The following is a 72089-nucleotide window of genomic DNA, read 5'->3' as shown; positions in this document are numbered from 1 at the left end:
GCCCAAACCTCATAATTATGACCTAAAACCTCCACAGGAAGAAACTAACACTAATTCGAGGATTTCTCAGCCAAAATATGGGGTGTGAAATACACAGCGAAGAAACGCTCGCCCACAGGCGAATGCACCTGTCCGGCCGATAATCGACACCCGTGGCAAGCCCCGCACAAGAGCAATTTCGGATCCAGAGCAAACCTTTTCTGATGGCAAACGTGAACCAAAGTTCCTCAGAATAGAGGAGGCGAGCACAAGAAACACCACCAATAGGAGCAAAATGTCATTCCCTATAGAACGCAAGTCTTCCCAAAGAAGAGCACCAATCAAGGCCTTCGGAAAGCGAAATAGCTACTCCGGTAACTAAGCACACCACCTGGGGAGTAGGCATACAGAACCGCACAGATGGAACTCTCACCCAGCCAAGGGGAGGCGCCTTCCACAGTTGCAGTGCTCGTCGGGTCAAAGAGAAAGGAAGACGACAACAACTCCAGTGCACGTAGAGCGACACAATGTTCCCCTACACCGGGCCCCGCCAGGGGAAGCAAGAGGAAGCCTCGAACCATGAAGGCCCATCTACATCAGGTGAAGAAAGGATGTCACCGCCCAACAGGGAGCATGGTCTAACTCCACACAGGATAACCATATTCCCGGCACTGAGGCGAAAGTCGGGCATGCGCCCTAGCACTTAGATACCAAGTGTCTATCGACTTTTGTCCTTTTTTCATTCTAAAAAGATTAATACAATTTGAATTTCGAAAGAGCTTTCCAAAATTCTATTTAAATTGAAAAAAAAAAATAAAGGATGTCACCGCCCAATAGGCAGCATGGTCTAACTCCACATAGGATAACCATACTCCCGACGCTGACGCGAAAGTCGGGCATGCGCCCTGGCACTTAGATACCAAGTGTCTATTGATTTTCATCTTTCTTTTAAAATTTGCATTTCGAAAGAGCCTTCCAGAATTCTGTTTAAATTGCAAAAAAGTAAAGAGGTTGTGCATATTTTCCAAGTAGCAACAATGGTTGATCACCTACGCTACTTAAGAAAAATCTATGCAAGAATGCAACCATAGCTTTTAAAAGAGTCATAATATTTACCTACAATGTGCCGATAACATCTCAGAGCTGAGATTGTACAAATTACAATTAAAGGCACAAGAAAAAGGGGTTATAAAAGCTTCATAACCTTTACCCTGATAATACAACAGTGCCTTGAGGTGACAATCTCGACCTATGTATTGGCAGCTAGACCATACAGTACAGTCCTCAGTAGTGGCTAACATCCCGCGGTTAAACACATTAAGCCCGACTGAACACACGAATCAACGAAGCATAGCTCAGTAGTAGCAGTTATGTGACGTTTGTGGCACACTAGCCAATACGACGTAAACCCTAGAACAAGGGAAAGTATACAAAAACAAATCACAATAGAAACGTCAAATAGCCATAACTTGAATTCATTAAAGGAAAAATCAAAATGTACATACACGCACGTACATGCAAAGTAAAAAGGAAGAAAGCACTTCCATGACAATGAATGACAAAATGTACAATCCCTTACCTTGCAAACAGTGCATGGGAAGGCATATCTATTTCAAAATCAACAAGGGGTATATACAAATCAGCCCTCAGAGTCTGAGGAAGAACCTCCCGGGCTCTGCTTGCCATAAAACTGACGGAAGTCATCATAATCTAACTCCCCTAAATGGAAGAGGCTAGTAAAATCCGTCTTGACAACAAACATAAGGGCATTGTTGACTTCCTTGGCTCTGCTCGCTACTTGGCCAGGACCCGAAACTTCATATTTACCGGTAGACATGGAACACTCAACCAGTTGTCTCCCCTTCTTGAACTCAAGCGCTTCACAAGCCTCACGAACATCCTGGACCCCTTTGGCGAATTCAGTGCTCTTAACGACTCTGTCGATCGCACGAACCACTCCTTTCTCTAGCACCCATTTCAATTCACTCTGAGCAATGGCACCATCAACACGTGCTCGCGCCAGTGAACGTTTACACCGGCCCAATTTATTCGCCAGCACGTTCTTTTCTCAGGTCAGAAAGCTTACTTGATCCTCAAGGCGACCTATTCGGTCCTTCAAAGTGAGCATATGTTCCTCCAGAATGGCTTTCTCGCAGGCCACAACATAATTTTGTTCAGAGAGAATGCGACGCTCAGCCTCTGCATCCCGAAGTTCTTCCTTCAGGCTTATAATGGTGTTATGCAAAGGTCTCAACCGCGCTTCGGTCACCCCGGCATGGCAAACCCGGTCGGCGGCTGCAACCATCACAGCAGAAGCCTGGGTCGGAGCATAACAAAGGTCACCAACAACTTGGACGCCATATTTGCCCGCAAGAAATCTCATCGTAGCCGAGGAATGAGTATAGAAATTCTATTCTTGGGCATTGGTATCATCCGACAGTAAAGAATGCCTAGTAATCGCCCAGCCTGGGGCATAAGCTTGGGAACATGAGGAGCTAGGCACAGTCCCTATTCTTCCCTCCGCTAAAGGCTTCTTTAACTGAATGGAACCCCCGGGTGAGCCCAATACACTCCCAAATGTGGAGTCAGAACTATGATCAATCAGGGAGGTTGTAGCAAATGATAGAGGAGGTGACGTCGCAGAATCAGGGATCACCACTTTATTTTTCTACACAGGCACCGAGAACTTGTTGCCAAGAACATCCTCAATGCTTCCAAGAAGCCTGCTCATAGATACAGCCGTGCGCACGTTACGAGGACGAAGACCCACATCATCGGATTCTATCTCCTCGTCCGACGACGGCACCACACACACACTTCGCCTTTTCTAGACAGGAGGAGTAACCCTCCCAGCTTGTACACCCACAGACGAACAAGAAGGGATAGAATTCAGTGGACCAGCCGGGAAAACGACCCCAACGGTCGGTCGGGAAGGTAATACATGCCCACTAGAACCCACATTTCCCCTTTCCACAGTGACCAATCCAGGTAGCTCTCGCATACGCCCTTCAGATACAGGAGGGTGAAGAACCTCTACAAGATCGAACTCCCAATGATAGAGCCTACCCGGATAGTGGTCGCGTAAGGCCATCTCCAAAGAAATCTCGGCTTCAGCACCTGTACAAATAAGAATTAAATATAAGGACTCATCAGATGCCCTCCTCCTCCATTTTCACTTTTTTTTTAAAAAAAAGGGGGAGAGAAGGGAAGAAAGAAACAAAAGAATACCATATCTCACGGAGAACAATTGAGCCATCTTCCCACGGGCTCGCCAGGCGGCACTCATACTAGCCGCAGTGAAAATGGAATCCCCCCCCCCCCGCGTTGTCTCCAAGAACGGTAATGCCTCCTAGTCGCTTGCTGAGGGTTAGGTTGCTCCCAAACAATTTGGGAATGCGATCAGGGAAGTCTCATGTTTTGCGATACCCACGGCCCACAAGGTCTCGGTTAACCCAGAGCCATTGCCTTTGCCAATTTTTCTTTGGGATGTCTTGTTCAGAGATTAGTTGATGAATGCCTTTTTTCCAAAGTACGAACACCAGAATTCGTAGTCGAATAAAAGAAGTAACTGAAAACCCAGAGGTGGGAATACAACCCAAAGATCGACAAATCAGTTCAAAACCAACAATTTTATTGACGGCGCTCGGAGTCAACTCGTCGACGGAGAAACCATAGTGGTCAACGATCATGTTGAAGAAATCAGATGTCGGCAAGCGCAATCCCTCTTTGAATAAATGGATTGGAACTCCCACTTTCCTTTGAGGGAAGTCAAGGATTGAATCCCCCTTTGCCGAAATCATTACACCATGATCCGGTAAGAAACCGAAACGATCCTGCAGAAGCTGGAATTCCTCCACAGTAGGGACTCTACCATAACGATCCATTACCTAGAACAAACAAATGATAGAGAAGGAAAACTCGCAGAATAGCCAAGATGAGGCAGAGGAAGCAGAGATAGATGATAAGGATGAACGATCTTGGAAGGGGGGGGAACTTTAAAGACAGAATTGGCAGCACAAACCGTCCCCTTTTCTCAGGGCTAACGTATGATGACGGCACTGTCAAAAACCCGTTCCAAGTTAGAAATGATCCCAGGCGTATACGTGTTGAGAAATAGGCTCGAACGATGCTGCTATCAGGAAAACGCAAATGACTATAAGCCTAAGGGACTTGTTAACGTATCCCTCAGAGGGAACGTCAAAAAGAGAAGTCAAAATTAGTACCGAGCTTGGCCTGAGTCGAAATCAGTCGGACCAAGTCCAAAGCCAATGTCGGGCCTTCGCCAACGCACAAAACATAGGCGTGAAAGTTATGGTGCAGAGCAGCGCTATAATCTCCTCACCAAGGGATAACATCCCGTTGAGCATGGGATCATTCAGAGCATCCCACATGCTCGTCAGATGATAGCCAAGATCTCCGTAATAACAGAAATATCTTCCTCTGGACAATGGGGAGATGATGCAAAAAGGACGTGACGAAGGATCTTCCAGTAGGAATCCACCACATCACGTCCCACGAAGGAATGTCCAACATAATAAGTTGGGGTCCACATGCCTTTGGAACCAGGTATAAAAGGATCCTTCTTCCTCGTGAAGAGGAGGACTCTCTTTCCAGTGAATATTCTTTCTTTTATCTTAAAAAAACACTAACTAGATCGTCGGAGCTTCGTTCCGGGAATCCCTCCCGGACGTCGACTAACAATCTACTTTCCATTTTTGTATTGTGATATCAGGAGAGGGCATCTATACCAAACTCACTGGCAATCTCAGCACTTCTGTCTCCAACATATAACTACAAAAACAATCAACATCAATTTCATCCTCTTTCAATTCAAGAAACGGTAAAATCATTTTATGCAAACCTGTCCCTATTTCACAATCCAAATGTAATTGAGTAATATTAAAATATAAATGCTTTGCAACCAAACAAAAATATTCCTCTATTTTAATATTGCAATACTATCTTTTTTAAGATAACTAATGCCATCACGTGATCTAGTAAGCTCTACTTCCAATGCCTCTATTCTTAATCTTCTCTCTTCACTTTTAAATGTTACCCTGTTAAGTTGATCAGTCAGATTAGAATTACTTAGACGAGTTCTTTTTAAACTATCACTAAAATTAGAAATAGTATATCTTAATTTGTCTAATTCAGAATCATAACGAGATGTAGGAATATTAAGAGATTTGAGAATGGAATGTACCTTATCTACCACCTTTTCGCATTCTTTCACTTGCTCTGAAACTGTGTTTGCAGCGAAACTGCTTTCAAAAGCTTGACCACCATCAATAGCATACCCTCTTTGTTCCGAAACGCCGTCTTGAACCATCAAGCACTTGCCTTCATAAACCTGCATTTCTAACTTTACAACAAAGCACCTGCCATGTGTGGGTTTCCTGACCTCATCATCCTCAGAGTTTTTAGACCGCACCTCGACTCATCCATCATCATCATTGGCTTCCTGTACGATCAATGCTGGCTTCACATTTGATGCATTCTTTTTCCTAAGTTCCTCTATCTTCTAAACATAGTAGTAATCATCCTTTTCTTTCTCTTTCTTCTCATTTTGCTTCCTTAGCATGCATTACTTCGCAAAGTGGTTTTTGCCATGACAATAATTACAGTCGTAGCCCGAATCACCCAATAGCTTCTTTTGCTTCTTCTCTTCATCATTCACAGAGTTCTTGAAACTCTCGTCTCTTGGCTTTTCTGAATTAAAATTACCCTGCCTGAACTTGTTTCTTTAACGAGAGAAATTTTTCTTAAAGAACTTCTTGGGATTGGATACCATCAGTTCCTTGTCTTCTTGTGAGATTTCACTATCTGAAAGATCATATTCGGAATCTTCTTCTACTGTCTTCTTTCCCTTCGCAACCAATGCCAAGGATCCCATGCTAGAAACAAGCTTCACTTCCTTAGTTACTTCCTCTTCGTGAGATCTCAGAATGCCTACAAGTTTGGACAACGTATAGCTCTTAAATTGTTTGTGTGCCTTCACAGTGGACACAATAACCTTCCATTCTGACCTAAGACCATTCATGAATGTGATCTTCTATTCAATAACACTTCACTCAAGATTATGTTTGATCATTCTACTTAGCAAGTGGTTATAACGATTGAACGTCTGATCCAACTTCTCATTGGGTTTTTGTACGAAAGAACCAAACTCGGATAAGAGATTCATTTGCAAAGAGTGTTCAAGATCAGCATCTCCTGAATATAGCTCCTTCAGCCTGTCCCATATACCCTTATCAGTATCACATGCACTAACAAGACAAACAGTGTCTGGAGGAAGAGAAAACCGTATAATTTTCATGGCCTTTATGTTGCTCATAAGTTTATTTTTCTCATCCTGTAGAACGTCGGTATGTTCAAGAATGAGTGTGTTGTAATCTGCCAGAGTCTTGATCACTTTTCTTGTGCCCGTGTGGGAGTACGTCTCCTGAGTCATTTCTTTCCATATAGTGGCTCCGTGTTCTTCGATTCCAAGAACATAGTCTACAAAGTGCAATTCCCAGACTTCATAGTCTTCCGGAAAGAGGATTGGAATCCTTATCGTGGATCCAATACTGCTCGACAGATTGAACGAAAGAGAGTGAGGATCTTTGTGAGTCATGTTATCAAGAATTCACTTAAACAAATATAGAACCAGATGTGTAAAACGTGAATCGAGTTCAAAGGAAAAACTTCAGATCTAGATCTGGAATCTACAATAGATTGAGACAACTGAGACAACAAGAATAGATCTAAGTAAAATGTAAAACCCTAGAAAAACTCGATAGAAGAGTAGTGAATTTATTACACTATCTCCTGCTCTGATACCAATTGTGAGAACAATAAAAAGATCGACAAAACGGATCTAGAAGAGTTCTCAAAGAAAGAACTTATTCGTAAGAGCGTACAACGGCGATTAGGGTTTACACAAAACGTTAGCCTAAAAAGTTACATGCATGCATTATTTATAGCCTACGCTATCTAACAATTCCGAACCTGAACAGGCCCATTTCGGAATTATACAAAAAGTCATAAGCATACATTTGACACAATACTTTCTAGACCCAACACTTCCCAACTCCAAGCTCTTCACACTTCACTCTTCACCTTAAAGAACTCCTCTAAACACTCTAATGCCTCCAAGAGGCACTCTTTCACTTAGGGTTTCCTTGGGGATCGTTCTCACAGAGGGTGGCTGAAGAAGGAACGGGACATGAGGTTATAATGACATTTATATAGATCCAAAACCCTAAAAATTAGGGTTTTCGTGATCACCATGTATGCCCTGTGTAGGAGGTATACGCTCAGTGTACTAAGACACGCCTTAGTACGCTTAGCATACACACATATACTCAGCGTACTCCTCAAAGTCCATTTTTTTTACCAAAAAGCCACTATGGGCCCTTTTCACATTCTTTCTTATACTTAGGGACCAAAATGCAATATAATTCAATTATAGGGTCAAAATTAGAAGTACATCATCATCGGGATGTTACAATTCTCCCCCACTTGAACTAGACTTTGTCCTCGAAGTCAGTTGCAGAAACTAACCCTGGATAATGCTCCGGCATCGTAGCCTCCGGTACCCAGATCCACTCGGAGCCTCTCCGATGATGTCCCTAAACCTTTACCAAAGGTATCTCCTTGTTACGCAGGACCTTCATCTTTCTTTCCGAAATAGCCACTATCTCTCGAGTTAATTCAGGCGCTCATCAACCTGAATATCATCCACAGGAATCACTGTCTCGTTGTCCAACATACACTTCCACAACTGAGAGATGTGGAAAGTGTTGTGGATCTGACTAAGCTCACTCAGCAACTTCAATCGGTTGGCCACCCTACCTACCCTGGCGATCACATGAAAAGGTCCAATATACTGGGGACCCAATTTCCCCCTCTTTCTGAAATGTATCACATCCTTCCAGGGTGAGACCTTCAGGAGCACCATATTGCCGACCTAAAACTCCAAATCTGATCGTCGCCAGTCGGCATAGCTCTTCTGCCAACTCTGAGCGGTTTGCAGTCTCTGTCTGATATGCTAAATAAGCTCCACGGTCCAAAGGACTACTTAGGTCCTTCCCATGACCCAATGACCAACCTCTCCCCAACATACTGGGGTACGACATCTCCCACCATACAATAGATCAAAAGATGGGGCACCAATGTTGGAGTGATAACTGTTGTCTAACACCCCAAATTTAAGGATAAAAAAATTTCATTTTTATTATAATCAAAAAACAGCTGTAACTTGATCCAAATATTTAAAAGCATTTCTAAATAAAACAATTATCAGAGTTAATTCCCAAAATCACATATTGCGGAAAACACAGGTGTAAGCGCTGCAATCGAGTTGAGCCCTTCCCTTTCGAACCGAAACTACCTGAATCCATAAACCACAAACTGTAAGCACAAAGCTTAGTGAGTTCCCCAAATACCACATGCCACATATACCAATCGAGCCATAAATAACATTCTTATCATCAAGTCATACTTGTCATACATATATCACAATCAATAAAAGTGTCATGTGCCATCTATAGTATTGCCATTATGCCACGAGCGGCCTCGTGGTCTTCCTTGCAAGGCTGGGGGCCAACACCCTGGGTCTTACAGACAAGATCCAGGAGCCACCTTGTAACATCCAGATTTCTAGGTACTATATTTATCTAATTATTTTTGAGTTTTGGAGAGGGACTCGGCGAGTAGGCGCTTAGACTCGCCGAGTAGAGCCGCGCATTGTTGGACTGGATTAATGACTGGACTCGGCGAGTCCACGCTGTTTAATGAAACCCTAATTTCTTGGGTTTGGGACCTATTTAAAGGCCCTTAGGGCCGTCACTTGCGGCTACCAAACCCCAGAGAGAAACCCTAAAAGAGCTAGAGCATTTGTGAGAGGAAAGGAGCCATTTCTTGATCTTTGTGATTGATTCTTACAAGAAGGAGGTGATTCCAACTTGGAGGGGACCAAGGAGGTTGTGAATCTGGGGATTTCGAGCAAAAGACTTCATCTTTGAGGTATTATGTCGCCCCTTTATCTGTTTTGTTGAAGGAATCCATAGATGTAGAGTTTTTATGTCTTTTATTGGAAGGAGTTGTGAGAATATGGCCCCTATTCACTTTGAAACTTCGGATATGGACCCATAATGGTCTAAAGAGCTTATTCCAGCTTGCTTTATGTTGAGCTATGGAGGCAATGAGCTCAGGTTGTTGTTTTTGGGGCTAAATCACCAAGTAAAGCCTCCTAGGCGTCACATGAGTGTCAAGATCCAAGCTTTACGCGATTATCAGGCTTGGGAAGGTCAGATCTATGGTTCTAAGGAACAGATCTGACCTTAGGAGGTCAATTGAGTTTGTGCATGACATGAACTCGCCGAGTCCAAGGGCAGACTCGGCGAGTAGGGTTAGGGTTTCCCGTGAATCACACAGTGAGTGACTTGCCGAATTGGGGGAATGACTCAGTGAGTCAGAAGGGGGATAGAGGACTCGAGTTCACGACTGAACTCGCCGAGTCACATTTGTGCACTCGGCGAGTCTGGTCAAGGGTTGACCGTTGACTTTTGTTGACTTTTTGGGTTTGGTCAACAATGGAACTTGTGGACTGTTTGAAGGGTAAAATAGCCTTTTAGCCTTCTTAAAGGACATGTGAGAGTCTAGTCTAGCCTAGAGAGTCGTGATTGATTGAGATGATTATGTTATGTGTATAGGCAGAGGCTAGATCAGTATATACACGGGCGGGATATTATCCGAGACATCTGAGGTGAGTCTTCTCACTATACATTACCTAGAGTGGTATTTATGTGTAGACCAGAGGATCTTGTATGCTATGTGTATGTACGAGATTATGTGCATTGTGTTATATGTATGCTATGTTTTGTATAGACCGGACCGAAGGGTCCAACGATATAGACCGGACCGAAGGGTCCAACGATACAGACCGGACCGAAGGGTCCAACGAGCTATGACCGGACCAGAGGGTCCAACGAGCTACGGGACTGGAGGGTCCCGCTGAGACACATCGGACCGGAGGGTCGTATTGTAGCCTCGAGTGGCGTATGTGTTGTATGTGGTATATTGGGGAACTCACTAAGCTTTTATGCTTACAGTTGTTGTGTGATGTGTTTCAGGTACTAGTGAGGATCGCGGGAAGGTGCCGGCATGATTCGTACACACGAGAGAGGATTTATTTATATGAGATCTTGGGACATGTTTTGTGATGATACAGAGATTTATTATGATTTTGTGATTTTTATGTGGTGGACAGTATGTTTTGAAATGAAAAATTGTTTTGAAAATTTGGGTGTTACAAGTTGGTATCAGAGCCTTGGTTTGAGGGATTCGGGTGCATCTTCGGATGAATCCGAAATCAAACTGAGGAGATGAGAAAGTTTTCATAAAATAAACAATTTTTCTAAAAGAATAAAAGATTTTGAGAAAGGCAGAAGGAAGCAGTGTGTACGATCAGCCAGCGCCCGAACGGTGATTTCCCAAAATACCCTTACCTTATGTGTTATGAGATATTATGAGATATTATGCATGCTAGAGTAGGCTAGGTGATCATATTAGGACTAGAGTGGCCTGATCTGTGATGCCTTAGCCTAGGAATGATTTTGCTGCTATATGATGCTTGAGAGCGAATAGGTAGCAGTGAGGAGCTGTTGGGAGGCCTACCGAAGGGTAGCCTATGCCAGTGAGATGTAGTGTACTTGTGATCTGGAATCCAAGGAGGAGGACTTAGAGTGAATGCTGATGCGGTGTGGACGGTAGTATAGGGCCCGTACTACTGAAGACACCGGAGCAGTGTGCATCCTAAGTAAGAATCCATTGGGTACTAAGGAGCAAGTAGGGTTGAGTTATCGAGTGCAAGTATACTCGAGCGAGTCTCTGATATCTTGTGTTGTATTTCAGAGAGACATCATGGTTGGGACGCGCCACCGGCCAGGGACTAACGATGGGGTTGTGAGCGATGAGGAGCTCCGCCAGATGATTCATGATGAGGTGGCTGCTGCCATCCGCGCTGAGATTCCAGAGATGTTCGGGTCTATCAAGACCACGATGATGGAGGCTTTTGATGAGCAGTACGCCGCTCTTACTGATGCAGCTGTTGTTGCGGCCACCGCAGTCATTGCTGCTGCCAGGCCACAGGGGGGTGACTCGTTGTTGTACAGAGAGTTCAGCAACACGAAGCCACCAGAGTTTGATGGGACGCAGGATCCGATTGCTGCTATGAGATGGATTACCGATGTTGAGGGTTGTTTCTATACCTGCTCGTGTCCAGAGCATCTGAGGGTTCGGTTTGCGTTGAACCAGCTTCGCTTGGGAGCGAAGGACTGGTGGAAGTTTGTGACGGCAGACTTCACTACTGCAGAGCTGACTACGGTGACCTGGGAGAGGTTCACCACGATGTTTCGAGATGAGTATGTTCCTCCGGTGGAGAGGGAGCGATTGGCTCAGGAGTTCTTGACCCTCAAACAGGGTACTGATTCGGTTACTGTGGTTACCCGGAAGTTTCATGAGAGGGCGATGTTCTGCCCTGAGCAGGTGTCTACTGAGCAGGCACGTATGAGCCGGTACTTGGGTGTTTTGAGGAGGGATATACGGGAGTTCGTGTCGAACTCGACTTATCGGACATTTGCTGAGCTCCAGGCAAATGCCCGGAAGAGGGAGATTGAGCTGGAGACGCAGGCCAGGGAGGAGGCCGAGTCTCAGAGGGTGGATCGACGACCGGCACAGTCTCAGCCGGCAGCCAAGCGGGCAAAGCCCGCTGATTCGAGATCTGGGGGTCCAAAGGGCCGCACTTGTGGAAAGTGCGGCAAGAGCCACGAGGGGCCATGCAGAGCTGGGGTGTGTTATAAGTGTGGGAAGGAGGGTCATTATGTGAGGGACTGCCCCAAGGGATTCACGGTTTGCTTTCATTGCAACCAGACCGGCCATCGGAAGGCCGAGTGCCCACAGCTACTGCAGAGATCAGCGCAGGGATCTGCGCCTGCTGTTCGAGCTACAGAGAGTCGGCCGGCGAAGGCCGAGGCGCCGAAGGCTCGCGGGAGAGCCTTCCAGTTGACAGCGGAGGAGGTCCGCACAGCACCCGATGTGGTAGCTGGTATGTATTCTTTCCTCGGTTTATATTGAGTTTGTGATATTATGCTTATTTTGAGGTATGCATAGGTACATTTCTTGTGTGTTCTGTACCTGCTTTGGTGTTGTTTGACTCGGGTACGAGTCGGTCATTTGTGTCGATAGCGTTTAGTCGACACATCAGTGTTCAGCGAGAGGCGTTGAGTCGACCTCTACGAGTTTCTATAGCCGACAAGCGAGCAGTGTATGCTACTGATGTGATTCGAGGATGTGTACTCGAGATCTTCGGTGTCGAGTTCCCGATAGATCTGGTCCCGATTGCTATGGGGGACGTATGTGTCATAGTAGGCATGGATTGGTTGAGCCGATTTGGGGCTGTGATAGACTGCGAGCGACAGTTGGTGACGATACGAGACCCCAGTGGGGGAGTACTTACGGTGTACGGCGAGGGTACCCGTTCTGGCTCAGCATTTTGTTCGGCCGCTAGAGCGAGGCAGAGTCTACAGCAGGGCTGTAGTGGGTTTGTGGCTTATGTGGTGGATACGAGAGTAGATGCAGAGAGACCGAGGTCGGTCGATGAGGTTCCGATAGTGCGTGAGTTCCCGAATGTTTTCCCCGAGGAGTTGCCGGGTGTACCTCCCGAGAGGCAGGTAGAGTTCCGTATTGACTTCGTTCCGGGGGCAGCGCCTATCGCCAAGGCGCCCTATCGCCTTGCGCCACCAGAGATGCAGGAGTTATCCTCGCAGCTTCAGGAGCTGCTGGGGAAGGGGTTTATACGGCCGAGTAACTCGCCGTGGGGAGCGCCGATCCTTTTTGTCAAGAAAAAGGATGGTTCACACCGGATGTGCATTGATTACCGGGAACTGAACAAACTGACGGTCAAAAACCGTTACCCCTTACCGAGGATCGACGATTTATTCGATCAGTTGCAGGGAGCGTCTTGGTTTTCCAAGATCGACTTGAGGTCTGGATATCATCAGATGAGAGTACGAGATGAGGATATCCAGAAGACATCATTCAGGACTCGTTACGGGTATTACGAGTTCGTGGTGATGCCTTTCGGGCTCACCAATGCACCGGCGGCATTCATGGATCTCATGAACAGAGTATGCAGACCGATGTTGGATCGTTCGGTGATCGTGTTCATCGATGACATATTAGTGTATTCGAGATCCAGAGAGCAGCATGAGGAGCATTTGAGAGAGTTACTTGGAGTTTTGAGATCGGAGAGGCTTTATGCCAAATTCTCCAAGTGTGATTTCTGGTTACGAGAGGTCCGGTTCCTAGGGCACCTCGTTAACCAGAATGGGATTTTGGTCGATCCGGCCAAGATTGAGGCAGTGATGAGTTGGGAGGTGCCGAGATCCCCCACCGAGATCAGGAGTTTCCTCGGGTTGGCCGGCTATTATAGGAGATTTATCAGGGATTTCTCCAAGATCGCCGTGCCACTCACCAGATTGACCCGGAAGGGTGTTGCTTTTTCATGGGGCCCAGAGTAGCAGGCCTCCTTTGAGACACTTCGCCAGAGACTGTGCGAAGCCCCGGTGTTAGCCCTTCCGGAGGGAATGGAGGACTTTGTGGTGTATTGTGACGCATCGATATCGGGGTTGGGAGCGGTGCTAATGCAGAGAGGGCATGTGATAGCATACGCATCGAGACAGCTGAAGCCTCACGAGGCGAGGTATCCCACCTACGATCTGGAGCTGGGGGCAGTAGTGTTCGCCCTCAAGATCTGGCGTCACTACATGTACGGGGTTCGGTGTACCATATACACGGACCATAAGAGCTTGAAGTATTTGATGGATCAGCCCAACCTGAACATGCGTCAGAGGAGATGGTTAGATGTGGTGAAGGACTATGATTGCGAGATCATGTACCACCCGGGCAAAGCTAATGTTGTAGCTGATGCCCTGAGTCGCAGGGCGGAGAGTGCCCCGATACGAGATGTTTGTATGAGATTGACAGTGATAACTCCGGTGTTGGACACCATTCGAGGGGCGCAGGCTGAGGCCATTAGGCCGGAGAACCGGAAGAGAGAGCGGGTTATCAGACAGGTATCGAAGTTCGTTACCGATGGTCGAGGACTTATGACCTTTCAGGGTCGGATTTGGGTACCGTTCGTGGGTGGAACGCATACCATCTTGATGGAGGAGGCGCATAGATCGAGGTTCTCGATCCATCCCGGGGCCACTAAGATGTATTTGGACCTGAAGAGAGAGTATTGGTGGCCCTGTATGAAGAGGGATGTTGCATGGTTCGTAGAGAGGTGCTTGACATGTCGCAGAGTTAAGGCCGAGCACCAGAGACCGCATGGTAAATTGCAGCCGTTGGAGGTTCCCGAATGGAAATGGGAACAGATTACCATGGATTTTATCACGAAATTGCCGAGGACTGCTAGGGGCGTCGATGCAATTTGGGTGATTGTGGACAGGTTGACGAAGAGCGCTCACTTCCTTGCTATCAGTGAGAGCTTTTCCGCTGAGAGGTTGGCAGAGTTGTACGTGAGGGAGGTGGTATCACGGCATGGAGTGCCGATCTCGATCGTCTCAGATCGAGATGTGCGTTTCACTTCCAGATTCTGGAAGAAGTTTCATGAGGAGTTGGGTACGAGGCTGCATTTTAGTACCGCATACCACCCACAGACAGACGGGCAGAGTGAGCGGACGATTCAGACGCTCGAGGACATGCTTCGGGCATGTGTATTGGACTTTGGAGGGAGTTGGGACACATATTTACCCTTGGCAGAGTTTTCCTACAACAACAGCCATCATTCGAGCATCGGTATGCCACCCTTTGAGCTGTTGTATGGGAGGAGGTGTCGGACTCTCATTTGCTGGGGTGAGGTCGGGCAACGTGTGATGGGTAGTACGGAGATTGTGCTTCAGACGACCGAGCAGATTCAGCAGGTCAGGCAGAGGTTACTGACGGCCCAGAGCCATCAGAAGAGTTATGCGGATAGACGACGGTCCGAGCTCGAATTTCAGGTTGGTGACTTCGTCCTCCTGAAGGTATCTCCTTGGAAAGGAGTGATCCGATTCAGGAAGAGAGGCAAGTTGGGGCCTCGGTATATTGGTCCTTTCAGGGTGATCGCCAGGGTGGGCAGAGTAGCGTATCGTTTGGAACTACCTGCGGAGTTGAGTCAGATTCATGATACCTTCCACGTATCTTAGTTGAGGAAGTGTATCGCCGATGAGTCGGCAGTGGTTCCCCTTGAGGACATTCAGGTGGATGCGAGCCTGAACTATGTTGAGAGGCCGATCGCGATTCGGGATAGGAGGATCAAGGTTTTGAGAAACAAGGAGGTGTCATTGGTTCAGGTCCAGTGGCAACATCGGAAGGGGTCCTAGCTGACTTGGGAGCCGGAGTTAGAGATGCGTGAACAGTACCCAGAGATATTTGCTGAGAGAGACTTCGAGGGCGAAGTCTGATTCTAGTGGGGGAGAATTGTAACATCCGGATTTCTAGTTACTGTATTTATCTAATTATTTTTGAGTTTTGGAGAGGGACTCGGCGAGTAGGCGCTTAGACTCGCCAAGTAGAGCCGCGCATTGTTGGACTGGATTAATGACTGGACTCGGCGAGTCCATACGTGGACTCGGCGAGTCCACGCTGTTTAATGAAACCCTAATTTCTTGGGTTTGGGACCTATTTAAAGGCCCTTAGGGCCGTCACTTGCGGCTACCAAACCCCAGAGAGAAACCCTAAAAGAGCTAGAGCGTTTGTGAGAGGAAAGGAGCCATTTCTTGATCTTTGTGATTGATTCTTACAAGAAGGAGGCGATTCCAGCTTGGAGGAGACCAAGGAGGTTGTGCATCTGGGGATTTCGAGCAAAAGACTTCATCTTCAAGGTATTATGTCGCCCCTTTATCTGTTTTGTTGAAGGAATCCATAGATGTAGAGTTTTTATGTCTTTGGAAGGAGTTGTGAGAATATGGCCCCTATTCACTTTGAAACTTCAGATCTGGACCCATAGTGGTCTAAAGAGCTTATTCCAGCTTGCTTTATGTTGAGCTATGGAGGCAATGAGCTCAGGTTGTTGTTTTTGGGGCTAAATCACCAAGTAAAGCCTCCTAGGCGTCACATGAGTGTCAAGATCCAAGCTTTACGCGATTATCAGGCTTGGGAAGGTCAGATCTATGGTTCTAAGGAACAGATCTGACCTTAGGAGGTCAATTGAGTTTGTGCATGACATGAACTCGCCGAGTCCAAGGGCAGACTCGGCGAGTAGGGTTAGGGTTTCCCGTGAATCACACAGTGAGTGACTTGCCGAATTGGGGGAATGACTCAGTGAGTCAGAAGGGGGATAGAGGACTCGAGTTCACGACTGAACTCGCCGAGTCACATTTGTGCACTCGGCGAGTCTGGTCAAGGGTTGACCGTTGACTTTTGTTGACTTTTTGGGTTTGGTCAACAATGGAACTTGTGGACTGTTTGAAGGGTAAAATAGCCTTTTAGCCTTCTTAAAGGACATGTGAGAGTCTAGTCTAGCCTAGAGAGTCGTGATTGATTGAGATGATTATGTTATGTGTATAGGCAGAGGCTAGATCAGTATATACACGGGCGAGATATTATCCGAGACATCCGAGGTGAGTCTTCTCACTATACATTACTTAGAGTGGTATTTATGTGTAGACCAGAGGATCTTGTATGCTATGTGTATGTACGAGATTATGTGCATTGTGTTATATGTATGATATGTTTTGTATAGACCGGACCGAAGGGTCCAACGATATAGACCGGACCGAAGGGTCCAACGATATAGACCGGACCGAAGGGTCCAACGATATAGACCGGACTGAAGGGTCCAACGAGATATGACCGGACCAGAGTGTCCAACGAGCTACGGGACTGGAGGGTCCCACTGAGACACATCGGACCGGAGGGTCGTATTGTAGCCTCGAGTGGCGTATGTGTTGTATGTGGTATATTGGGGAACTCACTAAGCTTTTATGCTTACAGTTGTTGTGTGATGTGTTTCAGGTACCAGTGAGGATCGCGGGAAGGCGCCGGCATGATTCGTACACACGAGAGAGGATTTATTTATATGAGATCTTGGGACATGTTTTGTGATGATACAGAGATTTATTATGATTTTGTGATTTTTATGTGGTGGATAGTATGTTTTGAAATGAAAAATTGTTTTGAAAATTTGGGTGTTACACACCTCCTGGTCTTCCATGCAAGCATCACAAATACGACTAGAATACAATCTACAGTTACTTAACTAATAATTGCCAAAGCTTAGACTCAGGTTTTGCATACAGAATGTTAGGATCCGCCTCCTGGTCTTTCATACAAAATGCCAAGGGTAACCCGCAGGTCTTCCAACAATGCATAACCAAATGGGTCGGCATTGGTGCCTTCAAACCATAGAACAGTGAGGAGACTCACTTTGAATGCAGAAGCTCACTGAAAGAAATCCCTAGTTGCTGCCCTGACGACACCTCCGAACTATCAGATCAAAATTACACCCAATTAGCAATTGTGCTCCATTCCAAGTCCCACCAACCATACGTGGGGTAAAATGACCATTTTACCCCTGACCCAATATGAACCAAAACTGATGCCCAATACCAATAACCAAAAGTCCCAAAACCAAAAGATCCATAAAGGCCCACTAATGGCCCAATTTTCCAAATTGGGCCCAACCCCATATGGGCCTTATCCAAAGCCCGTAATTTCCTTAGTTACAAATCAGATTTCCTCAAGCACTCCTTGGGACAAACTTGGTCAAAGATAGAAGTCAAAAAGTCAAGATCAACAATCCATATCAACACGCCGAGTTGACCAACAAACTCGTCGTGTTTCTCCATCAACTTTGAAACGGGGAAAACCAAGCCAACACGTCGAGTTGACGCTCAAAATCGCCGAGTTCGCCCAAGACCCAACAACGTAATACATTAAGTTACCTTCATCGAATCCAAGAGCTCCAAAGCTCAGATCTCGACCAAAATGAGATCTAGAAGGGTAAAGTTTCCAACTTTACCCTAAGAACCACTGAAATGGGTCCAAACCCAAACCCTAGACTTAAAAGAGTGAGGGCTTAACCATTAAGCACTTAATCTCCAAAGACAAAGCCCTAAATTGCATATTTGACACCCTAGAGCTGGAAGACCACGTAAAGTTGCCAAATTTACATTCATGCATGCCTAGGAGAAGCTCCAATGCTCAAGAAAGGCTTAATAAGGGACTTAATGAATGCATGAAGCCCTTAAATCCATAATGTTGGCACCTTTATGCCAAAAGAGTCCATGACAACTCCATATCTGAAAGAAAAAGGTTTTTGGGACGTCCTAATCCGAACATCCATCCAATCCATGGCTAAAACATAACAATTTTACCCAAAAAAGAGATCTAAGCATCTAACCATCAAGATAAGAACTTGATATCTCAAACTCCTTGCAAAATGGGTAGTGGTTCTAGATCCAAGACTTCCTTCTCCAAGCTTAGAACTTGAAGATCTTCTAACTCCTTCACAATGCGCAAACATGACCACCAAATTTTGTTCCAAGGCTCAAATGCTTGACAATGGAGGTTGAAAAGGAGGCCAAACAAAGGAACTTAAGGCCTTTAAATAGGGTGCATTGCCTTAAAAATTAAGGTTTCCTTCCCAGCCACCAACACGCCGAGTTGAGGCACCTCAACTCATCGTGTTAGTTCATTTTATCCCCAAGATTCTTCCATCCTAAACACGCCGAGTTGGTTCTTCCAAATCGTCGTGTTCAACTCGAATTAGGCTTATTGTCAACAATTTCTCCTCAAGATTTCGGGCGTTACAACTTTCCCCCACTTAAATTAGATTTCGTCCTCGAAATCATTTCTTACCATTCCCAGGCACGCCAGGCTTCCTGAAGAACACAATCGCAACCCAGATCATACAACAGCCTTTCCAAATCTTCTGAAACCATCCTTAGCGTAGCTCTTCAAACCCGATGAAGAACGAATCCTTAATCCCTTGTATAAAACGACTCCCACTTCACCTGAAATTCGAATCCCGAAGTCTCAAATGGTCTTACTCCCTGACAGACCTCCCACACTGAACCGCTATCACGCCAATTTCATAGAATTTTATACCAAACAAAATGCTTCTAATCCCCCGATCACCTTGTTGCTTCAAAGAGAACAAAGTCACTGACCATAAACAGTTGCAGAACACTTATACTTGACAGAAGGCTCATATAATCCTTCGAGTAAGAGATTCATCCCTACAACGGTTAGACTCAAACCAAAGCTGTGCAACAGGGTCAAATCAATTACTCTGAGATTATTTAATCCCACTGCGAGTGACTTAGCGTTTCCTAAACAACAAGCTACCCCACACACACACAAGAATCCCATATCACTACTACTACCCGAAGCATCACGCTACTCCTTAGATGCTTTCCAAAAGCAATCGAGACCTCCCTGGTCCCAACTTGTCTGCCAACTATCTGAAGTATTGGATTCCCACTCGGATGTTGAGCCAAAAGACACTCACATAGTCGCCCCACGCAACTTACAAAAGAAAACCTTGACTGGAAATAATCATCCGAAACATCTCAACACCCAACCCGATTCTAAGTTGAACGCTATAGGACCAACTGTAGTCATACCTCATACCCAGTCTCCCACGATCTACCATTTCCTGAAAAAAAAATCTGAGAGCAATTACAGCTTTGCCACGATCTCACCGCTGCACAGGGAGCGGTGAATGATATGGGCCACCCCGCAGTCTTACAACACTTCCGCCCTAACTGATCACTAGTGAATGTTACGGGCCACCCCGCAGTCTTACAACACTTCTACACTAACTGCTAACTAGTGGATGCTACGGGCCACCCCGCAGTCTTACAACACATCCACATTGCCACAACCGCCCAAAATCTTACCGCCGATCTATCAATTCGAACACACCCAGAGTCGAGCACGCACTCGGCTGACACCCAAGATAAACTCGAGTCATGACTGGGACCCCAACCTAGTTCCCAAAACCTGCTATCAAGAACCAAGAGAATGCGATTCAAATGTTAGGAACTTCCCCAAACTCCCAACTCACACAACCCTCAATCCAAACAGCCACTTGGGCCGCCTTCCTCCCCGACGGGGATGGGAAACTCATCCTAGTTTCATAACTACACCTGCTCCTAAATACTTGAATGATTCTCCCCCACTTTGATTCGATTAGGTTCTCACGGCACACGAGAATTGAAGGATTCCCATTCCTTCTTACCCTCCAACGATCTGCTGACAACCAATGCTTACCAATGCTAGTGTTTCATCACTAACCATCCCAAAAGACCGCACAACCCATAAAGACCAGCTGAACACTTCCCGGAACCCAATAACACTGATAACCCCAGATACTTAAAATGATACAATACCCAATCTTGCAACCCTCAGAACTGATGCCCAGATCAAAACCTCAGCAATAGACTGTTGGTTTTTATGTACTCTAACATCCCTATGGTGCACATACAACCCTAATGCTTTGGATCTAAGTTTTCTCTAATTATACATGCAACATTGGTTCCAAAGCATGAAGCCTAAACTAGCATACAAAAATTTAGCATATGAATCATAAAACAAGTTGTAGAGTTACCTCTTGATGGTGTTGATGTTGCTAGTAAGACTTTGGCCTTGTGAGAACTTAGCAACCCAAGTGTTGTGCCTCAAACAAGTCACAAAAACCAAGTAACAATTAGATGGATATGAGAGAGGCTAAGGAGACTCTAAAACTGATTTCTCTCTTGGAATGCAAGTAGTGGTCAATTTTAGGGCTTAGCAAAAGATATATATATATATATATATATATATATATATATATATATATATATATATATATATATAGAGTAGCAAGGGTCATGTGTAACCCTAATCCATACACATTAGCCCATGATCCATCCATTTGATTTGGATAAACACGTCATGGATTAACCATAAGCCCAATCACAAACCAAACCATGGATCATTAGCCCAACTCATATGTATCAATTTAATTAGTGTCTTTTGATCACTAAATTAATTCTTAATTAATTATTGATCAATACTAATTAAATAATATGATTCCTCAATTAATATATTATACTTATAATATATTAATAAATCATAAATAACCTCTTACTCAAATATCCATCTATCAAATTGTTCTAGTTAAGGCAACCCGAAATGGACCGTGCTACTATCGGGTCAAGTACATACCAATTATAGTTATGGGCTTAGACACCTAATCCAATAGTCTCCCACTTGGATAAGTCTAATAACTATAATTGCCAATGCAACTTAAAATCTGATTAGCAATCGTAGCTCTCAAAAAGCTGATGTCATACTCTGATGCGTTCATTAGATAAGTGAACATATAATCCTCTGTTCTACAAGATATCATGCGGACAAATACATGGAACATAGTCATACTTATTGTCCTGCAGTTTGTTTCCCGATTTCCGATTTGTTTGACATAGAACTTAATTGAACACATCAATAGAGTTCTGACTGGGCCCGACACATAAGTCAAAACAAAATCATCAAGGGGCCCAAGATATCGCTTTTAATCCTCTTAGGATAAACGGAACTGATAAACTCCGACTTATATGCTTGTACTAACTACTCATTGAATCATACACAACAGCATGTTTTATAACATCGAGTTACCGATTCGTTTTCGTACTATCAATGTACAACCAACAAATAATCGCCAACTCATATATCTTGGTTTGAAGATTATAAGATATTATCGTCTCACAATCACCCATGATAAATTCCATGAAGTGATATGTGAGCATGGGTTTAGTCCAATACTCAAATCTTATTTCAAGAGCACTCATGAATGGTTGTAGCAATCTTTTGCTATGTCTAACACCTTAGACAATCATACAAAAACCCATTCATGACAGTCTTCTTTCGTAACCTACTTCCAAAGTATGATCGACTGTGGATAGTTTGAATAATCTTATTATTCTGGAAGTCAAAACATGCAAAATGAAACAATAGTAAACAATTGACACAAGACAGTAACATTACTTATAAATAAAAAACACCTTTTATTCAATCATCAAATGTCAATTACATTTTAACTATTACAAGTTTCTAAAATTCTGTCTAATCATTAAAACTAATATCGTCCTTCAGCCTGATTCTTCTAGCGTGCTGCAAGTGCTTGACCCTACTCATTCCCTTCGTAAGTGAATCTGTTGGGTTCTCTTCTGATAATACCACCTTCATTACTAGGAGTCCTTCTTCTACTCGATGTCGTATGAAGTGATATTTTCTATCGATGTGCCTGGATCTCCCATGATCCCTTGGTTCCTTGGCTAAGGCTACCGCACCCTCGTTGTCACAGAAAATATCCATAGGCTCTTTTATAGTTGGTACAACTCCAAGGTCTCCGATGATGTTCTTTAGCCATATCGCCTCTGTCGATGCTTCACTTGTTATTACATACTCTGATTCGCACGTTGAATCAGCTACAATCTCCTGTTTGGAACTTTTCCAAGTTACTGCTCCACCATTTACGGTAAATATCCAACCCGAATGAGAGAGGAAATTATCTATGTCGGTCAGAAAGCTGGCGTCACTATACCCTGTCATTCTTAAGTCATCACTCCCACAGAGGGTAAGGACCCAGTCCTTAGACCTCCGTAAGTATTTAAGAATGTTCTTTACCACAGTCCAGTGTGCTTTACCACGATTCCCTTGATATCTACTAACCATGCTCAAAGCAAAGGCTACATCAGGGCGAGTACAAGTCATAGTGAAACACTTCCCAAGCCAGGACTTAACCTCCTGGAAGGTTGGGATGTCATTTCCAATGAGCAGTATGTCATCCACATACAACACGAGAAAGCTAACTATACTCCCACTAGCTTTGACATACACGCAGGACTCATCCTCACTTCTCGAAAAAACAAACTCTTTAACTTTCTCATCGAAACAAAGATTCCATCTGCGAGATGCTTGTTTCAATCCAAAAATGGAGTTCTCAAGCTTAAACACTCTATTAGGGTACTATGCATTCACAAAACCCTCTGGCTGATTCACGTAAACATCCTCATCCAACTTTCCAATAAGGAAAGCGGTTTTGACATCCATTTTCCATATTTCATAATCATGAAATGCAGCTATGGCCAGCATAACCCTTATAGATTTAATTTTGGCCACTGGTGAAAAGGTCTCATCATAGTCAACTCCAGGAGTTCGAGTAAAACCCTACGCAACTAATCACGCCTTATAAGTGTGTACTTTCCCATCCATGTCGGTCTTCTTCTTGAATATCCATTTGCATCCGACTGTCTTACGGCCTGATACATTGTCAACCAAGTTCCAAACTTGATTGCCATACATGGACTGAATCTCGTTGTACATTGCCTCTTTCCATTTAGCAGACTCAGGTCCTGCCATGGCTTCCTTGTAGTTATTAGGCTCATCCAAATTTACGAGTGTGCCATCACTGATAAATGTATCACCTTCAGTAGTAATATGGAAACCATAAAACTCAGGTGCCTGCCTAACTCTACCGGAACGCCTCAGAGGTAAGGATTCGTCAATTGGTTCAACAGAAGTTTCCTCCTCGGGTTGAGTGCTAATGTTTGAGGTTCCTTCATCACTTAACTCTTGAAGCTCTTCAAGGTCAATTTGCCTCCCACTGTCCTCTCGGCATATGAGTTTTCTCTCGTGAAAGACTCTTCTCCTCACAACAAAGACAACATTGTCACTCGGTCTATAGAATAAATATCCAAAGGGTTTTTGTGGGTAGCCGATGAAAATACATCACTCACTACGAGTTTCGAGCTTGTCGTGAGTCTCTCGTCTTAGGAAAGACTCGCAACCCCAAACCTTGATGTGGTCTAACGAGGGAACCTTTCGTGTCCACATCTCGTGAGGTATTTTGGAAACCTCGACTCATCATAGAACGAACCATGTCTATCAAGGTACGATTGCGCCTCATAGCTACACCATTGAGTTGTGGTGTCCTAGGTGGTGTCAATTGTGAAACAATTCCACATTCCTTAAGATAGTCTAGGAACTCGATACTAAGATACTCTCCTCCTCGATCGGATCGAAGCATCCTTATCTTCCTGCCCAATTGATTATCTACTTCTTGCTTAAACTCTTTGAACTTTTCAAAGGTTTCTGAATTATGCTTGATTAAGTAGATATAGCCATATATGTTGTAATAATCAGCAAAAGTCACATAGAAGGGGTTAGCATCCCTTGTGGCGGTTCTGAAGGGTCCACACATATGTGTGGATGAGATCCAACAGACCCTCACCCCTTGCACAAGTTACAGTGAAGGGTGACTTTGTCATCTTTCCAAGTAAACAAGATTCACAAGTGTCATCTGTATTTAAGTCAAATGACTCCAACACTCCATCCTTTTGGAGTTGGGCTATGCGCTTCTTGTTAACATGTCCAAGACGACAATGCCATAAGCATGGTTTTTCCAAATCATTGGAAGAATCAATATGCAATACATTATTTGCTAAGTTGTCTACAACCATCACTGTTTCATATATGCCATTGCAAGGTAATGCTTCAAAATAAAATACACATTGTAATAAGCATTAATACTACCAATTTCATTATTAAAAGAAAAGGTAAAACCTTGTTCATACAAACTGTGAAAAGAAATAATATTTCTTGCCATATCAAACGAGTAGCAACAATTATTCAAAAATCTAATTTTAAACCATTAGTAAGTAATAAAGAGTAAACTTCAATCTTGGTGACATGCGACTTTCCCCTATTCCCCATGATTAAGTTCATCTTCCCGTGCTCCACATCCTATTTCTTTTTAGTCCCTGCAAATCAGAACAAATGTGTAAGCCATATCCTATATCAAGGACCCAAGAATTAGCATGTGATGAGTTATTAGATAGAATAGTATAACTACCTTCAAAGGAGGGTTTGATCTTCCCATCCTTTATGTCATGAAAGTATTTCGGGCAGCTGCGTCTCCAGTTCCCTTTTTCATGGCAATGGAAGAACTCGGCTTCCTTTGTATTGGAAGAGGGTGTGACAGAACCAAAATTGGTTCCACTAGAAGAGGATCCAGCATGGGACTTTCCCTTATGACTCTTGGAAGGAGTCTTCCTCTTTTTTCCCTTTCCATGTCCAATAGCCAGGACAGGGGCAGTTGCAGTAGGAGTAGGTACAACAAATTTGCCTTTCAAACTGCTTTCAGCAGTTCTCAAGAGACCTTGAAGCTTGCTTAGAGTCACCTCCTCGTTGTTCATATGATAGGTCATATGAAACTGATCATAACAAGGAGGTAAGGAGTGAAGGATAATGTCAATTGCCAATTCTTCATCGAAATTGATGTTCAGTTCTAGCAAGCGGTCCACAAACCTTTGCATCTTTTGCAAGTGGGCCGTGATGGACTCCCCATCCTTCATTTTGGTCGTGATCATGGAGGCAATGATCTCATACCTCTCCTGCCGCGCACTTTTATGGTACCTTTCCATCAAGTCCTCGTGCATTTCATAAGGCCAAAAGTCCTCATATGACTTTTGGAGCTCAGCAGTCATGATACCGATCATTATACATGACACTTTGGTCGTGTCCCTCTCATGAGTTTTGTACTCAACAATCTGTTCGGTAGTAGTAGTGGATTTGTCAATCTCCTTAAGCTTTTAACAAGGATATATTCTTTGACCTCATAACGAATTGCCATTCTTATGTTTCGAATCCAATCATTGAAATTTGATCCATCGAAGATGACCCTCCCACATAAGTTCATGAGGGAGAAAGAGCAGGAAGGGATTAGGTTGGAAGCATTGCTTGTAGTATACATCTAAAAAGAAGAAAAAAGTTTAGATTATATAAGGATCCTTAATATAACACCCAAAATGGAATATTAAGGCTAGGACCCAACACAATATTCTACAATTCGGAAGAGGGATTCCGTAATCCAATTGTAAAATATTTGAAGGTAGGTAAATGACGATTTACAAATTTCCACCATGAAAAACGAAATTGAAGCTTAGGTTTTAAATTAATTGAAATTCTTAGATTTTTTTTAGATTCATTGAACTTTTCAATGGCATGTTTAAAGCTTGATTATGCCCTTCAAGTTTGTGACTGGGATACCAAGGATCACAAACAAGGTGTGAATAACCATGGAAATTAGCTTGGCACTCTTGATGTTACAAATCACCTAATCAATGTGTCGGTCAACCACACACCCTCCATTGATCCATTATTAACATCAAGACACCCTTTGCCACACATTGTCAGTCCCAAATTAGTGTGTCGGTTAATGACATACGCTCCACTAACGACTTAACAAGGTGGAAAGTGCAATTTCATGGAATAGCACCATTTTCATATTTTTCCTAAAGTAACTAAGATTGGGAATTTATAAAAGTTCAGTTACTTTAATAATTTTCATTATACTTATTAATGAGAATTAGTATCCAATCCTACCCGTTCGGCTAACGACCCTCCACCAGTCAAGGAAGCGGTGGGTGAGAGTGGACACCCATTAAATCACCATTTTATAGGCAGTAACCTTATACCCCCCTTATAGACCGACTTTGTGAATGAGGCCTACTAACGGTAAGACTGACTTGTCTTATACATATATATAAATATTAATCTTTAATATTATAATAGTATAAGGTTTGATTTTTAAACTTTTAAAATTATAGGGTTTGGAATTAGAGTTTCATTAATGTAACTTTTCAAGTTCCAAAACTTGAGGGCAAGTTTTGTAACTTGTCAAAACCTTTTGAAATTCATAACTTATGGATTTTAAAGTTGCATAAATGAAACCTTTCGAATTCCATAACTTGAGGACAAGTTATGATATTTACATGAACTTGGGTATTTCATAACTTATGAAAATTAATGTTTCATGAATGATGTGACTTTTAACATTCCATAAATTGAGGATAAGTTATGGAACTCTTCAAGAAACACTTCTACATCAAATTAACTAATCCAATTATCATATGATGATTATTTACCAATTTCACCTAATTTGATTCATATTATATGATAACTTCAAATTATACAAATAACTAGTATTACACAAAAAGAAGTAGTTATCTTAGAATTTGATAAACATCATGTTATTGGATGGGGATTAACATTACCATATCATTAAAATTGAATTTTATGAACCAAAACAGTTTGTGGTAATGTTCATAATCCAAAACAGGCTAAAAACTCGAAAATTCTGCTCACAGACATACCAACTTGTCGAGTGAACTTATGAACTCAACAAGTTCATCATCATAAGGAACCTACTCATCGAGTTCAAATATGGACTCATCGAGTAGGCTTGGCAAAATCCAGTTTTGCAGTTTTTTCATCTTTGAAAATTACACAGTTGCATCAATACAATAGAAAACATTCTAGGCTCTGATACCACTGTTGGGTTTTGTGTACTCTAACATCCCTATGGTGCACATACAACCCTAATGCTTTGGATCTAAGTTTTCTCTAATTATACATGCAACATTGGTTCCAAAGCACGAAGCCTAAACTAGAATACAAAAATTTAGCATATGAATCATAAAACAAGTTGTAGAGTTACCTCTTGATGTTGTTGATGTTGCTAGTAAGACTTTGGCCTTGTGAGAACTTAGCAACCCAAGTGTTGTACCTCAAGAAAGCACAAACACCAAGTAACAATTAGATGTATATGAGAGAGGCTAACGAGACTCTAAAACCGATTTCTCTCTTCGAATGCAAGTAGTGGTCAATTTTAGGGCTTAGCACAAGATATATATATATATATATATATATATATATATATATATATATATATATATATATATATATATATATATATATATAGAATATCAAGGGTCATGTGTAACCCTAATCCATACACATTAGCCCATGATCCATCCATTTGAGTTGGATAAACACTTCATGGATTAACCGTAAGCCCAATCACAAACCAAACCATGGATCATTAGCCCAACTCATATGTATCAATTTAATTAGTCTCTTTTGATCACTAAATTAATTCTTGATCAATACTAATTAAATAATATGATTCTTCAATTATTATATTATACTTATAATATATTAATAAATCATAAATAACCTCTTACTCAAATATCCATCTATCAAATTGTTCTCGTGAAGGCATCGCGAAATGCACCATGCTACTATCGGGTCAAGTACATACCAATTATACTTATGGGGTTAGACACCTAATCCAACATAGACCACTTCCCTAGGCACCCCTAAGAGCCAATCAGGAACAACTGTAAAAACCACTAAATCCTGACGATACTGGAGAACTAACCCGCTAAATCCTGACCATAAACCCTCCACACAATGCCCCTGAACCGATCTTGACTACAAACTAGAATAACAACCGAACACCTAAATCCTGTTAAACGAGAATGACCCCGCACTACACCACTAATGATTCATGGCATGCAAATGGAAATATAACATTTCTTGAAGATATAACTCAAACATAAGCAGAGAATTAAACCAAAGATACACTTACCCAAACCGATGAAAGATTCTGAAATAACATAAACGCTGATAAAAAACCATGAAGAAAGCAAAAGATAACATACCCGCAATGTCTCCTGCTAGAGTCCTGACCTCCCATGTCAGACACTGCAATGGCTTGTTCCTCTATGTTGGGGCTCCTGCCCTACCCTCTCGTCATCGGTGATCCTCAAAGTAGCCAGAACAGGCACACTCATTGCTCCTCCCATCGACATCAGACAGTCGGCCTTCTTCTGGCCCACCTGATCGCATAGAAAACATAACAGGCTTACCCCCTGAGGACAATCCCTGCTGACATGACCAACCCTGCACACTTGTAACAGCCCAAACCCCTGGAACGACAAACTCCAACGTGTAGTTTCCCGCACGTGCTGCACTGACTCCGGCCCTGCTGGCCTCTCAAACGATGGTCAGAAGTCTTGGGTCTCTTTCCGGGACCCTCCAATATAGGCGCCAGATCTAACCCCCTCTTCCCAATGTGCTCTAAATCGATCTCCCGCTCTTGGGCTCCGACAATCATATCATTCAGGGTCTCGCACCCCGATATACTCACGAACTCCCTGATATCATCCCACAACATATCATGATACCTCACCTTCTTCATTTCCTCATCTGTTGCATACTGTGGCACCAATAAATCCCTCTCCCAAAAATTGGAAGTGATCTCTGCCACAATCTCGGTAGTCTGGCGGAGATCTAGAAACTCTCGTGCCAACTGCTACACCTTAATCACTGGTGCAAACTCAGCTCGGAACCTGGTCAAGAAGTCATCCCATGACATAGCATCAACAACGTTATCACCTAACTCACAACCAACCTCTTCCCACCAATCTTGTGCCCTGTCCTTCAATAGGCAGGAAGCATATCTGACCTTCAACTCCTCAGGGTAGAAACTCGTCTTGAATGTGTTAGCCTTATCCGCTAACCACCTCCTACTAACAATGGGGTCTCTCTCCCCATGAAACGCAGGAGCTCCACAAGCACGGAACTCACGGAAAGAAAGAGTGCGAGCTCCAATGATAGCCACAACTTTCGCATGGAACGCGCCCAAACGCTCATCCATTATCTCTGAAATATTGCGAGAAATCTCCGATGAGATGAACTCCTGCAACTGCTTGCTAATCGGCTCAGCACCTACACCTGAGCCGGAACCTGAACCAGAACTATAACCAAAACCTGAACCACCTCCTTGAGAGCTCATCTCCAAACTGAATTACAACAAACCAACGATCAAAACATGCTCAAAACTCCTTCTCCCATAAGCTCCTTAGATTCTCCAAGACTCTCATCGATTCGATTATGGATCCTATGATTTCAGTAGTACGGGCCCAATATTACCTTTCACAACTATCCATACTTTCCTCAGCAATCCACCTGAATCCTCTAAGTCGCTTCCTCAAACCAATGCACTAAAACTCGTTAAGTCACACCACTAACCCACTGAAGCATATCCTAGGCCTTCTTAGGTTCTCGACCTCAACTGGTCCTCAACTGTTGAAGGTCTCTCAACCCTAGATTGGTTGGACTCAGACAATAGCTGGACAACAGGGTCAAATCCATTACTCTCAAAGATTATTTAACGTGTATCACATGTGACTTAGCATATTCACTTTGCAGTTAATTCACATCACTAAGAGTCCCATAAAGCATAAAGCAATCAGCATTCAGACAACGTAAAAAATCTAACCAACATACTCTAATCAAGCCATTTTATCCAATCAGATATACAAACTAGCATGAAATACTAAAGCTCGTACAATCAGGCAGATAAAGGCATCTCTCCTATCATGAAATACCGAGGAGATCATTAGCCCTAATCTAGCATGCAATTCTCATAATCATAGCATATATCTTAATAAACATGTATTTGTATTCTGGGAACCACTTACTTGAGCTCAGCCGATTGCACGCATCACAACCCATTCTTTGATTAGAAATTCCATTTTTGTTAAATATCTATTTTATAAAAAATTTCACCAAACCCTCAATTTGAGTTCAGGCACACACGAGAGTATGCGCGAATCCCTCAAACCAAGGCTCTGATACCAACTTGTAACACCTCAAAATTTAAGGAAGAAAAAATTTATTTTTATTATAATCAAAACACAGTTATAACTTGATCCAAACATTTAAAAGCATTTCTAAATAAAACAATTATCAGAGTTAATTCCCAAAATCACATATTACGGAAAACACGGATGTATGCGTTGCGATCAAGTCGGGCCCTTCCCTTTCGAAACTGTTGGGTCTAGAGTGTTGCGTCATATGGGCTTAATGTTGATATTTTGATTACCCGGGCCTGTCCAACCGTGGTTTAAGCATTAGGGTTAGCTTATATATTTTGCATGCATGTGTAGCTTTAGATAAAGACGTTCTCATTAATAGCTTTTGCATTGTAACCCTAAACACACCTCTACAGTCGAAGTTCTTCATCGAGCTCTTATGAGGTGTGAGATATTAATCATTCGACATCTTTTGATCCATCCTTGTGTTCTTTGATTGCTTCATTCTTGTTTATATGTTTTGAATCTATCGATCTAATAGCGCAATAATTTCATCAATTGGCATCAGAGCAGGAGACTGTGTAACATATACGCATCTCATCTGTTTGAAGAATCCATTAGGGTTTCCTATTTTATCGAATATATAGAAGCCGTCTTCTTCTTGTCGACGGTGTATCTGGTGTTCGATAAAACCATAGTTTCAATTTTACAAGTATGATTCAAGCAGATTAAAAGAAGAAGTTTTTCATCATGTCTCACCACGATTCTCAAGTCAATCCAATCAACATCTCCAACAACATAGGATCCACTACGAGGGTTCCTATTCTCTATACTCAAGATTATGAAGTATGTGCGCATCACTTTGAAGACTACGTCGTTGGATCTGAAGACAATGGCTATCTTATCTGGGAAGCAATTACATTGGGTCCGTTTGTTCACTCTGGAACGAACAGAACAATCAAGACTCAAAAAGAGTATAACCAACTCTTGGTAGACGTAGAGAAGATCCCCCAAGACGAAAAAGACAAGGTGTTATGCAACGTTAAAGCCATAAGAATGATCAAATTCGCTTTGCAAGTCGATACTTTCCGATTAGTAAGTTCATGCACTACAGCTAAAGAAATATAGGATAGGTTGAAAGAATCATATTCGACCGATGAGGATCTAGAGCACTCGATCCAAACCCTATTGCTCTCTGAGTTTGGTGCTTTCGAATAAAAACCTGAAGAGAAACTCATTCAGACATTCGATCGTTTTAATCATCTGCTTAGCAAGGTGATGAAGCATTGTTTTGAAAGGAAAGTGATCGAACAAAAGGTCACATTCATGAATGGCTTAAGACCCGAATGGATGGCAGTGGTCTCGACTGTGAAGGCACATGAGCAATTTAAGTCCCACTCGCTGGCGAAACTAATGGGTATACTTAAATCTCATGAAAGTGTGGTGACTAAGGAAGCGAAGGTAGTTTCGGGTGTGGGTTCTCTGGCCTTTGTTTCTAAGAGCAAGAGTGTGGCAGACGAAGAGAAAGAATCTGATATGTCAGAGTGCGATCTAACTAATGAAGAATATGCAATGATGGTTACGAACCCAAAGAAGTTTGCTCGTAAGAAGTTCCCTGTCAACAAGAACCGAAACTGGCAGGGAAGCTATAGCTCTGAAAAGACGAAAGAGGAGAGGAAGAACACTACTCAGAAGGACGATGAGAAGAAGGAGAGCAAGCTTGTGGGAGATTCAGGATATGACTGCAATTACTGTCACGGCAAGAACCACTCTGCTAAGGATTGCATGCTGACAAAGATGTCTGAGAAAAAGGATGATGAAGACGACGAAGCTTACCACATGCGAAAGTTGGAGGAGATAAAGAAGAAGAAAGAAACTAACGTTTCTATGAATGCTTTAATTGTGCAGGAACATGTTATTGATGATGAGTTTTGTGGAGTAGAAGTCTGGTCTACAGACTCTGAAGATGAAGAGGTACGCAGACCCTCGCATGGAAGAGCTTATGTGGCGAGAGAAGGAGTTACTGAGTCGGCTCGGAGATGCTTAATGGTGACAGCTGGAGTGTCACAAACGAGAGGATATACAATCGAAGGTAAGCATGAGGAAGCGAAGCTTAAGGAAGACAAATGTTTCGCTGCCAAGCCTGTGAGTGAAAAGATCAGCGATTGCGATCAGTTGATCAAGAAGGTACAATCTATCCTAGAATCACTTAAAATACCAGTAACAAACTACGAAAAATAATTAAATGAATTAAAATTCAAGTTTTCTAACTTAAGTGGCAGTCTTATGCAAACTCGCTTAGCAAATTCTAACCTAACTGACCAACTCAGCAGGGAGTCTTCCAAGAGTGAGGGGAGAAGGATATAGATACAACAGAAGGAGTCAGAGTTAGTTAGGGCTAGGGATGAACTTATTTATGTGCAACGAGACAATTTGAAGTTTTTAAAACAAAGAAATGTTTTATGTTTGATTGCTAAACGCTTATATACTAATATCACCCAGTTGCATCTAGATTGTGAGATAGATAAAAAGATTCATAAAATGATTTTGCCTTTTCTTGAATTTAAGGAGGACGAAGTCATTGCTGAATGTGAATCTATAATGTCCTCGGATGTTCTTTCAGTGACATACAAATATAGACTGTACAAAATTGAGGCTTTTATTGAGTCCAAAGAACATAAATGTATGTTAAAGAATTTGCTGGACGAAAATGATAAATTAAAAATCAAAACCGAGACCATACAGAAGTTTGACTCATCCAATGCCAAATTATGTTTTGAAAATAAAATGAATTTAGAAACCACTTCTGAATTTGATGAGGAAAGTGAAATGGGCGAAATTTCAGTAGTAGACGAGATTGACTGTTCAAAATTTCTCAAGAGCAAATCCGAAACAGCAAAATTGCTTGTATCTGAAAATTCCGTTGAGTTCACTCGCATTTCCAAGGATAAGTCCAAGGTCCTCAAAGAAAATGCGGTAGTTTATCAAAAGGTACAAATAGTGCCGAACCAAATATATGTTGTTGAAGGAATAACTAAGAAACAAACGGCAGAGTTGACCTTCTTGGTTGATAAAGATAACGGTGAAGGTTGTGACAACTACTTCTGGTATGCACCCCTAGACAATGCAGACGAAACGGTTGGCCTGTCAGAACGAACCTCATGGAGAGTCAAGGGTAGATACGTGGCTGAACCCATCAACAAACCTTCAAGTTTTGATAAGCCAAGTTCAAACGGCACAAAAGAGATACCAAACGAACCAATGAAAGCATCAAGCATATCTTCAACAACAACCGAAGAAAATAAGGAGAAACCGAAACCAAGAGCGAATATTCATAAATCTCAAGAGCAACTTGCTGAACAGAAACACCAGAGGAACAAAAGATGCATGAAGAACCTCAATGAGAGAAAACAGTTTTGGCAATCCCAAACCCCTAATTATGTTCACTCTAAAAGGGCGTCAAATCTCCTTCAAGCAATCATTGCCACAAAAGTAGTTAGACAAAGTAAAAAGGAAGTTTCGGTCCCAACTCTTACTACGCCAAGAACCGAAAGTCAAGTTTCGGTCCTAAATCCCACTATCCTCACTCGCAACCAAAACCAAACCCGGTGGAGGATATCAAATGAAAGGGAAAGCTCGTGTCTAATAATAAAGCACAAGTTAAGAAAAAGTCAGCTAACCTAAGGACTCCAAAGAAAAACTCAACTAAAAAACCAACTAACAATAACACACCCAAATTGAAGCAAGATAAAAATAAAATCAAAGTTTACACCATCAAACGAAAAGATGAAACCACATTAATAAAAAGAACATATTTGGTTGATCTTTCTGTTGCAATTCCCTATTCTATAAAAGACTTACCAGGGCCCAAGAGACTTTGGGTTCCTAAATCTGCTTAATTTTGCAGGTTATTAGTGACGAGCAGTTTGGCGACGAATGGTATATTGACAGTGGCTACTTTCATCACATGACAGAAAGAGGGAAGAGCTTAGGGAATTTCGGTCCCTTAAGGATGGTGGATGTGTAAAATATGGAAACAACTCATATGGCACGATCAAAGGATATGGGATGATTACAAGTGGCGAATTTTCGATTCATAAAGTAGCTTACATGGAAAGATTGCAGCATAATCTAATCAGCATCTCTCAACTAGTTGTGGGAACTGGATTAAAGGTTTCGTTCGATGACGAGGATTCAGAGATCATCGAGAAGAAAACTAAGAAAGTCCTGTTGAAATCCATGAGCAAAGGCGAGATGTATCCTTTGAATCTCAACCCAATAAGAGGAAAGCCAACTGTATGCCTGCTGAAAAAGGCGAACTCAGATGAAAGTTGGTTGTGGCACCGAAGACTCTCGCACCTAAACTTCAAAGATATTAATAAGCTGATACTTGGGGATCACGTACGTGGACTTCCTGTTCTCAAATTTGACAAGGAACATATGTGCGCATCATGCGAGATGGGCAAGCAAAGCTGAAAGAGTCACCCTTCTCGTATCAATACAAATATCATCGAACCTCTTGAACTACTGCACATCGACCTATGTGGCCCTTCGGCTATCGAAAGCATCGGTGGTAGTAAGTTTATACTTGTAATTGTAGATGATTTTTCACGCTTCACCTGGGTTTTCTTTCTTAAATAGAAATCAGAGGCGACTCCCAAGCTGAAGGTTTTTATCAAGCAAGTGGAATTGCAGCTGCGAAAGGTGGTAAGAAACATAAGAAGCGATAATGGTCTAGAGTTCAAAAATAAAGACTTTGAAGAGTTTCTGGCTGAAAAGGGAGTAACTCACAACTTCTCTGCTCCCTATACTCCACAACAGAATGGGATCGTTGAAAGGCGAAACTGTTCATTGTGTGAAGCCGCCCGAACCATGCTGAGTTTCGGTTCTCTTCCATTATACTTATGGACAGATGCTATAGCTGCTGCTTGTTACACACAGAACCGGTCCTTCCTCAACAAGCGATTTTCCATCACTCCATACGAAATTTTGAAAAATCCCAAGCCCAATGTAAAGTTTTTCCATGTGTTCGGTTCAAGATGCTTTATTTTCAACTCCAAAGAGAACCAAAACAAGTTTGATGTAAAGGTAGATGAATGGATCTTTCTTGGCTATTCGCTTACTTCAAAAGCATATAGGGTTATGAATAAACGCCCAAGAAAAATTGAAGAAACCTACTATGTAACTTTTGATGATAATTACATGAAGAAGATTCAAGCAAGCGAAGGTCCAATGGAGGAAATATTTATGGAATCAGGTCAAGTCTCAATTCCCATTTCTAATCTGTTAGAAGAATACATGCTGCTCTTTGATAACCAGAGAAGGTGATACACTCAGAAGCGAAAGCAGCAGATAACAATATCGATACCTTAAAACAAATCATCGATGAAGCTACTAAAGACATGGAAAGCGAACCTCAACAACCAACCGAGAAGCAGACTCAAAGCGAACCTACTGCATTAGGTGATCATCCAGCTACTAATGACCCTCCAAGAAAAAGCTCTATACTCCTCGGGAAGGGTTCGTCTACACCAAAAACAACCGAATTGCCTTATCAGGGGTGAATCCATCACAAGGCCCAACCCATTAAGGTCCATTCGAGGGGAGAATCCAGATTCTGACATGGGATACGCTTCACTATTTGAGGGGGAGAATGAGAATACAAATGACGAAGGAGATCAATCAGAACTTCAAGTAGAAATAATGCTGAGCTGGATTCTGCCTATGATCCAAATTACCCTCCTATCATAAAATGGACAAAGGATCATCCTAAAACTCAAATCGTTGGTGAATCATCTGAGGGAGTTCTCACACCCTCTCAACTGAAGGCGAAGCAAGCTGCTTTATTGTGACAACCCGAAATTTCTATTCTGTACAACCATTCAATTCAATAGAAATCAAAACAGTTTCTGCTAACTTTCAAGCTTTTTGGAATAAGTTTGGGTGTTTTAAAGTTAGTGCTTCAGGATGTAACAAGAGAGAGGGTGCCCTAGGGTTTATTGTGCATCAATAAAGTTCCAAAAACTCCAAGAGTTTGGAGTTTACGGCCCAAATGGTATTAGGGCCGTAAACCCTAAGGACTATATAAGTGACACTTAGTTTATTTTTAACTTATTTCACACTTCCAAGTCTAGAACCAATTCTCTCTCAAGTATCATCTAAAGTGCTTCAAAAATCTTCAAGAAAGTAAGTGTTTTCTTCCTTGTTTAGTTGATATCTACCCTAATCTAGTGATCTTAGATGATTTCATCCATGAAATCATTCCATTTGTGTAGATCTTCAAGTGTTCTTAGTTTCACCAAGAACACCAAGAACATACACTAGTGTGCTTAGACTTCTAGCACCTTTTCAAGCTTCTACATAGTAAGTACTCTTACCTTGGCTTGTTATATGACTTGTTACACTTCTAAAACATCTAGAAATCACAACGAAACACTAGATCAAATGTGTTTACGGTCCAAGATGTTCTTGGACCGTAAACCCTAATAAAGGGGCCAAAGTGTGCCCTAGTCCCTTACCAAGCCTTGTAAACTAGTCTAGATCCCATCCTTGATGTGCTTAGGACTTAAAATATCAAAAATACCATAAACCATATGGTTTTACGGCCGTAAACACATGGAGAAGTGGTCCATGAGCCGTAAACTCCATTTAGGAGTGAAATGATGCCACAAACACTTCCTAAGGCTTATACTTGAAGTAGGATGCTTCCTTATGACTTGAAAAGCTTCAAAACACAAAATTGTAGAAGTGCCACGAGTTTACGGCCGTAAACTCATGGGTTTACGACCGTAAACTCCAAAGGAGTTGGTCACAAAACCGTAAACTCCAATAGAGGGTCCCCTTGAACCCTAAACTCAATAGCCAAGTCCTACAACCCTTAGATGCAATCCTTAGGACTTATAGCACTTAAATCAAGTGTTTTACATGTCTTAGGATGTCTTAACTTGGTTAATTAGTTGTTTTATAACTAATTGAATACATATATGTGTCATTATATGTTAACTAGGATCCTTGTGTGTGCTCAAGTCTTCACTTGACACTTAGCATCCTATATCAATCCGTTCATCCAAACCACTCACTACAGGTGAGTTCATACCCCTTAATTAACCTTTTAAATGTTTTTAAATGCTTTTATGGGGGGATACAAGTTAAATTCTTATAGTCATTATATCAATCACATGTGATTAATGACTACCAAACAAGTGGATTTCTTACTTTTCAAACTGTTTTACAAACCCTTTTACATATCAAATACTTTTATCAAACTCTTTTACATGTCAATTCCTTTTACTAAATCCTTTTCATGTCAATTACTTTTACTTAAACTCTTTTACACATATATTCTGTTAAATGTATATCTTTATAGATATAGTTATATAAGTAGGATTGAAAGGACTTAGGACTGATAACTCACTTTACCTCCTGTTCCTCGTTTGGTTGTGGACTTAGGGTATCGGTTATTTGTCCGAAGGTCGTTTGAATCCTAGTTATATATTATGTATATGTATATAGATATAAAGGTTCCTTCTTTCATTCAGTTCAAAACCTTTAGGTAGCAAAGGCGTACACACATGTTTATACATTCAAATCATATTACTAGTAAGCTACTATAGGTGTAGTTTAGGGAGATACTAATACTATTACTAGAACAATGAAACATACAATGAGTCAGTTCATTCATGAGTAATACACAGTGATGAGAAACAAACATAATACATAGTAATGAGAAACAAACCTAATACATAGTGATGAGAAACAAACATAATACATAGTGATGAGAAACAAACATAAGAGACAGTGATGAGAAACAAACAATACATTACAGAGAGAACATACATACAGGCTAGACAGAGGAATAACACACAATACAGCTAGCACATACATTACATATACATTATTACAGTTATGTGAGCCACTTAACGGGGCATGACACTACCTGCCATGACCGTTTTGTATCCAGAATCTCCTTAAGTGGGGAGCGTATGAGTTTGTGTATAGATCTATATTGGATTGACTATCCTACACCTTGTTGCTCGCTACAGTGGGACTTGCAAGTCTACGGGTGCCAAACGTCATTTCTTACGACGTCTTACATCGTCGTTTTTCTATGAGTCGGTAGCAGGGTACAGGCCGATCACATGGTACTTTAAATAATAATTGGTTTAAGGTAGTTAGTACAGCAGTAGTTACTTAATACAACACTACATTACTATTTCATTTTCCCATTACATTCACTTTGTGAACATTCACACAATGCACTGTAATGTAAAAACTATATTTTTGGTTAATGATAGTCAGATTTAGGAAAATACATACTCTTACAAGAGACACACACACACACACTAGATGCCTTGGTAGAAGGCTACTTTTAGTAGGAAACATAGGGTTTTCCAGGAGAGTTCAAAACGTCTTACAAAACATCTTACAAAACATCTTACAAAACGTCTTACAAATACTTTCGTACAAATACAGACACTAATATACTTATGATCTCACCAGCTTTAAAGCTGATACTCGCTTTCAAAATAACTTGTATTCTCAGGTCACCAGTAGACAGGTATCGGTGCCAGGTTTTGAGAAGATGGAGCTCGTGCAAGACTCATCTTTTATTTTGATTTGTATATTTTGGTGTCTATATAACTTGACAAGACATACTTGTATTAAAATTATATTATTAATGCAATGGATGATGTTTTTGCTTGTTTACTACTTTGCATTGTTGTGATACTGTACAAGACGTCCTCCGCCCCAGAACGTTTCCGCCGTTCTTGGTTTTGGGGTGTGACATTTATTCTCTCAAGTAGAATTCTGCATGTTTAATTCATTTGTCTCCAAAATTGAACCGAAAACGGTAAATGATTCTCTTGATCACTCTAATTGGGTGCAAGCTATGCAAGACGAACTCCATGAGTTTGAACAAAATCGTGTTTGGAGGCTGATTCCCACACCAAAGGATGCATCTGTAGTCGGTTTAAAATGGGTTTTTAGAAATAAGTTATATAAAGAAGGCAATGTGATTCGCAACAAAGCAAGGCTCATGGTGAAAGGATATTGTCAGGAAGAAGGAATAGATTATGAAGAGACCTTCGCTCCTGTAGCAAGGTTGGAATCAGTGAGAATATTTCAGGCATATGCTGCACATAAAAACTTCGAAGTTTTCCAAATGGATGTAAAATGTGCTTTCTTGAAAGGAGAACTAGAAGAAACGGTATATGTTGAACAACCACCCGGATTTGTGAACGAAAAGTATTCTAATCACTGCTACATACTAGATAAAGCAGACTATGGTTTGAAGCAAGCCCCGAGAGCCTGATATGAAACTCTAACACATTTTCTTAAAATGTCAAAATTCAAACAAGTTTCGGTTTAACTGTGACGACCCGAAATTTTCATTTGTATAAACTCTACAGTCAAGCACTTCAAATAATAGTCAAATTCATTTCAGTACATTTTTGGCCGGTTTAAAGTCCGTTTGGGTGTTTTTAAATTAAATTCATGAAACGAACAAATAAAAAGGAAGTACCTTCTAGGAGTGATGTGTAACAATTAAACAAACAACACCTTAGTTAGGTGTTTACGGCCAAACATGAGGAGTTTGGGCCGTAAACTCCCCTTTGACCATGAACTCATGCATGTAGCATGAGTTTACTCTTCATTCCTTCATTCTCCAACTTTCAAACTCAAGAACTCCCAACTTCTCTCTCAAGTATCATAACACACTCCTTCCAATCTTCCAAAAATGTAAGTTTTTCTTCACTTGATTTGTTGTTATAACCTTTCATCTAGTTGTTATACACCATTTCATCCATGAGTTCTTCATTTTTACTTAGATCTTCAAGTGTTCTTCAAAACACCAAGAACACACACTAGTGTTCTTGGGCCTTAAACACTCTTACAAGCTTCCTATAAGTAAGTACACTCTTCCTATCTAGTTGTTTGCTTAGTATACTTGCTAAACCATTGGAAAACATCAAAAATCCCCAAGAACACATGGGTTTACGGTCAAGGGATCTCCTTGAACCGTAAACACCATCAAGTGGTGTTTAAGTGCCCCCAACACCTTCTAGGGCTTGGATATTGGACTAGAACCTTACATGCATGAGCTAAAGACCCCAAATCACGAAATGGTAGGAGTGACCATGAGTTTACGGCCGTAAACTCATGGGTTTACGACCGGAAACTCCAAGGACCGTAAACTCCAAAGAAGGGCCATTTTGAGCCCTAGTCCCTTCCTAAGCCTTGGATGCAAACCTAGAACACTTCCTTGAGGGGTATAAGACCTTAAATCACACAATGGTACAATTTACCATGAGTTTACGGCCATAAACTCATGGGGGGAAATGACCAAAAACCGTAAACACATGTAGGGTTACCAAATGAGAAGTAAACTCCAATGTAAGGCCATACTCTCCTTAGATGCAACCCTTATGTACTCCTAACACTTAAATCAAAGTGTTATCCATGTATTAGGGTGTCCTTACTTGATAAATTAGTTATTAAAATGACTAATTAGATACAAATATGTATCATTACATGTTAAATAGGATCTGTGCGTGTGTGTTCAAGTCCTCACTTGACACTTAGCATCCTATCCGGCACTTCCATCCAAACCACTCACTGCAGGTGAGTTCATACCCCTAATTAACCTTTGAAATGATTTTAAATGCTTTTATGGGGGGAATACAAGTTGAATATTTCTAGTTATTGCTTTAATCACATGTGATTAATAACTAGAATAAACAGAAAGATTTTCTATTGCTTTCAAATTACTATCAAACATATGGATTTTCAAGTGTTTCAAACCTTTTATTAAACTCTTTGAATGCTAAAACTGTTTTCAAACACTTTTAAACTTACATTATTTTCAAACCCATATCTACACCAATATATTTATATAAGTAAGGCTTGAAGGACTTAGGACTGATAGCTCACCTTATTTCCTGTTCCTTGTTTGGTTGTGGACTTAGGGTATTTTGTTATTTGTTCGAATGTCGTTGAATTCTTAGTTATATATCATATATATATATATATATATATATATATATATATATATATATATATATATATATATATATATATATATATATGTGTTGGATATAATAGTTTTCACTTCAGTTCAGTACCTTTGTGTAACAAAGGCATGCAACCAACATTACTATTTAACTATAATAGGTATAGTTAAGGATTACTACTCACTACTACTATTACAATGACACCTACCAGAGTCAGTACAGTTATGAGTCAATACTCGGCAGCCAAGAATGTTGAGACCCAAATAAGGGAAAAGGGTCTGGAGAAAGCTGAAGTTGGCGAGAAGAGGAAGCTTGAAGGATCCTCAAGACCTGATAGTAAGGGAAAGTTCGCAAAGTCTAACCTGGATGACCAGAGGTATGGAGCCAAGTGGTGTGAAAAGTGCAGGAAGAAGCACTTTGGAACATGCAACGAAGAAGTAACCTGTTACAAATGTGGAAGTATCGGCCACTATTCCACGAATTGTACACAAAATGATAAGGTATGCTATGGATGCGGAGGCAAGGGGCACATGTCTAGAGACTGACTAAAGAAAAATGGAGCAGCAAGGCTAGAGGCACCACCAAAGCCAAGGGCATTCCACATGATCCTCGACGAAGCAGACAATAACGCGGGGAATCAGGAATAAGGATTTCATATCCAAAGATCAAATTATGAAGTAACAATGTGAATAGTAACATGTGGTGTAGCCTATTAGAGGCATAGTATAGGGTGAACTTGAACCTCTGTGTAATAGTTTCAAGAAATAATATAAACCCTGGTTTTGTTATCTGATGTGTTGAATGATTGTGTGATTTTGTATGGTGACTTGGTTAAACTGCGAGACAATACTTGAGACGAGTATGAGTAGGTGTGAATGGTAGTAGAGGCATATACTACCGGAAGCACATGACTCACACTTGGATCAGGGAAAGTCACAAGGTTACCAAGAAGCTAGTAATTGATTCTGTTTTATTCGAGTATGCCATTACCATTGTTTCGGTAATGACTAAGAAGATGATTGATATTCTGACCCTAGTGGTCATATCAAATTGAGTCCGACTACGATGAGCTTGTTACGTGGTTCGGAGAACCAAGTTCGATGTAACATCTGACTTAAGTCAGAAGATTGAAATCAATGCGATCAATAGTATCGCGCTTGTTGTTAAAGAAGTTAGTAGCTAGAAATGCTACATGCTAAAATGTAATTATATCATATTAGAATATGAAGTAAGGTATATTCCATTCTAGAATTTGACCCTAAGAGACTTGAGTCTAAGCGTTGCATCTTACAATGAAAGGTCATTAGAGCATGACCCATCGGTATGTTACAATAGATAAAGGAAAGTACTTATTCTAAGAAGAAGAATGAGTCCTCAATAAGGATTTATTTTGTAACTCGAAGGTTACGATTGAAATTCCAACATAGTACGAGGAGTAGGTGCCAGATTGAGCATCGCCTGCGGTCAAGAAGTCCAAGAGTTAGATACTCATTTGAAGAAACATATAAGTACGATTATTACCTAGGATGAAAAGATAACGTATGGAATCATTATACCAGACCTTTTTCATTGATGATTCTGGGACGTAATCATCCTAAGGGGAGATAATTGTAACGCCCGTAGATCTGGGCTAGTCAATTTAGAGACGATAAGCGTCAAAAATGACTTTTTGATAGAAGAGTGTTTAGAATAAATATTCTTAACCAAGTTGTAGTATATGTCACAAGGTTTCCGTACATATAAAGAACGCTGAAATCCGAGTTATAACAAAGATGTTATAACCTTTCGAAGTTTCGCGACAGATTCGGCACGACGTTGTAGGACGTAAATAGTGAATTTACGATAGAGGAATTTTTTAGCCTTAGGGATCTAAACGAAAGTTGTAGAATACATTAAACTGAGAGCATACATAAAAAGAACGTCTAAATCTGACTTCGCATGAGGAAGTTATGATTTTTCGAAGTTCCAACTTAGCAGTATGTAGCCCAAAGTTCGAATATGAGATCGAGTGGTTTCTAGCCGAAACAATCTAAACGAGAATCGAAGATCTCGTCGACAGTAATGCAACGGTGAAAAGACAGACGAAAACGGACGTCAGATGAAGAAGTTATGAATTTCTAACAGAGTTTTCCTGTCCCGGCCTACTAAAAATAATATAATAAAATAGCCGATGGAGTCTAAACGAGAGTTGTAGAACATAATCTCACCTACACGTGGATATAAATAACATTGAAAACGGAGCTTGTATGCGAAAGATATGAATTTCTGAAGTTCGAGGCACGAACCCCGGCACTGTGTCAGAGTTCACGACGTGAACACTCGGTTCACGACATGAACTCAGTGATGACGTCTCCTGGAGCCTGTCAGACCCAAGTTGCGATGACGCACCTGATGATGACTTCACGACGTGAATATTTGAGATTCACGGTGTAAATCCAGAAAAATGGCCCTATAAATAGAAATCGAAGGGCAGCCGATTTTGGTTGCTAATTCCTTCACTCTCTCACTCCCGATACGCTCTCTAGCTGTCTTGAAGCACCCCCGAAGCCCCGGTATCACCCCGACACCCGAAGCAAGTCCCGAAGCCCCGAAGATCTCGAGAAGAAAAGAGTTTCTAGCCGAAACTCTGCCCGCGAGAAGCCTGGTTTTTGGAAGATATCCCGGTTACATCAAAAGAATAGTACTTGAAGAGCCGAAGTGCTGTCCGAGCATCGTCTAATCAAGTGAGTGTGTAGTTACTTTCTTCTAACACATAGATATGAAGTATTTGCTATGAAATACGTGTTATGTGTTTATATATTGTTTGTTTCCTTGAGATGGATGTTGAATGAATGTTTTATATAGGTTTTTAAATGGTTTAAACTGTATATGAAATTTTTATCTACAAATATGTTGGGTAAAACATGGGTAGACAAAATAGTTGGTGTGTGATGAAGGATGAGTTTGAGGATGAGACGAAGGATGATATAGATCGTGAGATGAGGGTGACAGGTGAAAAATGAGTGAAACTTTTACCCAAACGATGGCCCCGTTATTCAGCAGAGTAGGGATGACAACCACGGACTATTCTAGACAGTCATGTGGAACACTAGCAGGCTCGCAACTTGTAGGTATTGTGAACTTGATGTTCACCGGTGTACTCTAAAAACCATGGCAACTATGGACTTAGTGCCTTATATAAGTACGATGGTAGCTATGGATTTAGTATTGTGTAGATGAACCTTAGTAGCTATGGATTTAGTACTGTGTAGATGAACATTGGTAGCTATGGATTTAGTATTGTGTAGATGAACCTTGGTAGCTATGGATTTAGTACTGTGTAGATGAACCTCAGGCAGCAATGGACTTTGTGCCAATTCCTTAGGTCAATCCTTAGGAATGAATGAAGGAAGGATAGTTGATTCTTAGGGTAAAACCTTAAGAAATAAAGAAGATAATGGGGATGGGTAATTGGGTTGATTGTTGATGATTAAATATAATAATTATATTATTGTGGGTTGAAAACCATATATGCTCACCAGGCTCCCAAGCCTGACCCACTCAGTTGCTTTGTATTACAGGTAGTGGCGCGAGAGCATAAGTTGGATGACTTATCAAGATATTGTGGATTATAGATCAGTAGTTGTGAATAATTGTTGTAAGGTCTATTTTGTACTGTTTATGCTTTTTGTCTGTATCGGAACATGACATCCCGAGATTTTTGTTATATAATGCAAAATACATTTCTTTAAGGAAATGCTTTGATAAATTCTTATCACATTTTGTTTTGGGAACAAATTCCACAACTCTTTTAATCAAAGGATTACTCTAATTTTATAAAACAAAGCATAAACAAATTGGTCTTTTCTGGCCGTGAAAATTGGGGATGTCACAGTATCCGCGAGTTGATCGCGACTACTGACATGATGTACTTTCAGACAACCACTCTCAATCTTTCACGGACAAAATGATAGTCTAAAGCTATATGTTTCATGCGACTATGGAATATAGGATTTGCACACAAGTATGTGGCGCCAATGTTGTCACAGTATAATACATGGGTTTGAGCTAATGTTATACGAAGTTCAGAGAAGAGGTGGGTGATCCAGGTGACTTCTGATGAGGCATTTGATATAGCCTTGTATTCAGTCTCTGTGGAAGAACGAGATACCAATTTTTGACACGTTATTTTCCAAGAGATAATGTTCGACCAAAGGTAGATGGCATATCCTGTTGTTAACCTTCCATTTTCTGATACTCCTCCCCAATCAGAGTCACTAAAGGCAGTAACTCTCAATGGTTGTCCACGCTTCAAAACTATGCCATGGTGAATTATGCCCTTCAGATGACGTAGGAGTCTTTTCAAATCTTGCATTTGAGTGTCATTTGGGTCATGCATGGACTGAGAGAGGCGATTTGTGACAAAAGCTATAGTTGTTCGGGTTATCGCAAGATATTGTAATGCACCAATGATCTGGCGATACTTTGTGGGATCTGATGGGGCTGAGTTGTCGACTAGAGAAGTGGCACTCTGCATGGGTGTTATGAATGGTTTTGCATCAGCCATCTTGTGATTAGTTAGGATATCACGAATGTGTTTGCTCTGAGAGAGAAATAACCCATCACTGGTGGAGATAACATCCACTCCAAGAAAATGATGAAGTTCACCAAGGTCTTTGAGTGCAAACCTGCGATTTAGCTGAAACACAAAGGCATCAATAGCACTATTATTATTCCCGGTCAGAATGATATCGTGAACATAGACAACAAAGTACATCACTATTCCTCCAAACTCAAATATCAAAAGGGAGGCATCAGATATAGATTTTCGAAAGCCATAGTTGATTAAGAATACCTTAAGCTCAAGATACCAAGCTCGTGGTGCTTGTTTGAGCCCGTAGAGAGCTTTGCGCAACTTACAGACATGATTTGGGAATTGTGGATTGACAAAACCTGGAGGTTGGACCATATAGACTTCTTCTTGAAGAGTGCCATTTAAAAAAGGCATTATTGATGTCTAGTTGGCGTAAGGACCACTTTCGTAATAGAGCAATGCATAATATGATGCGTATTGTGACCGGTTTTCTAACGGGGTTGAAAGTATCGGTGTAGTCAATGCCATGTCGTTGGTGAAATCCTTTAGCTACTAGACGTGCCTTGTATTTTTGAATAGATCCGTCAGAGGATCGCTTAATACGAAAGACCCACTTACAACCGAGAGTGTTTTGGGAAGTTAGAGGTACTAAATCCCAGGTTTTGTTTTGGGTGAGTGCATTAAACTCTGTAGACATGGCATCACGCCATTAAGGTATTTTAAGGGCTTGGGTGACACATAATGGTTCAAGAGTCTCTGGTAGGGGTGAGCTGATGTTGTGTTGAGATAAATATCACTGAAGTACTTAGGATTGGGTTTTCTTTGACGAGGTTGAGGCGGTAAAGAAACCGGTGGGGATGGTGATACAACTTGCGGTGATGGTGGAGGTGGAGTATATGTGGATTGAGGAGTGCAAGATAAATTTTCTGGAGAGTGGGTATTGGTATTAGAGGTGGTAGGGGATGGTTAGAGTTATGAGTGAGAGTGGTTTCTGGTGGTAGGGTCTGCATAGGAGACAGAGTAGGTGTACTTGGTGACACACTAGTGGTCGAGTTGTGAGAGTCTTCCACATGGGTATAAACATCTTGAGGGGTTAGAGATTGATCATTACTAGCATGCCTCCATGGAAATGTGTCCTCAAGAAATCTAACATGTCTTTATAAGCGGACTGAGAAGTGGAGTGCCCTAGGAAGATCAGGCTGTAGATTTAGGTTGGAGTTTAGAAGATGTATATGGTTTAAGCCATGTAAATAGCCAAAGATTTTGAGGTGTGTATAGTTTGGTTTTTGTTTGAACGGGAGTTATAGAGGAGTTTTATGATTTAAACTGGGTGTTAGAAGTCGATTTATAAGATATGTGGCTGTTTGAACTGCATAAGACCAGAAGGTGGTTGGCAAATTTGCATGGTGAAAAAGTGTAAGTGTTGTTTCCATGAGATGGCGGTGTCGTCGTTCTGAGATACCGTTGTGTTATGGGGTGTGAGGAGGTGTGGTAAGGTGTGAGATACCGTGTGATGTGATAGTATTTTTTAGGAATGTGTATTCCCCTCCATTATCTGAGTACACAGTTAATAAGGGAAGTTGAAAACGGTGTTCAACTAACTTTTTAAATTGTGGAAAAATGATGGCAACATCAGATTTCTTTCTCAATGGGTAAATCCATGTATATCGGGAGAAATGATCGACAAAGATTACGTATTAACGATATTTGTCAATAGAGATGTCGGTAGGTCCCCAAACATCAGTATATACAAGCTCTAAAGGTTTATTGCTTGTTAGAGAGCTGTTTGCAAATGGTAGTTTATGACTTTTATGACAATGACAAGAATGCCATATTAACGAAGAACATGAAATTTTATTATGACTAAAGTGAGAGGAGTTTAAAACAGATTGTAATATGCGAGGAGCAGGATGTCCTAAGCGTAAATGCCACTTATTTGCTAGATCTGTGGCGATAACATTGATTTGAGGTTTTCTTGAAGGCATGAAGAAGTAAAGATCATTCTTGTTTTCCCCTCGAAGTAGTTGCGCCCCCGTGCGAAGATCCTTCACCAAAAAATGTCACAGAAAAAAATTCCATGGAAACATTGTTAGTCTTACAAAATTTTGCAACAGAAATTAAGTTCTTGTTTAAAGAAGGAACACATAGGATATCATTCACATGAAAAAAACGAGATGGTAAGTTTAAGGTTGTGTGACCAATGTGTGTTATTTTGAGACCTGAACCATCGCCCAAAATTATTTCTTCAGGACCGCCATAATCAGAGAAAGAGTGTAGGTGATCTGTTTGCCCAGTGAAATGGTGAGAGGCTCCTGTATCGAAAATCCTTGGATTGGATTTGTTTGAGTTCATTGTAGTGAAATGTGCCTGAGGAGAAATGTTATTAACTTTTAGAAATCGAGACAAACGTCGACATTCTTTAGTAAAATTTCCAGCACGGTCACAAAAATTGCAAAAGGCTTGAGGATTGTAAGAGGTTCTGGGGTTGGAAGGTTGAGAATTTGGTCTTCCTTGATGCTGTTTCCCTCTTCTTATGTCTTGATAGGAGTTTTGAGATTACCTACCAGATGTCTTTCCGCCTTTATGGGTGAAATTGATGTTGGGAATGACGATAGACTCATCTTTCGTTCCTTTTGTCGTGTGAATCTCGAAGTCAGTGAGTTTATTTTGAAGCTTATAGAAAGAAATCGAGGAGTCACGAGCTTGGATGGCAGCCCCCATCTCCTTGAATTCATCTCCTATATTGTGAAGGACATGAACGACAAGATCTTCATCATCAACAGGGTTCCCGGCTAGTGCAAGATTGTCAGCTATTTGCTTCATATCTTGAAGGTATGTTGGATTGTGGTTGTCAATTAGCTTCTTTTTTATAGAGATGACATGAGATCTGGAGGGGTTGGCATACAAGGTTGTGAGTCGTTGCCATGCTTCAAGGGCAGTTTCGGCAGAGGAGATATTAGGCAGGGCCGGTCCAAACGTATATGGGGCCCGGGGCGAAAGGAAAAAAAATGACCCCTTAAAGACAAATATAATAAAGATTCAAAAAAAAATTATTCTTCACTATAAATGTGTTCAATTACCAATAACAAGCAAGCCAAATTGTTTATCTTTTGAGCTAGCTTGAGTTTGAACCAACTTTAGGCCCTAAAAATCATTTAGGTAATAATTTTTTTATAGATATACACTACATAACCCAGAACTTTTGGGCCCCCTGGGACGTGGGCCCTGGGCGGTCGCCCGGGTTGCCCACCGTCTGGACCGGCCCTGATATTAGGTTGGATAGAATCGGAGCAGCTTCCTAACATGGCACCGATGATGATTTGATCTTGACGATACCAAAGCATGTGATCTGGGTTTGGTTTCTTTTTTTCGGGGTCCAAAATTTTTTCTGGAACAGCTACAGTACCATCGATGTACCCTAGGAGATCAAGACCTATGAGGGTTGAGGAGACTTGTCCACGCCAAACAGAGTAATTTGTTTGGTTAAGCTTGATGGGAAAGTGTCTGGGTGCTATGAGTTGAATGATGGTTTTTGTAGACATTGGATCGTTTGAGCTTGTTAAAGCAAGTAAGCTCGGATACCATATAAATGATAGACTATTGCATAGCAAAGCTACAGCAAAGCTACAGAGAAAGGTTGTATAGGTTCTGTATTCAAAAAAGGACACATTACAGAGCTACTATAGACAACTATATATACATATTTTACAGCAGGAAAATTAGGGAGTCAAATCCCATGATTTTAGGTGATGAATCGTCTATGATATAGGTTGCTTATAACTCCACAGATAAAGGTGGAGATTGATAATTTCCATATCAGATAGATATGGGTTTAATATCTACCTCATTTTTCCGAGTACATGTGACACTCCTGTTCTTTTCCGGTCATTCAGTTATGATTCCACTACGCCGACCTTGCTCCAAGTCATTGTCGATATTCTCCAATCCATGTCTTCCAATCGACTCACCGCTTGGTCTTCCAGTTACAGTATCCACCGACTCTGAACATTTTTGTTTCTTCGACATCCAACGAAAGAGAAGTCATATCAGATACCTTTCTCTACGACTTCTCAAATTCTTTCGGTCATCGCCATCATCTTCAGCCGGCACCAACACCATCGACCCAACCCCAGCGCACCACCAACGATCGCTCACCGCTCCCAACGCAGCACCATTGACCCCCTTCACCGCCACGGACCACCGTCGTGGCCCACCATAATCAGCAAATCGCTTTTAGAACAGGTATTGGAGATGGACGCCAGCAAAAGGAACGAAGGTTACTGATTTAATCCATTCTCTTTAGTTATGTCAAATTATTTCTTCTTCATTTTTCCACCATCCTCTTAATCATTTTTTTTATCAATTGTTGTTTGATTTGAAGGCTTTCTTTCACATCTCGGATTAACTGTGGTCTCCATCTTCCCACATCAAAGTCACTTTAAAGTCACCATTTTGAAGAAGTTCTTGAATTGGGAGTTCTGTGTTTTAATTTTCTTCATGTTATAATTCTGGATTTGTGGTATTTTGAATTTCTTCATTTCTCACCAAGCTTCACAAACCTTCTTAGTGAAAATAGAAACTAATTTGGGCTTGTTTGATTGTTTTTGTTGTTCATAATGGGCAGATTTGAAGATGCACATCAACTGCTTGATGAAATGCTTCAAAGAACCGGTAAGCTTAGTTCTACTCCATCATCTATTACATACGCTTCTTATTCACACATTTTTGTTAATGATGTAAATATTTTTGTTTTTATGATCTAAAAAGAGGTTTTGATCGCCAATTTTAAAGACTTTGCTTATCTAACCATTGGGTGTAGAGGCGATGGACCAGAAGGAGATATCCTGATGCTAACATCATAAGGATACCACATACCGCATTCATGATATTATAACCTCAAACATGGCTGGGGTAACATGAATCATTCATTCCTTTTATTTACTTTTCCAATGTTTTTTACTGGATTTTCTTTCTTACTAATTACTCCATATGCAACTACAGGAAGGAGTAAGCTAAGTTGAGCATGAAACAACAAACTGAGAGGCAGAGAAAAAATCAGTAAAACGTTAGCAAACCTGAAACGATGGTGATCTTTTGGGGCTGCAAACCTTTTGGTATGTATTGCCCCTAACTATAGATCAGATCCGACAAATGAGAAAAGAAATTTTTGCCATGTATCTTCACATTTATACAGTAAATCATCATCCAACTTTTTTTGTAATTACAAAATGACTACAATAATTACATCCTAACAGGTACCCCCACCCTAAAAAGTTTATAGCTTCTCTTCTTTAACATTTGTATTAAATACGTTGCTTTTCATATTACATTGCAAAAATTAACAGTGTATCGGACACTCAAAAGCTGAAAGATTCCACTGCTATAAAGGTAGAACTTAAAGATCGATCCCAAGTAACATATTCTGTCCAATTTTTTTTCACTTTCTTAGATCAATTTCCCAACATATCTTTTAACTGTCTAACATCCACGTTAAATTGACTTCTAATGCAGGAAGACTTCAAATCGGCTCCACTGCTGGAACTTACATCTATTTGAATCCTGTTATTGACAAAGCAAAATCTTTAATATCTAGGTAAGGGATACCCGGCTTGTCGATGGAGGTATACATAATTTTATGAAAATATATTAATTTAACAGATTGGTTTGAAGTTATAATATTATATTAATTTATATTTTATTACAGGTGATGAAAACTCAAAAGAAGAAAAAGCAAAACTACCTGAACAATGATAATGCATTGGGACCCACAAAGGTTCGTGTTTTTTTGAATCGACACATTTTTTGAAACATCCATCCATTTTCATTATTTTCTGTAAACTAACTTTTCAAATGGAATTAAAACAGAAAATTGTTGTATCGACTCTTGATAAAGTGGGAGATGAAACTCCATTGACAAAGAAGAAAGTCAATGAAAGTCGTGTTCTGAGGACAATATCTGGTGTGATCATAAAGTGGTGCCTTATGGTGCTATGTGTTGTTGATGTTGAAGCCGAAAATAAAGCTTTTTTTGGATTCATTTTATGGGTTCAAAAAGGGGGTATTCTCATTGTCTGCTTGTGTTTGCTCAATTCCTGATTTAGAGACACATCTTAAGTTAATTCACCTCCCAGGTAATGACATCACTATTTTTTTTTCCTTTATTGCTTTCTTTATAACAATAACCTGAATGATGCTTACAATATTGGTCTCATGTATCAAGTTCTTATGATTTAAGCATGAGAATGATAAGGTATGAAGTTTCTAGCATTCTACTACTTAATAACTTTATCATTCTTTTTCATATTTTTCTCTTCAGGTTGTTATACGTAATGAGATGTGATTGCATGGTGCAGTGGACAGCAGCTATACTAAGTCTAGATTATGACAATATTCTAGATAAAAGTTTTGGGGGTGAAGTAGTGGCCAGATGGTTAATAGTTCTTATTAGAAAAAGAAAGAAAATTTTGCTGCATCATGGTTTTAATAAAAAAAAATATTTCTATCAATGCAGTTATTACAAACTGGAAAAGATTCCCCATTGTTCAAAAATAAGGTCAAACACATTAGAGGAGGAAGGGGCCATACATTCCAAGAATTTCCATGGCATCCACATGTTCTATCTCATGGACCTTATCACAACATGATGATCTAGCCCGCTTTTGGAAGACATACAATCAATGTAAGTTTTATCTACTTTTTTAGGAACCCAGAGTACTGGTGAGTGGTTCCAAAAAAACTACTCTGATGAATAATCTAATGCTCTAATTTTAGAGTTATTGACTTCCCACCGCATCATCATTTTTTACTTTCAATGAATCTAACATGCGATTTAAGATATTATATAGGTTGATAAAAAAATAACCAATTTCCAGTTCTGCCATGATTGATATGTGATTATATCATCTTTTTTTTTCATGATGTTGTAAAAGAGTTGAATATTAAGATAATTGTATACTTTATATAACGAAAATTTTGAATGCACATATAGAAAGTGGTAATCTGATGTACAATGACGTCTTTTATAGCATGTCAAAGTAGTTTATTTGAAAAATCTTATTATTTTTTTAATTTAATAACTTTGGTTGCTAAAAGTCACTAATACAATAAATAATAAAACGGGCCATTTGGTCGTTTGGGATTGGATGATGTTGTCAAAACTGTAGTGGGTAGAGCCGAACCACATAACTAGGTTTGTAAATTTTTAAATTGCATATTAGATAAAAAAATACAATATGAACAAGTTTCGATGTAATATCAATGTATAAATACTCGAATCGTTTTAATGATTTTTCAGTAAAGTTGTTAACTTTTCTGAATTTTTTACAGACAAAAGTTGGGTATAATCTGATTCTATAAGAACCGATGCAAGAAAAAAAAGATTCTTGATCCTTTTGTATTGGACTTGTCGGGTTCATATATACATGGTTTTTAGAGGATAAATTAGTAAAAACCCCATTATATTTGGATAAATTGGCAATTTAACTAATAATACTTTATTTATTCTATTTAAACTATAAAAGTTTCAGCATTTTTTCAAACTACCCATAAATTGTCTGAAATATAACGTCTTTTTTTTTTTTTTTTTTTTTTTGTAATTTCGCTTTATGTCAAAGGTGCAGCGGTTAGAGTGGAGCCACATAATCAGGTTTCTAAAATTTAACCCTTTCACAATTATTGTAAATTTATATTACAAATATTAAGTTTTATGTTTTTTATTTTTTCCTTGATAGGCCCAAGCCAGGATAAACTACTTACAATCCTTGAAAATGCACGGTTGTAAGGTTTTCCTGATCATTATAATGGTCAACATGTTTTACTCATATTGGTAATTTTGAGTTAAGAATGACATTGGAATATATCTTGTGAAGTCACTTGACATATTTGTATTTTCTAGAGGTGAATAATATGTTTATTTTTTCTTCTTACAGTGGTGGAACAAATTCACAAGAGAAGACAACCACTTCCCTCCATGGATGCAGTATACTACATCCAACCAACAAAAGAAAAGTAAATTATTTTATCTTTTCTAATCTGTTTTGTTTTTGTTTTATTCCATTTTTTAGTATTCAACATATTACAAGTGTTGACTCTTATTCAAGCTTGAAGTCAGAATTGGACACTAATTTGGAAGGAGTGTATATGGTGGAAGGTTATTGATCCACAGTTTACGTCAACTATCATGTGGGTTGACTTTAAAACTCAAGTGTATCTTTTTTTTTCCGGATGATTGCATACAGTTTAAGTTTTTAGAGCCTTTGATTCTCCTATGTGATTTGTTCATGCCTTCTGTCGCATCTTATAAAACAAAACATTGTTTCATTTACCTAATTTTTTTTCTTTTGGCATATTCACAGATGGATTATGAAGATTTAATCCAAAATATAAGATTAAGCTCACTTTGAAGAAGACAATGAAGTTAAATGGACTCACTTTCCGACGCAAATCATATGCTCTCAACCTGGTTTTTGACCTTGGTATTGTTGTAGCAGTTACTGAAATCATTATTCTTTTATCTAATTTTATCATTTTTTTTATTCATTTAAAGACACAAAACCACATACAATGGGTAAAACTTTTGTAGCCCATACATTTGATATGTTTAGAATGTTTGTATCGTTGAGAAAATCTAATATTACTTGTGTATGTATTGCTATTGAGTGTGGACATTACTACAATCCATTCTTCATTTGCAGGTATAATTTGGTTGTATGTTCTATTTTTTCTTTCACATGTAAGTTGTAAATGGAGCATGTTAGATTCATGTAATCGATAACAAGTTGTTGCATTTTTTTTGGGTATTATAACTGCCCACTTCCATTTTTTTTAGGTTTTTTTTTTTTTCTTATAAAAATGTTCTTGGTTTAGTTTAGTTTATTTTTCTAATATTCATGGAAACAATGTCATTTTATGTTATATTACTTTGTAGTTTTGTATTAAAAAGATCAAAGTTGTATGGTTCGTGCTAGAAACAGATCCAAATAAAAAATACCAATGTACTTTCATTTTTTTTGTCAAATATAACGTCATACTTTCATTTTCTATTTTGTCAAATATAGAAAAATGAAAGTAGAGTTCTATATATGGGTATATACTCAAAACTGCAAACCACCGCACCTCATTTATAATATCCAAAGTACATTGGTATTTTTTATTTGTCTGTTGTTTGTGTGATGTATGTGTGTGCTAATTGATGTGTTCTTCAATCTTGCAACTGAAGTACTAACAAGATGAATGTTCCCTTATTTGGGTGTGCACATATGACTAAGGACAAAATCATCAAAAATCTCTTCAAGAACGAGGCTCAAACAATAACACCCTCTTTAACCTAAGTATAAACAAATAGTTTATGAAAGAATATCTACAGAGAATAAACCAAACAAAAAAGTCTCACATCTGGCCCCGCAACGCAAGATCACTCACCTAGTTGATATTATGTATTATTATTATTTAATATTTTTATTAAGTTTTAATAATTATTACGAACCACATCTTGATAGACACGCCCACTTGCCGAAAAACACTCTTGTGGGAGATGTTTTTTTCTTAAATCATTTTCAAGTTGGGAATTTCAGATACCATGAGTATCCAAAATATCAAAAATACATTCTTATTTATTGTTGTTTGAAAAATTCTTATCAGAGAAAATCACAAACACCATGTTGTAAATTGTAATAGAAAAAAACAAAAGCAAGATGTTATAATTAAACATTTAAATGAGAGTACCTTGCTATTTCTTGCATTTATCTACTCTCTTTTATTGTCGAAGCATATTTGTTACATACTTACATATGTATTGTCTTTGTTCTTATTCTTTACATTCTATCAGTCATCAAAACTAATATTGAGATGATACAAATCTTGGTTAATTTATTTACTTTCAAATGTGCTTCTTGCTTATTGTGTGCAAGGGTGTACTCGGATCACACAGTAAGGTACATGAAACCCGTTTCGCACCCTGGGACACTCCTTCTATTGACCATCATAGCTTGCGCAACATAGATTTTTCATTTGTAAATTAACTAACATGTTACTTAAAACCCAACATATTTTAGTATTTTTTGACAAAAAAAACCCGACATATTTACCCTATATATCTTACGCAACATAAATTGTTCCTGTTTGTTTGAAGAATTATTTTGGGCACTATGAAAAAGTCGCAAAAGTTCGGACTATCGGACAGCTGGGTCGACTCTCGATTTACACACTTTGCAGATATGTATTTCTGAACTTGCCAGAGGAAAAGATAGCTATGACTGCTCCAGTTTTCACTCAAGAATTTGATTCAGCAATGTCCAAAACGTTTATCGAAATTGTTATTCCATAGAATAAAGGGTTGGAAAGGTAAATAGTTTTTCTTCTCTTTAACATTATGTGTGGTCTGAATAAAAATGATTTATTCAGAAAATGACACTAGAACCTACGTGAGCATAAGCTAAAAACCATAATCCTAATTTCTAATTCCTATATTATCCTTCCTGCGTTGAAGAGAACTTGTGTAGGTTAGAAACTTTCAAAATTAGCATCGAAAACAAATGAGGCATCATTTATTATATTAAGCAAGAATTATATTAATGTGAATAAAATTCTTCATAATTACCAAGTTCATCTTCAACCTACTGTGATATGCGTTTTACTTCTATATTACAATATGAAAAGTGTAGTCCTGCCAAAAGATGGGAAAGACACAATAAAGTAGAACACGGTCTATACTCTATATATATTTTATGTTTCTAAATAATATATAACTCTAACCTGCAAGCATCTTTTTTGCCTGTATATTATGCTTTTCCTTAAATACCCTTTGTATAGTATCCCTCTTATCTTTTTTTTTTTGGAAACGGCAAATGCATTAAAAAGACTCACGCCATAGCTATGCTAATTGGGTCCCTAATAATGTCCGGATAAAAATGATTTCTTCAGAAATGAAAAGAAAAGAAAAGGTTAACTGCAAGAAATAGCAACGTACTTGTGTGTCTTATAGCAATCTAGCTATTTACTTTCAATTCTTTCTATTACAGAACTTTACTTTTGATAATGTTATAATATGATACAATGCTCCTAGAAATGAAAGTAGGATGCCAATATAAACAAATCATTCGAAGTATGTTGCTTTTTCTTGCATTAAACCCAAAAATATACAACACAAACTGACTTTCTCTCCATATACCTTACCGGATAAAATGTTGTTTCTATCATGTCCATTAAGTAAAAAAGAAACTTAAATGAGTTAAACACTTTTTAGATTGATAGTGTGAAATGTTATTCATTTATTTATTTATTTTCAGGGAAAACAACTGGTGGAGCACAAAGTAGGTTGTTATTTTTTGCAGTGTAAAATCTTCACCCTAGTGTAAGAAGTTGACACTGCAATCGAGGAGCACAAAGCAATAATGGCAGAAATAGAGGAATTGTACAAGTTGAATTAAGCTGCACAGAAGATGAAGGTTTCAAACTGGCTTCTCCTGACCCGAAAATATCGACGTGGACCCTTGGCAATGCAGGCATGGGAGCCTTACAGGTAAACTCATGATCTCATTGGATAGTTTGATGAAAGTATTTACTTTTCATGAGGAGAGGGTATTTTAGACATTTAACTGATGAGGGATAGAGAAAAAGAAGTGTGTGTTTATAAAATATTTGGTTGGTGTGGTTGTAGAGGTTGGCAGAAGACAGCAACCCAACAATTGCAGCTACAGCATCTAAAACCATCTCACAACTGAAGAAACAGTGAGAAATAGAATAAGTTGACAACTATTATTGGAGTTTTTCCCTTTTATTTGTGATTCCAAAACTATAACATACTTCACAAAAATGCATTTATATTTTCTTTTACCACTGCTGTATTTCACTGACAATGTTGTGACACCACCATATGGACAAAGCATAACCAAATAACATCTTACCCAAACACAAAACTCTTTGAAATTTTTTCAGATCAAGGAAAGCAGGTACAAATGTTATCAAGTCTCCAACACATCTTACTCAACCTTTAACAGCATTTATGTATGGATTAAGGAAACTCGATCATCAGTTTCAGAGAATTGTACCTATCCTCAAAGCCAGCTTCAATCTGGACTACAACTTGGTGGTATTGTCGATCCACGATCCTCAATCGTGGTGCATCTTCCCTCGCTTGCCCCTCATATGCAACCAGCTGATTGTTTGGTTCAATGACCAAGCTCCTAAACTCTATCAACCCTTGAAACTTCTTTTCTGTTAATCTGTCAAACTGATGCCAACGAGGTTCAACTGCTCCCCTTTCATAGTGTTGCCATGCATCACTGTCTTCGATCCCTAGATTAGCTGTAATCGCTCTTCCTAACACATAGCTCATCAGCATGTCTTTAGCAGTAAGTGTGCCAGGGATCCAATTGCAGACGAATTCAGGGTCCGGCCAATCAAAAAGCCACATGTGAGTCCCTTGTGCTGCTTGATTGTCAAGCAGCACCAAATAAAACAATAATGCTCTGTTCACCAAATGCAATGACCTTCGATGTGTCTGACCAGTTCCAACAAAGTCTCGAATCTGAAATGGATTTGAGCTGGTAAAGTCAACAGTGTTTGAGATGACCGGTATTAAGAGGCCATTCTTGTTGGCATTATCCACCAAAACCGGGCGAATAGAAGAATTCAACATTTGAAGAAAGGTATCATATCGTGTTGAGATCCTTGGAACTTGTTGTTGATAGACAGGTGGTAATTCGATGTTTAGATTCTGCACAAAATTGGAAGATAACGACTCTCGGATTGAGACATACAAATCCAAAAACCATGCTGACACATACGCTCTAGCAAGAAAGACCGGTGGAACAACATCGGGTGGTGGCTCAAAACTCCTCGCATCGGCTAACGGCTGGATTAGGGACCACTTTTCAGAGAAGAATCTTGAATACAGCTCAACTAAACTGTCATACAAATCTCGAGTCCTGAGATTAATGAATCTCCCAATAACAACTTTATCCAATAGTAGAACTTTTGATTGATTTTGAACAAAATCAAGAGCTGATTGTAAACGCTCGTTTACATCTGCCCTGTAACAATTTATAGCCAAGATGTTAGCAAATAACATTATCTCTTAATGCATAATGTCCATATTAAAGAGAAAGGAAAACACTATCACATATGACTACACAGAGAATCAAACAAACAACATGAACCGGTTTACCACATACTAGTTGAAGTGTGACCTACATGATTCAATAATCTAATACAAACCTACATAATCAAAGAAAACCCTAAGCATATAATAGCAATCATAAAGAAAAGATGCAAGGTCTGACTACATGATAAACAACGCAAAATTTTATAGACTCCTCCACTAGAAAAGATCCAAAGATCCAGAAGTTTTGCACAAAAAACATGAATGTACAACGTCAAAAACCCAAAACGAAAAGTTGAAAAGGGCACAAATGATTACATTCGTTGATGAGTTAACGTAGAAGAGAACAGAGCACAATTCCTGGCAATCAACTAAGAATCAGACGATATATTCCCCAAAATTAAGTTAATCCAGGAAACAAAAAAGCCCGGAAATATATCAAATATGAAACGAAACTGACAATTTTGCTAACTTACATTTCATATTTAAAACCTAACCTAACCCTAACGCAAATCGATCTCGCTTTTTACGATCGACGAAAATTTCAGATGACAAACAATCGAACAGACTTACATGATGGCGTTGATCTTCGAAACCTTTGGCTCTCAAACTTGTTTCCATCTGCTCTTTCTAACTTCTCTTCAACGAGTGTTGTAAACGAACGGGTTGACGAATCACTATATATGGTCAATACTAACCGACATTCACTAGAGTCGAGATCCGCCCCTAATTTTTTTGTTTTTATTTTTTCCTAAACTAGATTATAACCCACGCCGAAGAATGCATAAAAAAGTACAAATCGTTGAAGGACATATTTGTAGACAACTTTTTATGTTAAACAGAACTGGATGCATTAATGGGTTAAAATGAATTTATTCAATTCTTCAATACATATATTAAACAAAATTAATATCATAAAACAAAATAAGAGATGAGTTGGCGATTAAAAAAATTAACGTTACGTTTAATATCTTTTCCATCAGTCACTGATTACCACGGTAAATAACATCTTTAACATGACGATCAAACAATACAAAAAAAACATACCAAATTTCATATTAAACACGAATTACGATCCTCATCCTAAAAATTATAAAATGACACTTTAATGGACAATGAAATAATATTGGAAACATTCGAATATAGATCAATGGCACAAGAACTTTACAAATGTAAACCACTTGGGTTGTGGTGACTTGGTAAGACATGTGGAATATATGGTGGATAATCTATTGACCCATGTTCAAATCCTAGCACTACTCAGCCTTGTGGCCATGGAGGTTCGCTTGCAGTGACTCCAGGACATGAGGCAAAGTCTCATGTTTGCAGCGGGGGATTAGTCGGTGCGCGAAAACTGACCCGGAAACCTCGTTAGGGAAGTTCCCTTTTTCCAAAAAAAAAAAAAACTTTACAAATGTAAAATTATGAACTTACTTGTTGTAAACATCAGAACTCCACCACAACCATCACAAATAAATGGTTCAGCATTAGTATCATCATCATTCTTACTTACATTTTTTGAATAGTCACAACAATAAAAAGAATACCTGCCTTCGTCTAAATCAAAACCGATGACAGTAACAATAATGGACAAACCAATTTCCTATTTCATAAATTGTTAATATATATATATATATATATATATATATATATATATATATATATATATATATATATATATATATATATATATAGGTTCAGGTTCATTTGAGACCATTCTAATTTTGTGAGACCGTGAGACCAAATCTAAAAATAATTTTAAAATGCAAAATAAATGGAAAAATCCAAAAATTCTTTTTTTAAATATTATTTTCGAAACTTGAATTAACTAAAAAAAATAAAAAATAAAATTAAAAAAATCCCGTTTTTTTTTTTTGAAAAATACGTGAAATATTCTAATAGAATATTACACTGACATATTCTAAAAAATAATTTTAAAATGCAAAATAAATGGAAAAATCTAAAAATACCATTTGTTTTCTTAGAATTCCTTTGTCTGTGCTTCCACCTCACGGATGAAGAATTAACCCAATTGCATCCCTTGTCCTTGGGCGAACCCGCTAATGAGAGTTTGAAGGGATTTCCCCTGGTTGCATAACCACCAACGCCAACAGATGTGGGGATAGCGATGGTTAATTCCAACAACAATAGTGAAATCCAAATCGGGTGGAGGGAGATTAGAGAAACCGTGAGCATGAGATGGTGGAGAATATCTCGTGGAGAAGGAAGCGACAATATCACAATACTAACTTGTTCCCTAATCTCATAATAACGCCCTAATCTTATATGGCAGCCATATAATTTAATGAAAAGCCATATAAGGTCCAACACATCAGACTCTTTTTTATAGCCTGAAATAAAAATCGTCTATAATGGATTAAGTGACGAAATAAACAGATAAATCTTTGACTTTATGCCTCAATAATGCAAAAAAATAAATAAATAAATAAAAAATAAAAATAAAAATAAAATTGAGAGACCTTTTAACACAAAACCCATATATTGTTGGATTATAGTAATATTAACTACTTTTAAGATAAAAAACAATTTTTGGTTATACATTTTTGGGTTAATAATCTAGAAATGTAACGAACTTTGGTCTTTGTCTACATTTAGGTAATCATGTTTTTTTTCGTACACATTTGACCATCGGACTTGTTTGACATGTTCAAAATAGGGTAATATGACTGGTAATTAGCGGCAATATTACCCGATTATGAACAGGTCAAACAAGTTTATTGGTCAAATGTGTACGAAAAAAATATGGTTACCTAAATATGGACAAAAACCAAAGTTCCTTACCCGTTTTGGTAATATTGGATTCTTTATGTTAAGTGTAATATGTAACATGGAATCGGGCTACCGAGACTTTGGGTTCTCAATACATGCACTCTTCCCACCAAAATCGTTCTTAGTCCAGGAGAAACCATCTCCTCGTAACTTGATTGTTGGAGCTTGATCCCAAGACACAGTCCCGGAGACGGTTCTAACAGTTTTGTTGTATGATGGCACCTAAGAATCAAGTCAGGAACCCACTAACAAAACCTACTTTAGACCTGACACAAAGACCCGATAGCCCAATTTCATGTCACATCAGTTGGGTATTATGATTACTTACACTTAGCATAAATAACCCAATATAACCAAAAAGGGTAAGGAACTTTGGTCTTTGTCTATATTTAGGTAACCATGTTTTTTTCCGTATACATTTGACCAGCAAATTTGTTTGACATGTTTAGAATGAGATAATATTACCATAATTACCGGTCATATTACCCTATTTTGAACAGGTTAAACAAGTTCAATGGTCAAATGTATACGAAAAAAAACATAATTACTTAAACGTGGACAAATACCAAAGTTTGTTACCTTTCTGGTTGTTAACCCTACATTTTTCCCGGTTATTTGTATGATTTCGGATGGTAAAATTCTTTAGGCTTTGATATAACATAGATAAACCCTAGAATCTCAGCTGCTATACCGTTTCTTACTTTTCTTACCCTATTTTAGCTTAAATTTTCTATATGAGATAAAAGGGTGGGTTCTCGAATTGGATAACAGACGGAGACAGAGATGGCGTCGACTTCTTCTCTGATAATCTTCTCAACAGTCCCATTTTCTTCTTCTTCCTCAAAATGGGTTTCAATCCCCATGTCCTATTACCAAAATAACACTTGCTTTAAACGATTCTATCTCCATAAAAGCTCCTCTAAATATACCATAAACCCTTCACGGCCAACTACACGAAACCCTAAAACCCTAATTGTTAGAGCTGCTGAATACAAATTCCCAGACCCAATACCAGAATTCGCTGAAGCTGTAAGCTTCCCCAGCTAAATTTCTAAGCTTTGATTTCTTTATTTACCATTTGAATAATGCCTTCTATGTGTTTGTTAAAATGTCTCTATGTGACTGTGTGTGCTTTTAGGAGACTGAGAAATTCAGGACTCATCTCATCGAGAAACTATCAAAGAAAGACGTATTTGAAGATTCTGTAGATGAAGTGGTTGATATCTGTACTGAGGTATTTCCCGTAACCTGCCTTCTATGTGTTTGTTAAAATGTCTCTGTGTGCTTTACTTGTCTTTTTGGTTCTCATTGCTTTCTTTATGAATATATTGTGAATAGATCTTCGGAAAATTCTTGCATGCTGAATATGGAGGTCCAGGAACTCTAATGGTGGATCCTTTTTGGGAGATGGCTGATACTATAAACGAAAGTGAATTGCCTGGAGGACCTCAAGCTGCTCGTGCTGCAGTTAAATGGGCGCAAAATCACGTTGATAATGACTGGAAAGAATGGAATGGTAATTGAGTTAGATTAGCTGCTCATAGATAACATAGAATTGCGTCAGATTGATCTTGAAGAGTTTCCAAATTAGCAACAGAAAATGGTCAAATCCAATGCCAAAGTTCATGGGATATAAGTCTATTCTGGTCATTGTATTATGTCAACGCTGTATTTCACTGAGCATAAGTTTTGCCGAATAGTGTTAATTTTGTTTCATATTCGTATTCATTTTGTTTTGTTTAAGTTTATGATAACCCATAAACTAAAATAGTTGTTGTTTATATTTACTTGATATTGGTTTGATATAAATCCATTGTGTTTTCACATAAACCACATTCCATCACATATATCATATACCATAAGACACATGATTGTCATACATACCTATACGAATAATTATTATGAAAGACTTGAGAAGGTCTTTTAATAAGCTGTAAACTCAAACATACATACCAACAACAGGCGTTTTCTGTTTCGATAAAAACACTTTCAACATTAATACTTAAAAACATATGATATAAAGTTGTGATGATCGCAAAAAATGACCTCTTTTCCGAATGTTAGTTATATAACAATTTGACCATTATTATATAAAAACCAAAATAATCACCAATTTCTAAACTGGCCTTTTGAAAAATAATTTATAGGTTCTGAAACAGCTTTTCTGACAAAAAAAACTATTTCGTAACATACAAGTTGCAATTTCAGAAAAAAGTTGACAAACAGTTTTCTCAATTTTAAAGTACTAGTCGGGAAATTCTTATTTGATGAATATTGTGATTTGTTAACCTCCATCTCAATATCTTTAAACACTTTTCCGTACTTCTTCAAACACATTTTTTCACACTTCTCCATCTTCAATATCTTCAGACACTTTCCAAACTTATTCAACCAATATGATTAGTTTATCTAATTGGATATTTAGAGTACTACTTTGTAAGAGAGGGTGCGAGGGATGTCAAATTCGAAAGCATCAAGTAGGGCAGGCCTTCTAGTAGTTGTTCACAAAGTCAATTATCCTACATTTGTTTTGAATGTGTAAGATATAGGTAGAGTTCTGGGTATTCTCTCAAAAAGAGTCGTTGAGGAGAAATTCGAGACATTGTGTCTTTCTTACTGTGAACATTGTGTCTTCTTTATTGTGAGCATATCTAGTACGCATATACTTTGATCCAACTTTGCTAATCATCAAACTACCAAATTTGGAAATAAAAGAGTCCATGCTTATAACTGTTTTTCCTTTCACTACTTGAAACATATACATTACATTCCCATACAAAATCAATGTGCAAAGTAGGGTCTAAATTTTCAAGATAAACATAAACCAACCCCCTTATTTCATCATTTACACGGCCTTACTAAACCAAAAAATGGAATCTAACCTACTATTCCATCTTCAATGTCATCACCAACAAATATATCAACCAACCAAATAGTCATAACAAAATGCTCCATTCTTTGATTTTGTGAAACAAGAAAGTTGTTCTCAACTTCCATTGCATTAATGGAATGAAGCAATCATACAATGAACCGTAAACACATCGATGGATCAACCCAACCAAAGAATCCACTTTCAGTACCTTTTGTACAAGTTAATAATCACTTTTGAAGTTACAACTAAAGAATCAAACAAACCTTAACCATTACCACTTAGGAGTAGAGTAGAATCTTCGTCCAAGGTTGTTGGATGTCCAACATGTTTGTATCACAACATATCAACCACATGCATACAAAGTCATTCAAATGAGACATATTTAAGTTTGATGAAGGATGGAGAATGAAACCCAACTATTGTTCTTCTTGAATGAGCAAATGAAAAAAAAGACAGGGTGAAATGACTTAAATGCCATCATGTGACTTTCACGTGAGGGGGTCCTAGCAGCTTATGCCAGTCGAGTGAAGCGGGATGGAGTGACAATGCTAATTTAGTTTGGATTAGAGACCATCTTTTGCAACAAACGAAAACTTTGGACCAAAAGTGTTACATATTTGATAAATATCCATGACAAAATATGTAACTTACTATTTATTATAATAATTTATCAATTAACAAGGGGCAAAATTACTTGGCTAAGCCAATTTTTATTTCAATAACTAAATTTCTTAATCAAATAAATCATTAACAACTACACAAGTATTAGGATATTATAAAATCCTATTATTACTTATTCTATGATTAATATTTTGATTTTAAGAATTTTATATAGGACACTTAGGCTATGTTTGGCGTACTAGTTGAAAAGTTAGCTGTTAGCTGAAAAGCTAGCTGTTAAATAAAAAGTTAGCTTTTGATAAAAAATAACGTTTGGTAAAACTAGCTGAAAGATATAAAATGACATAAAAGGGTATTTAAATGGATGTGTTCTATAATTAATTAAGAGATATATTTGGAAAATTTTAAAAAAGCTCATAAAAAGCTACTCTAAGTAGCTTTTTAAAAAGCTAGCTTATAAGCTACTTTTTGGCTTGCCAAACATGACAACTTAAAAAAGGTCGAAAAATAAGCTAGATGTGGCGCGCCAAACACAACCTTAGAGACATTATCTATTCATCGGACATACATAAACCGTTTGGAGGCAAGACTATTGTATTTGGAGGTGACTTTAGACAAATTCTTCCCGTAATACAAAGAGACAATCTTCCAGAAATAAAACAGAAAAATATTGTCCACAAAAATCGTTCAATGATTATAGATATCCAGACATTTCATTGTTTTTTTTAGACATTTCAATATTACCAATAATGTTACTTCTGTTTCTGTTACTTTATTTTTATTTATTTTTTGTACCAACTTTTTATACATTTATATGTTCGCATTCCCTTCCATTTTCAGAGGACCGTAGCTATTTTTTTTTTTGCCATGACCATTAACGAAAGTCAAGGACACTCATTATCAAGTGTTGGATTGTACATGCATAGACCCGTTTTCATGAAGAAGTTCGTCCAACTAATAAAACAAAAAATGTTGTTTACAAAGAGGTCCTTAATGATTATAGATATTTACATATTTTATTTTATTTTTTACAAAAAATGTTGTTTACAAAGAGGTCCTCAATGATTATAGATATTTACACATTTTATTTTATTTTTTAAACTTTTCAATATAATCAATAACAAAAGTCAAGGACACTCGTTATCAAGTGTTGGATTATACATGCAAAGTCTGTTTCTGTTACTTTTATTTATTTATTTATTTTAATTATTGTGTCGGTTTTTAATGACTTCTTATGTATTTTTTTATACGTTTATAATCTAGTTTATCTTAATAAAGTTAACAAGGTTAGACCGAATTGGCTCATTCCAACGAGTGGGAATCAAACTGGTGGTCATAGAGCTCGTCTTCCCCGGAACGTAAATACAACATTAAAAACCCTGAAATTATAATAAAGGGGTGCAATTGGGCACAAGATTTCCAGTTTAACCCACTACCCACCCACCCCCACCCAACCACCCACCCTAGCGAAACCCTCCCTCCATCGCTCCACCTCTAGCCCTTCTTCGCTCGTCGCCAGAGGGCTCTCTTCCTCCGCCACTCAGTCGTCGGCGACATTGACGAACTAAACGCGAAGTACCTGGTATAAATTTCTATCTAACACTCTTGCTAGTTCAAGTTGATTTTGTGCCAAACTTTCTTCAATTTCGTTATGCTTCAACTTAGTTGAATTTCACATTCTTATCGGAAATCATTTAAGTTCAGGTTTTGATTTTAAACCAAACCTAAATTAATCAAGTCGAAACCCCTGAGAAATATGTAGTTGGTAGAAGAATAATTAGAACGAATCTCAAATTGACGGTGATTAGTTTAGGTATATCATCTATCGAACAAAAAGCTTTAAACTTTGTAACGATTTAGTAAAACAATCATAAAAGGACATAGCATACGTAGTTGGTGATAAGAAGAATTTATTTTCCACAGAAAGGACTTTGAAGAAACTACTTTGTAATGAACTCCTTATTTAATGCGTGTTCCACGGCTTTATTTGCAAGGACGACTAGCACTCTTGTGGCAAGGTGTTTGGAGGTCACCTGGAGAAGAAGAATCAACAATCATTCTGCAATTACAATTGCAGAAAATGGATTTCTTTTGACAAGATTTCGTGCTAGTTGTTACTCCACTAGTAAAGCCAAAGGTGTTGGTAAATCAAAGACAAAGAACTCAGATTCTAAACTAGTGAAGATGATGGGTGAAGAGAAGAATGCTTTTTTTGTTGTTCGAAAAGGCGATCTTGTTGGTGTTTACAAGAACTTAAGTGATTGTCAGGTTCAAGTTGGATCTTCGGTATGTTCTTTCATCATTTTGTTAATTTATGAATCTGAAGAGGTAAATAAATGTAGAACCTTTGAAAGTTCACTAATCATATTTGTCTTTGTGGTTATAATAGGTATGTGATCCTCCTGTTAGTGTGTATAAAGGCTACACAATGCCTAAAGAAGCTGAGGATTATATGATTTCTTGTGGGCTTAAGAATGCACTTTATTCCATTAGAGCTGCAGATTTAACAGAAGAGCTATTTGGGAATCTTGTGGCATGTCCTTTTCAGGTAAGATAAATTCTAAGTTCATTTGTAATTTCATGACTAATGAGTTCTCTGTTATGATTTATGAATCATCTTTTTCTCTACAGCAACCACATTTTACCTTAGGAGAACCTTCAAGTGATCATTTGTCCAAAAGAAGGTTTCAGGAAGTTTTAGGATCACAAACTGGGGTAAGTTGAAATTCTGTTATGCATTTCTTTTAAAGTTTTTTTTTTTTTGATTTTGATTTATAAAATTACTTGCAGGAAGCATTTGGATTGACACCCATGTCAAGTGATTCTGCAAGGAAGCATGCTAAGTTGGAACATCTTGCAACTCAAGCTCTATCTACCACTGTGAGTGTTGATAGTGATACCTGATTTATGCAAGACTTTTTTTTTTTAAATATTTAATATTAAATTTAATTGGTTAATGAATATACAGCGTACTTGTATTCTTGAATTTGATGGTGCGTCAAAAGGAAACCCTGGACAAGCAGGGGCAGGAGCTGTTTTAAGAACCGATGATGGGAATTTGGTATAAAACCTATTATCAACTTTTTCTTTTTTTTTCATGATACTTAAATAAGTGTATTTATTTTTGTAGATTTGTAGATTGCGTGAAGGTTTAGGAATAGCAACAAATAATGTTGCTGAATATCGAGCTATGATTCTAGGGTTAAGATTTGCTCTTAGCAAAGGGTTTACAAGTATACGAGTGATGGGTGATTCCAAACTTGTTTGCATGCAGGTATCTTATCTATTATAATGGCAGTTTACTTTCCTTCTTTTCATAATTCAGCAACATATTCATCTTTCATGCCTTAGATTGCAACCTCTATATCCTTTTTTAAGACACTGTACTTTTAAGTTTGAACTTAATCTGGACAGCTACATGAGTTAAGAACTTAATCTGGACAGCTATATATGGCTGTTTCCATTTTACTTAGTCTGGATAGAATGACTTATGTATTAAGACACTAATTGTTTACCTATTTGCCCTTTTTTTCTTCCAACTCCTAGAATGACTTAATGGGTTAAACCAAATATTAAGACACTAATTTAGTTATGGAAAACTGTTTTCCTTTTCAGTTTTCTGAAAGTTGAATTAAGTTTACATTTTTAGTTTTCTCTAGAAATTTTTGAAAATGCGTTTAGCTAAAACTGATTGAGTTTTCATTTTCTATTTAGAAAATTAGAAAACATGTTTGGATGTGTATTTTCTATCCATTTTCCAGTTTTTGTTATTTTAAATTCAAATAATACAATATTTAACATTCTTGAACACCCACACCCATCCACCCTCCACACCCACCCACTACCCACTACCCCAACCCCCACCCACAGCCACTTTAAATTTGGTCAACACTTTAAATTTTGTTACAAATATGGTCCAAACTTTTTATATTACAAATCTGCCCCAAATTTAGTTTTTTTTTTTCTTTTTTCACAAATTTACTTTTTTACAACCTTTTTAAGACTTTTTATAAACCTTTTTTACAATTTTAATTGTTTTTTACACATTTTCTAACTTTTTTACAATTTTTAATTTTTTTCACACTTTCATCCAATTTTTTTTAACAAAAGTATTTCTAAATAAATGTAATAGCAGGTAGAAAAACAAAATGATTTGAACCGAATTTAAAGTGGATGGGGTATGGGTGTTGGGTGTGGATGGTGTGGTAGTTGGGGGTTGAGGGTGGGGTGGGTGGGTTTATATTTTAGAAAACTTTTGGAATTTGAAAACAATAATTATCAATTTTCCAAGTTTTTTGTAATTTTGGAAAATTGAAAATTCTCTTATCTTGGAAACTTTTTAGAAAAAATATTAAACCAAATGCGTTTTAAAAATTCTCATTTTTCCGTAACTAAACGGGGCCTAATCAGTTACCTATTTGCTTTTTTTTTTTATTTTCCGAACCCCTCTCATGTAAAATTGATTAATATTGTTAAAATTAATGAATATTGTGAAATTTGTTTTAGTTTCATTCAGACATACATCAAAATATTGTGAAAGTTGCCCATTCAGCCACTTTACCCATACATAACCCCTACGTCTTTATGGTACAGGTTCAAGGTCTATGGAAGGTGAAAAATCAAAACATTAGCAAGTGGTATGAAGAAGCAAAGAAGCTAAAAGATAAATTCCTCTGTTTCCAGATCGATCATGTTTTAAGGGTATGATCACCTTTAATGTTAATGATTGATAACAATCAAATAGATTTTAACCAAAAAAAAAAAAAAAAAATCAAAACTTGTTGCGCTATCAATGCATGAAAAGTGAAAATTTCAACTTGTGACAATATATCTATTTGTTGAATATCTAAAATACCACTTAACAACAACAAACATATTATAGCTTCCTCAACCAAATCAACCATGAAAACTTCGAGCAAATAGCTACTATTTACCTTTTCTTTTAAATTTTTTATTGTTTTTCCCTTGTCCTAGGACTTGAATTCAGATGCAGATGCTCAAGCAAACCTAGCTGTGGATCTTGCAGATGGTCAGATTCAAGAAGTTGATTCATAGTTGAAGACTACATTTCTAATACAAATTTATCCACAACCCCAAATGTCATACAAATGATCAAGAATTATTAAAGTCTGTTCATTTTTTTTTGGAGATTTTAATGATTGTTTTTCTAAGTTAGCTTCTATTTTTGAGATTATGGGGGGCATTTTGGTAATTGGTGCGACTCTCATGATTAGTGCATGGAAAAACATGTGGAGGGTTGTGAAATGTGAAGTTCATAGAGACTGAAATGTATTTGTTAAGATTATACCCCAATATTTTAGCTTGGTATAAGGTAGTATCTATATACCACTAGACATGTTTACTATTTGAATTTAAATTTAAATTTAGGTTTTACTCAATCGTTTTTGCAAAATAATATAGTATGTGTTACTAGTCTAACGATACTTTAGATTTAGAGACGATATTGTGACACGTAACCAATTAGTTTACCATATGAACAATGAAAACCAAAACAAAATATAAACGAACTATTAATACGACAAATATGTTGATTTTTATAAACTATAAAATAAACATTAAACCCAAGGTTTAAATGAATTATATTGGTTCAATACCATTTCATGGAATTAAATTAACCTCAATGAATTATTTTGGTTAAATACCATTTTAATCAATCTGTAATATGTGAGGATGATATTGTTTTGAAAAGAAAATAGCAAAACACAAAAATGGCGGTTTTTCACGCTCCCATCATCTCCATTTCTTCCACCGCATTGACGACTTCGCTAGCTCCGACGAAACCCAAAAGCTCAAATTTAGCTTCCCTACCCATCTCCGGCTGCTATATCCCGCGTTCTCTGTCGAAAGTTCCAAGCTTATTACTTCTTAGAGCAATCCCACTTCAGAAATACGTGTATCCTGACCCAATTCCAGAATTCGCTGTTAATGTACTGTATTTATATATCTGGGTACATATTGCAAGCTTAAGCACAAGGTAATCTCTAGTTTATTTTTGTGCGAGGTGACAGGAGACGAAGAAGTTCCGGAAAGAGCTCAAGAAGAAACTGTATAAGGAAAGGGATACATTTGGCGATGATCTTGATAAAGTCCTTGACACATGTACAGAGGTAATTCTTAATTTCATACACGTTGGTGGATACCTTCGATATTTTAGTTGGTAGAGTTGGCCACATTGTAAAAGTGATGTGGAGTTTTTGATGATGCCTACAAGCTGTTCGATGAAATGTTTAATTAAAAATGCTCCATGTATGCCATATGTAAGCAAGTTCTTGATTCTCATCTGCGTTGAGAGGAAAGTCTGGCACATTTCACTTGATCGTTGGTTTCTTGATTATGAAATATTATAAAATCACTTAGCAAACAACAGCTGAACATAAAATAATAAGTTATGAGGTCATCTTGATGTTGGTTCTTGGATAATGCCATATGTAATCACCAAAAACTCAATTTTCTCTCTTTCTGAATTCTGATTTATTGTTAAATGACTTTTCTAGCCCTCACAACAGAACTTGCAATCAATGTTTTCATGACAGCTTGTATGAACTTGTTTCTGTATACACCCTCTTAACCATGTTAGTAATTGTACTCCATAATTATCTAA

The 72089-nt window shown here is 38.9% G+C and overlaps 5 protein-coding genes across 20 annotated transcripts in view; 4 read left to right on the top strand and 1 right to left on the bottom strand.

Moving 5' to 3' along the window:
- The first annotated feature begins 49791 nt into the window (after window positions 1-49791).
- On the top strand, window positions 49792-54760 carry LOC145166308 (uncharacterized). Of its 15 annotated transcripts, none has more exons than XR_013740481.1 (15): window positions 49793-50361; window positions 50467-50604; window positions 50710-50756; window positions 50905-50996; window positions 51087-51340; window positions 51431-51497; window positions 51597-51706; window positions 51790-51858; window positions 51951-52216; window positions 52402-52764; window positions 53705-53730; window positions 53816-53910; window positions 54014-54092; window positions 54185-54266; window positions 54440-54760. XR_013740481.1 is itself a non-coding variant. In XM_079085251.1 (15 exons), exons 10-14 carry the CDS (start codon window positions 52686-52688, stop codon window positions 54240-54242), a joined length of 336 nt encoding a protein of 111 aa, XP_078941377.1. In that variant the 5' UTR covers window positions 49799-50361; window positions 50467-50604; window positions 50710-50756; window positions 50905-50996; window positions 51087-51473; window positions 51597-51706; window positions 51790-51858; window positions 51951-52216; window positions 52402-52496; window positions 52597-52685; the 3' UTR covers window positions 54243-54266; window positions 54440-54760. The 15 variants fall into 15 exon arrangements, 4 of the variants coding, with proteins under 4 accessions (XP_078941378.1, XP_078941377.1, XP_078941376.1 ...); XR_013740478.1 differs by having other exon boundaries at window positions 49794-50361; window positions 51431-51473; XR_013740479.1 differs by having other exon boundaries at window positions 49795-50361; window positions 51087-51199.
- Window positions 54761-57887: 3127 nt separating this feature from the next.
- On the bottom strand, window positions 57888-59854 carry LOC145166307 (uncharacterized). The gene is made up of 2 exons (XM_079085249.1): window positions 59758-59854; window positions 57888-59116 (listed from the first exon to the last, which is right to left on the bottom strand). Coding segments are annotated over exons 1-2 (1023 nt in total). The 5' UTR covers window positions 59760-59854; the 3' UTR covers window positions 57888-58095.
- A 2830-nt stretch (window positions 59855-62684) lies between these two features.
- On the top strand, window positions 62685-63690 carry LOC145166306 (protein PLASTID REDOX INSENSITIVE 2, chloroplastic-like). Its single transcript, XM_079085248.1, has 3 exons — window positions 62685-63003; window positions 63113-63208; window positions 63313-63690. The coding sequence occupies exons 1-3, from the start codon at window positions 62758-62760 to the stop codon at window positions 63496-63498; spliced, it is 528 nt and encodes a 175-aa protein (XP_078941374.1). The 5' UTR covers window positions 62685-62757; the 3' UTR covers window positions 63499-63690.
- Window positions 63691-66807: 3117 nt separating this feature from the next.
- Window positions 66808-70866, top strand: LOC145166304 (uncharacterized). Of its 2 annotated transcripts, none has more exons than XM_079085244.1 (9): window positions 66808-67049; window positions 67391-67753; window positions 67857-68015; window positions 68099-68182; window positions 68258-68347; window positions 68436-68528; window positions 68598-68741; window positions 70061-70168; window positions 70442-70866. In XM_079085244.1, exons 2-9 carry the CDS (start codon window positions 67418-67420, stop codon window positions 70520-70522), a joined length of 1095 nt encoding a protein of 364 aa, XP_078941370.1. In that variant the 5' UTR covers window positions 66808-67049; window positions 67391-67417; the 3' UTR covers window positions 70523-70866. The 2 variants fall into 2 exon arrangements, with proteins under 2 accessions (XP_078941370.1, XP_078941371.1); XM_079085245.1 differs by having other exon boundaries at window positions 66816-67049; window positions 67462-67753.
- A 214-nt stretch (window positions 70867-71080) lies between these two features.
- Window positions 71081-72089, top strand: part of LOC145166305 (protein PLASTID REDOX INSENSITIVE 2, chloroplastic-like) — a 1491-nt gene continuing 482 nt past the window's right edge. Inside the window, exons 1-2 of the mRNA XM_079085246.1 lie at window positions 71081-71415; window positions 71497-71595. Coding sequence (XP_078941372.1) covers window positions 71197-71415; window positions 71497-71595 — 318 coding nt within the window. The 5' untranslated portion in view covers window positions 71081-71196. The remainder of the gene's footprint in view (window positions 71416-71496; window positions 71596-72089) is intronic.

The sequence above is a fragment of the Lactuca virosa genome, chromosome 3 (assembly GCF_052849685.1).
Source record: "Lactuca virosa cultivar CGN04683 chromosome 3, Lactuca_virosa_CGN04683_v6, whole genome shotgun sequence".
In the NCBI taxonomy this organism is placed as follows: Eukaryota; Viridiplantae; Streptophyta; class Magnoliopsida; order Asterales; family Asteraceae; genus Lactuca; species Lactuca virosa.
Note: the sequence above shows the minus strand (reverse complement) of the source record. Positions and strands in the feature narration are given on the sequence as shown.

Coding starts and splice junctions, on each gene's coding strand:
- LOC145166308 (XM_079085251.1), top strand. CDS start 52,686: ATGGCATCCACATGTTCTATCTCATGGACCTTATCACAACATGATGAT. Junction 53,731..53,815: donor GAGTGGAGCCACATAATCAG/GTTTCTAAAATT, acceptor TTTCCTTGATAG/GCCCAAGCCAGGATAAACTA. Junction 54,093..54,191: donor ATCCAACCAACAAAAGAAAA/GTAAATTATTTT, acceptor TCAAGCTTGAAG/TCAGAATTGGACACTAATTT.
- LOC145166306 (XM_079085248.1), top strand. CDS start 62,758: ATGGCGTCGACTTCTTCTCTGATAATCTTCTCAACAGTCCCATTTTCT. Junction 63,004..63,112: donor TACCAGAATTCGCTGAAGCT/GTAAGCTTCCCC, acceptor GTGTGCTTTTAG/GAGACTGAGAAATTCAGGAC. Junction 63,209..63,312: donor TGGTTGATATCTGTACTGAG/GTATTTCCCGTA, acceptor TATTGTGAATAG/ATCTTCGGAAAATTCTTGCA.
- LOC145166304 (XM_079085244.1), top strand. CDS start 67,418: ATGAACTCCTTATTTAATGCGTGTTCCACGGCTTTATTTGCAAGGACG. Junction 68,016..68,098: donor TTGTGGCATGTCCTTTTCAG/GTAAGATAAATT, acceptor TTTTCTCTACAG/CAACCACATTTTACCTTAGG. Junction 70,169..70,441: donor AGATCGATCATGTTTTAAGG/GTATGATCACCT, acceptor CCCTTGTCCTAG/GACTTGAATTCAGATGCAGA.